The 58400-nt window shown below is 41.7% G+C and overlaps 1 protein-coding gene across 1 annotated transcript; it reads right to left on the reverse strand.

Annotated features, from left to right (window-relative positions):
• Positions 1-5364: 5364 nt before the first annotated feature.
• Positions 5365-28802, reverse strand: UTP25 (UTP25 small subunit processome component). The gene is made up of 12 exons (XM_074949328.1): positions 28620-28802; positions 25926-25965; positions 23572-23815; positions 22413-22619; positions 20035-20123; positions 16692-17102; positions 14767-14986; positions 12849-13051; positions 11361-11543; positions 9831-9943; positions 9098-9343; positions 5365-6519 (listed from the first exon to the last, which is right to left on the reverse strand). The coding sequence occupies exons 1-12, from the start codon at positions 28721-28723 to the stop codon at positions 6273-6275; spliced, it is 2307 nt and encodes a 768-aa protein (XP_074805429.1). The 5' UTR covers positions 28724-28802; the 3' UTR covers positions 5365-6272.
• Positions 28803-58400: the final 29598 nt, after the last annotated feature.

Below are 58400 nucleotides of genomic sequence, written 5' to 3' on the forward strand. Positions count from 1 at the left end.
AATAGGATCCAGTACTATACTGCTCATTGATTGGAAGAACAATATTCCTATATAAAGATATATATTTAAACATAATTTCTACAGGTTATCACAATTTTTAGGACTTACAGGGTGACAGGAGATCCTGAAAAGGAATTAACATCTTATCAGTGTTTATTTCTACCCTTGAGTTAGAATTCCGCAAAGCTAGTCAACTAATGCAAACCATCAGCACTACCGCATTAACAGCTGGCGTCAGGGAATCCCACTGCCTGGTGCCAGACAATTAACTCTCTCGTGTTGTGTCAGGAGTCTTTCATTAACAATAAAAAAAAAAAAAAAACCGTGAAGAATTCATTTTCACTACTCAGAGCAGCTCCCGGAGCCAAGAGGATTTTAAAAAAACAGTACCACAGCCATGATTCTGAGTGACTGTCTCTGGAACCAATGAACACAGATCTTTGTCTCCTCAAGACAAGAGAGGTCAAAACAGCTGCGTGTTTGTCAGATGGCTTGACTGGAGAATGCTTTTCCATGCTAAGATGATGTGTACTCAAATCTTTAAACCATTCTGAAAACTAAAATATCACGCTCAGTGTCATACGTTCATATTCTATTTGATGTCAGCACTCTAGTGTATTTCAATTCATTAACCAATGTGTATATACACAAAAGACAAAACCTAGATGCGCACATACAGCCAGATTCTGAACCGAGTCACAGCAGAGTTACAGTAAGTAGATGAGATCAGAAATTGGCCCATGGATTCTTATTTCCTTTGGGTTTCAGAAGTCACCTCTCCCCGTCTTGTGGAGCAGGTTGCATGACATTATAGATTTTTAAATTGCTTATTGTAGTCTGAACAATTCCCATATTGAGTGTTGGCATTAGAATCATAGAATATCAGGGTTGGAAGGAACCTCAGGAGGTCATCTAGTCCAACCCCCTGCTCAAAGAAGGACCAATCCCCAACTAAATCATCCCAGCCAGGGCTTTGTCAAGCCTGACCTTAAAAACCTCAAAGGAAGGAGATTCCACCACCTCCCTAGGTAACGCACTCCAGTGTTTCATCACCCTCCTAGTGAAAAAGTTTCTCTTAATATCCAACCTAAACCTCCCCCACTGCGACTTGAGACCATTACTCCTCGTTCTGTCACCTGCTACCACTGAGAACAGTCTAGATCCATCCTCTTTGGAACCCCCTTTCAAGCAGGTGAAAGCTGCTATCAAATCCCCCCTCATTCTTCTCTTCCGCAGACTAAACAATCCCAGTTCCCTCAGCCTCTCCTCATAAGTCATGTGTTCCAGTCCCCTAATCATTTTTGTTGCCCTCCGCTGGACTCTCTCCAATTTTTCGACATCCTTCTTGTAGTGCGGGGCCCAAAACTGGACACAGTACTCCAGATGAGGCCTCACCAATGTCGAATAGAGGGGAACAATCACGTCCCTCGATCTGCTGGCAATGCCCCTACATATATATCCCAAAATGCCATTGGCCTTCTTGTTAAGAAGGGCACACTGTTGACTCATATCCAGCTTCTCGTCCACTGTAATCCCTAGGTCCTTTTCTGCAGAACTGCTGCCTAGCCATTCGGTCCCTAGTCTGTAGCGGTGCATGGGATTCTTCCGTCGTAAGTGCAGGACTCTGCACTTGTCCTTGTTGAACCTCATCAGATTTCTTTTGGCCCAATCCTCTGATTTGTCTACGTCCCTCTGTATCCTATCCCTACCCTCCAGCGTATCTACCTCTCCTCCCAGTTTAGTGTCATCTGCAAACTTGCTGAGGGTGCAATCCATGCCATCCTCCAGATCACTAATGAAGATATTGAACAAAAACGGCCCGAGGATTGACCCTTGGGGCACTCCACTTGATACTGGCTGCCGACTATACATGGAGCCATTGATCACTACCCGTGGAGCCCGACAATCTAGCCAACTTTCTATCCACCTTATAGTCCATTCATCCAGCCCATACTTTAACTTGCTGGCAAGAATACCGTGGGAGACTGTGTCAAAAGCTTTGCTAAAGTCAAGGAACAACACGTCCACTGCTTTCCCCTCATCCACAGAGCCAGTTATCTCGTCATAGAAGGCAATTAGATTAGTCAGGCATGACTTGCCCTTGGTGAATCCATGCTGACTGTTCCTGATCACTTTCCTCTCCTCTAAGTGCTTCAAAATTGATTCCTTGAGGACCTGCTCCATGATTTTTCCAGGGACTGAGGTGAGGCTGACTGGCCTGTAGTTCCCCGGATCCTCCTCCTTCCCTTTTTTAAAGATGGGCACTACATTAATGTATTTGCATCCATGTTGGGCCACATTATCTTCTCAGCTTCACTCATACAACGGTAACTCACTGCATTTGGGGCTACTACTGAACACTCACGTAACTGTAAACCCACTGAAAATCACTGACATCTCTGTTCACAAGCCACCAATGCGATGTTGAAAATCAGTGAGATTTCACAGGAGTAGCTGAGTACAGAATGTGCCCCTCCATTCAAATACCATACATTGGTACTGAAACAAACAGACATGATGCAGATTGCACTGGGTGGGGTGCCATCCATTCTAGCAGATGTAAGCCTTTAAGTACCAATGCTGCTCTATTCTGCATTAGCGTTAGACTAAGGGTGGAATTTACAGATGTGCTCACTAGCATTGGGCTATTTCTGCTCCTACTGAAGTTAATAGGAGTTTTACTATCAACTTCAGACGGAGCAGAGTTAGGTCAATGCTGAGTGCTTTAGAAAAATCCCACCCATGTGCTTTGCAAGGCTAGTCCCAAATCAAGCTTTGAACAGCTGTCAGGTGTAAGTCAACCCATTTATCCATTAAATTTTAAAAAATAAGAATAGATTAGAATTTATAGTCAGCAAAACGATCTCTGAATATGCAGCATTTACATGCGTCTATGTTCTGATTGCAACAATTGGCAGCCCTGAGTAGCCTTTCTAAAGAGTGTTTTCCTTTGAATAAAGAAAAAATGTGGCATTCATATAAAAGACTTTGGGATAAACAAAAATTAGGGCCCCCACTCTGCTCCTACTGAGGTCAATAGGACCTTTGCCATTGACTTTAATGGGAGTAAGAGCAGGCCCTTTCGTAGTTAAGATTCTAGCCAAATAACCTCTCTCTTTTAAACTGCAGCTAGCAGAGCTAGCTTTATCTCCCCAAGTAGTTATCCTACTTTAGCTTTCTCAGAGGTCAGCTATTCTCTGTGATAAGCATATCCGGTGGAAAGGAAAAACACTTAATCTTCATTTATCTGTCTGCTTTTATGACCCTGACCAGAATACACCTCCATCAAGTCCAGAAAACATAGGAAAAAAGGAGCAATGCCACAGGGCAAAGATTTGTCACGTGTCAGCTGTTCAAAAGGAAAAAGAACTTAGCCTTTAGTGGCATTCGACTCCTGAGCTAAAGGACAAAGATGTATAAACAATAACCAGTTAGAGTCTGAGCCCCAAAGGTGTTCAGGTGCCTGAGTCCCATTTTAGGAATCACGGTGATCCACAAAACTCCTGCTTGGCTGCCACCTAACCCTGTAGGCACCTACAGTCACTTGACACTGAAGTTTTTGCTTCTGGGCATGCACACCACTACCTCACTCCAGGTGCCTGGGTCCTGCCTTAGGCCCAGAGCGATTCACAAACCAGGGAAGATAGGTGTTTGGTCACCTACAGTCGCATGCAGGGCCTAACTCAGTCGGTATGCTGAGAGGCTGCCGACTGGATCGGGCCCTGCAAGCGAGTTCAAAACAAAACAGTCAGGGTGGGAGAGGGAAGAGGAGGAGCCCCCTTATAACCTTTAGCCTAGTGGAGGATGAGGAAAACCCCTCAGTTTGTCCCCCCCGAGGGAGGGGGGATTGAAACAGGGATCTATCAATGATCAGGTGAGGCTCTAATCACTAGGCTACAGAGTCACTCATGCTTTCACTGGCCCAATTATTCAATTACTGAATTAAAGTGGAACTTCGAACAGGAGAGATTAGGATATTCTGCTGTGGTGTTCCCTCATAGTCCAGTGGTTGGGGCACTCACCTGTGCAGTTCCATTTAAATCCCTTCTCCTTGTCATGAGGAGGGGGGACTTGAACCAGGATTCCCAGATCCTGGGTGAGTGTACCCTAACCACTAGGCTAAAGGTTCTAAGGGATTACCTTTGCCCCCGAATGTTTTGTGTGAACTTGCCTGAGAGGCCCAATGCAGCCTCTGAGCACACCTATCAATTGGGCCCAACATGTGACTTAGGCATCTGAAAGCCTTTCTTCCCCCAGCTTCATCAATCTCAAGCAGAGCTAGGTGCCTATCTCTGTGTGAGGGGCAGGGCTTATCACACACCCCTCTGGTCTGCATCTCCCATTGGCTAGCTTAAGCAGTGCGCTGCCTTGGCATATCAATTTAAGGCACCTCTCTCCTCCCTTCATTGTAAATGGAGCCTAGGCACCCAGCTCAGGCTTTGTGGATTGCAGCATCTTCTAGGTGCCTAAAAGTCAGGCTCCACACTGCTCAGCATTGCATCTGGGCCTTAGTGCCTCACTGCCTCACTAAAATAGAAAGCAAACAGCTGTATAGACTTACGCTTCTAAAGGGCTGAACTGACAGCTCATACTGACAATAGCAACAGATGATCACCTCAGATAAACACCTGACAATATTATAATAATATGATATGGGATTATGATATGGGAACAGGCTGAAATTATGCAGTGTTACCACAATATGTACTTGTTTACCAGAGTTAAATTTTCCCTGTTTATATACACACTAACCACTATTTCGAGAGCAGATAGCAAAACATTATATATTAGCCTGTAGGAACTCAGTTTAATCAAGGATCAGGGAAAGGAGAGCAATTCCTTAAACTTTATTACAGCATGGACCACACCTTAGATAGCCTGAAGGCATTTCCCTTCCCACCTTGGATCACACAGACCACCAGTCCCTCCATCCACAATCAGATAATGTCCCTATGGCAACTACAATTGCTTATATGGAAAAGTAAACATTAGGAAAGTATTTGATATATTTTTGGCTTCTTTTCATGACACAATTCCTGTAAACAAGGAGAGGCAGCACAGCTCTCCATAGATGAGGGCTTTGGACCACAAACCATGGAATGAGATCGCTGACTTTGAGGTATTCAGAAACTCATGAAGGGCACGTCTACACAGCAAAGAAAAACCTGCAGCTGGCCCATGCCAGCTGCCAAGGGCACATGGGCTTGGGCTGCAGGGCTGTTTCATTGCTGGGTAGACTTCCAGGCTCAGGCTGGAAGGGTCCCAGACTCAGGGTCCAGCCTGAGACTGAAGTCCACCCAGCAATGAAACAGCCCCACAGCCTGAGTCAGCTGGCATGGGCCAGCTGCGGGTTTTTCTTTGCTGTGTAGACATACTCCAAGTAATTTTGCAAACTGTCTATGAAGAGTTTGGATTGGTTTTCAGCAGTCTATGCCTGTGCTTTGGTGATCTTGTAACTAGGTGTGCACACTGGGGATCTGCACACATAAGGGAAGTGTGCAGAAAAGCACAATGGTGTGCATTTAGCTTTGAAAGTATAGCGTTAATAAAACTTAAACACTGGGACTGAAATTAGCATTGTAAGGATGGAATGTGGTGAAATTTTGACCATTTAATCAGTCCGAGTGAAGATCCATTAACTCCTACCCCAAATTGTTCTCAAAGGGCCAACTCAAGGTGTTTTCAGGTACTCACTCAATGACTTGCTTGGGTTACAGAGGCCCCCCCCCCTTTCTAATGGCTCTGCCTATGCCCTGCCCTCAACTGAGGGGCAATGTGGGGTGTAAAGAGTGCAGAATGCCTTGCATGAACACACTCAACATCTGGAAGAATTTCCCCCGAACGAGACAGCGGAAAGTTGCGTTTGATGAGGGAACATAGGGAGCTTCTGATGACGGAGAATGGGGGAAAGGGAGTGCCATCGTCTAATGACAAGGCATTTTTCACCCCACAACTATTTACTAAACATTTTCCAGGATGCAGACAGAGCACAGGGCGTAAGTTAGCCAGGAAAGTAGAGTTTTCTTTAAGCTTGTGCACTTACACAAAAGCAGCAGCACACGTGCTTTGCTTAAATGGTACCTTTCACTTCCCTCTTTGGCTTAAGTGGGAGTATTTAAATATATAAACTAACCCTGTACAACAAGATCCAACAAAATATTTTTGATACATCTTCTCCTCCCCCAAACACTTATTTAAAAAACAGCATCACTGTGCATGTTAGACAAAAAGATCCAAGTCCATACAACAAGAGTCCCGGTCCATGACTTTGTTCATTCATTTTCTCCAGTAACAAAAAGGTGCACGTTTTTCTTAGACTGCAGCATCTGAGCAGCACGATCTACACCTACCACAGCAGCCAACTTCTGAGCATCATACTTTGAATAGAGAACAGTACAAGTCCAAGTAGCTTCCTCTCCACTGGCTGTGGCCGTCAGCATATTACAAACCTCGCTGTAGAAATGGGGGTAGGTCGGTAACTCATAGAAAATGAGGTTTCTGATGCCCCTTATTAGGTATCTAAATTAGAGAAAAATACCATTGTCACAATCTTATATTCTGCAATCTGATTTCAGAAACTCTTTATTTACACTGTCCATTTACGAAAGTTACATAGTAAATTAAGGACTCAATCCTGTGAGGCTCTGAGCTCTCCCAGTTCCCTGACTTCAATTGGAGTTAAGCGCACTCAGCCTCTTCCATGACTGAGCTCTGCGAGTCCAGTGCTACATCCACTGATGGCTGGGAGTCTTGCCATTGACTTAAACAGAAACAGAATTTAGAGCTTTATCCTGCTAGGTATTGGGCACCTCCTGAAAAGTGCTGAGCACCATCAACTCCCACTGAACTCAAACTTTTTGGATTTAATCCTAATACAGTAAAACTTGGTCAAATTAAGGCCCTGGTCCTGCAAAGGGATTCACATGGGTAGCGTGCCCCAGCGGTGTCCAAATTAAACCAGTGCAATTCAATGGGATTGTACAAATCCACTCACACAGATCCCTTTTCTGGCTATGAGCTTAAATTTAGATAATAGGGTTTTTTTTGGCTCTATCCCCTCCCCCCCTCCACCCGACATACATCACTGAAATAAAATCCAAATCCCCTTTAGCAATACATTAGGAATTACCAGAGGAGTAGAATGTAGACTAGTTTAAGCGTCTGATCGCTTAAAATGCTTTTACGACATCCAAGGATGTAACAACAGCCAAAAGACTGTTGGAATCTTGGAACAATCTTACGTATGTGCTAGTCAGAACAAAAACTGGTTCAGAATCGGGATTTCTGTTCCACAGAAAATTCCAACATTTCAAAAAAAGATTTGTTCTCAGTCAGAACGAATAACTGAAATATCATGCAAAAAGAAAATTAAAACTGATTCCGAATCATCAAAATGTTTTATTTTGACCAATGTTATGCATTTTTGCTTTTTTCCATTGAAAATTTCATCAAAATTTATATCAAATGTTGCACAGGAAAGTTTAGACTAAACAGCATTTTCAAACAGAAAACTATTCCATCAAAAAAACCTGATCAGCTGTAGTCAGGAAAAAGCACATTTTCTGAATGGCCTTGATTTGTCACTTACACATCTGGACTTTTTCCCCCCTTCTTTAAAATCCAGCATTAACTTAGTTTTAATGCTTTTTCCTAGACTATTGTGGAGAGGAAGGGAGAAGAAATCAACTACAGAAATACCCAAATGTATATATTAAAACCTGAAGAGAGAGACCCTGGGAAGCTGTCACACTACCAGCCTAAGCACTCTACGTGCTGTAAGAGTCACTATATGGTTTACTGCACCAAAGAGAGGACTTGAGAACTGGAAACTCCCAAGTTCTAAACCTGGCTTTGCTATAATTTCCTTCGGGAGGGCCTTGGGCAAGTCCTTTAAACTCCCTGCCTCAGTTTCCCAAATGTGCAAAATGTTAATATTGTTATCTCTCTGCCACATAGGGAACTTATGGAGAATGAGTGAATAGTTGTAAAGCACTTGAAAGATGCAGGGCCAAATTCGACCTTGATGTAAGTCTATGTCAACTCCGACCCTGTTCACTTTGGCCCCTAAAATGCTAAGTATCACCATTTCAAGAACGTTACTTAGAATATGGGTTTAAACCAGAAAAGCTATATTCTAAAGGGGCAAAAAGGCTAGAGTTGGGGGGAGGGGAGAGAAAGAGAATGCTCAAACCAACAACAAAAAACCCAGCACACTCTGCTGGATGATCTGTATTACTGAAAATAGCAAGACCCTTATACTCAGATGATGAATGTTGAAGAGATGGCTCTGCGATACTGTAAAATTCAAAGGATACAGGATGTGAGTGTTTCAGGTCAATTTATGGGCACAAAGCTTATGTTTTCACTGCCTTTTTTTAAGATGAGATTTTCAAGCTAGTCTACATCCTGCTGTACAGAGATTGGGAGATTCATGTGGGGACATTCTTCTTGAGGCAATGCTGGGAGCACTGAGCAGCTGTAGGTGCTCTTCTGAATGTAATTTAGCAGAGACCCTGACCCTGACTTGTGCTCAATAAGGATCCTATAACTTTTACGCAAGGTCAGTTTCATCAGCCTCTGGGCTCCTAGCAGAATCCTACTTTTGTAATTTCGGGTTGCCTTACTAAATTCCACAGTTTCAACTAGAAAACTTACTATTGGCCCCCTAAAAACTCTTTTAGTAGTGCTGCTGTCACGGAACAAACTCCATGTTCCTTTCCAGAGGTGAAAGGAATTATCCCAACACAGATGCAGACTGTGATGACTATGAGGACAATTCTGGATGGTGCTGTGTTCCTGCAGATGTCAGTGGGGAGTTGGGTGCATTTACCAACTCCCAACATTGAACCCTATACAGTATGTAATGTATTATTAAATATTTAAGGGAATACTTGCCACTTTTTGTTTGTGTTAATATTTCATGAGTCTCCTACTTCAATCTAAGAAGGATTCTCCAAACAGGTTACACTGGTTCATGAACCAGACCACCACCACCCATCCATTACTGCTAGTTTGAGGCTAGCATATCCCAAGGGCAAGACTTTGCCTTCAGATTTCCATATGTGCATCTCAAAGCAGAATCTGGCCCCTGACTTACCTTTTGTAAAAGTGGAAGCGTTCAGTGAAAATTAAGAACTGCTTCTCTCCCTTGAGGAAGAACTGTCTTGCTCTGGAGATACCAGATCTTTTGGTGTATTCACAGATATGTGTAAAATTCAGCTCTTCCTTCTTGAAGTAATTTCGAAGACGCACATAGTCGAAATACGATGGAATGTAAATGAGTGTATGTGACATGATTGCATCACGATACTCAGGCAAAACTTTGTCAATGAAGAACTGAAACCTGGGTTAAGAAAATGCACACGAATATTATCCTGAGTCAATACCCATCTTTCCAATATGTAAATGAGCTTTCTTAAGAATGGGGGGGAGAAACCTTACCAAAAAAACCCAAAAAAGAACACCAACCCCCTCCCCCCCACATAACCCCCAAATGTTATTATTCTGTGTCACAGTCAAAAAACTCTTTAAACTGACCAAGGTTTCCAGACTTGAGAAGGGCTAAATACAAAGGCACATCAGTGTAAGGGTTCTGTGATGTTGTTTAGAATATTTACAAAGAAAAATGCAGGGAGCGAGGACTAGGGGAGAGAAAAGTACCAGTGCATTTATTTGACTGCAGTGTCTAACCCGCATCTCATGAGCAATAAGAGCACACATTACTATTTACTATTTCATTATTTTTAGGTACACCTGCCCTGTGGGCCCTAGAGTGCACTATACTGGACTAGGCACTGGGGCATAGCAGAATGGTTTGGGCGACAGATTACCTTGCATCTATTACAGAAATAGAACTTTCAGCTTCCAGCCTTCGGAAGACATGAGGAAGCTGTACCACAACATGGCTAATGGAGCCAATCGAGGGTACGTTCCTTACGGCTACCTGCAGAGGGTAAGTCAAACAGTTAGAGAAGCAGTGAAACATAAATGGTGTTTAAAAAGCCTTCACATTCTAATCAGTTTTCAGTTGATGACATACTCCTTCAGGCAACAAACGAGGCTGTTTTCAACAAGTCAATAGAGAACTACTGCCAGCCTTACTTCCACACAGAATCTGAGTAACTATACATGACATGGCAACTAGGAGGATATGGGAGTGGGAACTAACTCACTGCTTTCTGTATGCCTTTTGCTCGTCTTGGACAATGGTCATTTTCACTTTCTGGTTCTCATGGATTGGTACAATGCTATAGTGTTTGGCTTGCAAGCAAGTTAGAGGGAATGTAACATGTAAACAAAAATTCCATTGAACCCCCCCTCCCAAAAAAAACAAAAACAAAAAAACCCCCACAACCCCTCTATTAATAGTCAGGTTTATAAGATTTGATACAAAACCAATCCCTAAAATTGGACCTGAAACTTTGTCACATCAGGAGTCTCTGTAACGACTCTGTGTTCGCACAGTGCCTAGCACAATGGGGTCCTTTCTTGGTTGGCTCTTAGGCACTGCCATAATAAACACATTAAATAAAAAAAAAAAAATCTAATAGATCAAATAAAATTGCAATGGAATCTCTGGGTATAAGAATGGTTGCTTAAGGCAATAGTTTGCCATTGAGATCGTTCTTAGTGCAGGCTGCACTGTCCTGTAGATTAAAAACTGATGTGCATTATATGAATTATTGGCACATGCACAAACAATAGGAATTTCTATTGCTGTTTCTTCATGTTGAAGATTAACATGGCATCTTGTCAGAGGGTGGCTGGCCCTTCTAAAGGGAGACAGGTCACAGTCCACTGTGATGGCAGCTTATTTGCCTCCACATGAAGAAACTGAACTGTCACCTGACTGACAGCCGTGTGACTAAACCAGGCCTCCAGGGCCTGGTCTCTCAGGGGACGGTCTGCAGAGTGAAGCTGCAGGATGAGAGAGTCTCCTGCTTTGGTCCATAAGGAAGGGAGTTATGGTTGAGCAGAAACCCCCAGCTGCCGGTTTAGTTTTCCTTTTGCAGAGAAGACAAAAGAAGGCAGGATTGACCTTGTGTCTTCTCCAGAGGCTCAGAGAACCATCAGAGGCAAGACCTCAGGGATGAGGGGCTGGGCCCAGCTTAAGATGGGGTAGAAGAACTTGTGTTTATTTTGAACTTTATGTTATTTAAACCAAACCCAAAGAAGGGCCACCAGACTCATTAAAGGTGCTTTTTGGAGGGGGGGGGGGGTTAGAGTTATTGAGGAATCAAGAGGGGAAACTGAGGTAGGGTGCAGCAAAGTCACCCCTGGCCACAAGAGGACACGTAGGAAGCAGCTGATCCTGATACCTCCAAAATCTAAGATAGTTATTGGCCTGTCCATGAACTCACCTGGCCTCTGTAATTGAAGCAGTTCTTATTGAAGATAGAGTTAATCTGGGGATCCTGAAGAGCACTAAACAGTAGCGTTTGACGATAATACTTTGACCAGTTATTCAGATTCAGCATGCGCACTCGTGAAAAATCTACACCATGGGACTCCAAAGGAAGGAGGTTAAGGTGGTTCATTAGGTGCTTTAAAGGAAGAGAAACAGATGTATGTGACTTTAGACCATGAATGCACACTTGGCAAGTAAGTCAACTGCACTGCGAAAGTGAGTGGAAATGAACAAGTCAGCCGACAGCATAACAGACTAGCAGCCTCCCAAAACACAGCTTTCTGGATCCTGCTCACTCATCAGATGAGCAGAAATTTAATTAGGCCCTGCAAAAAGAAATCTAGTAGGTCATTAGCTCCGCAGACTTTAGAAGCTTAAAGTGAGGTAGATTTCATTTTTGGTATGGTCCCAGCTCCTGATTTCTTCCCCATGTGGGACCAGTTCCAGAAACTCTAGACCTAATCAATAAAGCCCAAGTGGAACCCACATAGCACTTAGTGAGAGTTATGAACACAGATGGTGAACTCATCCCTGTGCAGAGGAGACAGCACCAGGCTTATGTGTCACATCAGTGAATTTCACTCAGAGAAACTTCTGGATTGGCATCAATGAATGCATTTTTGTTAATATTCAGTTTTATGCTTTTTCCCCCCCCGGGACACATTACTTAAAAAAGACACTCTCCAAGCTCACTTCTGAAAGCACAGTGTTAACGGTGCTTCTTAAATCTCAGGAATTTATACCTGGACACCTTAGTAGGGTGTTTCAGTCCAGCAGTCTCATGGAAATCTGCTTTGTTTTAATATACTGAACAATATATTTTTTCCCCGGAAGATACAGAGCTAACATTTTAAGTAATAATTCAAGGAGTGTTTATGAATTACCAAAATTTGGCAACCATCGGGATGCTAACCTGCCTAAGCCAAATTCCAAGGCAGACAGAAAGCAACTTCCTTCCCAAGTTCTACACGTAGTTCAATCAGATACAGTATTCTACTTTATTTTCTGACCTGAAATGTTGTCTAATATTATTGTAAACTGCCATACAGCTGCTATGTTCCCTCCCAGAAGTGAGTGAAGCGATCCCTGTTATCTTCCTCATAGGGCTGTTCCAAGATTTAATCAACACTTAACAGAAATTTGGATAAAATGTGCTACTGAAATGCCAAATATTGAGACCTATAGAGTAAAAGTGCTGAGTATTACTGAAATCCAAGGAGTATCATAGGCCTAGCAGACTTCAGCATGCATCTGTCATTCCAGGACAAAATTACTTTTAGCATATGAAAATGTTAGTGAGATGAAACATTATTAAGTGGGGGAAGAGAGAGAGAAAATGAAAATTTGACACAGAGTTTATTGCTAGGGATGAATTACATCACTAGTTAGACATAGCATAGCATGTCAAACAAATAAAGTAATATTGGGTGAAAAAACCTACCAGAATATGCTCCCAATTCTGCATCAGGTAAACATCTGCTTGATCAATTATAAGAATTTCTATCGATGAGAGGAAATCAAAATCTCTCTTCTTCTCCCCCTCTGCCCCAATAATGGTCCTCAAGCCAAGGGGAGAGGCAATGATGATATCAGAAGAGTAAAATGGTGCATATAATCGCATGCTCTTTTGAAGAACAGCAACCCCTGTCCAATAAAACCAAACACCAGTATTTTCTTAGTATGTTTGACTTTCTGATCACCGTACTTCCTTTCCCCCCACCCCAAAGGGTCATGCAATGAAAAAACCCACAATTCTCTCTCCTTCTCCCCCACCCCCACAGTTTATACCCTTCCCCTTTAAATGTTGTTGTAATCATTATCTTACTCTGTCCAAGGAGGACTGGATGGAGCACCTTTAAAAATATATCAATACCATTCACAGATCCATAGGTTACTAAAACACAACACTCCCCTCCTTCATAAAGGCAGGATGACCCATTCTGCTCTCAATTTCATCAATGCCGGTTTGGAGTAACTTTATGGGCACTGGTTCTACACTAGCATGATATATCAGGCATGCTGGGCTGACCTAGGTACTGTTGCTTTTGTACAAAAATAAAGTGATGAGTTAGTTATCCAGGTCACGACTACACCATTGACGGTATTTGGGCCCACAGCTTTCTGTGCCTGAGTTAGACACTTTGGGTAGAATTCCTGACTTGATGGCAAAACTCCCACTGACTTCAACAGGGCCAGGGTTTTACCTTTTGTATTTTAAGAGCTCCTCACTGGAAATCAAGCCAAAGAAATAAACTACCAGAGGGCATAAACACACAAGACAGAGTTGCAATTCAATGTAACAAAAACATGGACAAATATTTTGTAAAAATATTAAAAATAATAATGAACTAGTAGAGTTTAAAATGCATTCCCTAATCCATACTAAAAAGGATTTTAGTGCCTAGATAACATGGTGATGAACGCCATCACTATGTTGCTACAAGATGACAGATGACGATTTCCTCTCTATTCAGATATGCATTTCTTCACAGCAGAAATGAATCAGACAGGTTTTTGCATGGGATGGGATATTGGAGAGTGATTTGGCTGCAGAAAGCAGCGTAACACTCAGTAAATCACAGCTATTCACTGGTGATGGGGCAAATGCTTGCATTTCCCATGACATTATCAAACATCTTAAGGCCAATTTATCTCTCAAGGGACAATAATTTTAAGAGCCTCTTCTTATCTGTCTAGGTAAGTTTGAACAACCATCTACTCCTCATGGCATCAAGCCACAAGCTAATTATCTGCATACCACGCTACCAAGCCAGCATGAAGTTTCACTTTATTAAACAGTCTGGACATTTTCTGCTCAGCTAGTATTCATACTCACTGCCCATCCTTTGCATGCATGAAAACTCTGCTGGAAATCATATGCAATACAGTAGAAAATTGCTTTGCTCATTACAGAATTTCTAATTTTCCTCAGGCCATTACTGATTAATAACTTCAGTGCAAACAAACTGCTTTAAAAAAATCAGGAGAAACTATAGTCATTACAGGTGGAAGAGGTCGATTATACCAAGTCCATCCTTTCTCAATTGCAATGTGGATTCCCCCAGCTCCAATAAAAGATACACTGGGTTTTAAAATTATATTAAACTTGATCTTAACCACGAAGAAGAAAAAGATTTCATAATGTTACTTTACCAAAAAAAAAACAAAAAAAACCCCCAAACCCCTGACCTGGGATGAAATTTTCAAGAGTACCTAAACTGCATTTTCAAGAGTGATTTAGGCACTTAGGAACCTAAGTTTAATTCGAAGGCAACAGAAATTAGGCTCCCAAGTCATTTAGGAAAACTGTATCCCTGCTCTTTAATTTTAGAGCTAAAATACTCAAATGATTTTATTACCTATCCTGAAATGATCATCGATGTTGCCTGCAAACACAGCTTCATAATCTTCAGGTCTTTTCAGGTTGGGAGGTTTCTCATCTGGATCAGAACCAAACTCCCCTTTGAAGCGCTTTTTGTTACTTACATCTATTTGTTTTTTACTCTCTGACTCAAGGAGGCTGATGAAAATCTGCACCACCCGTAAGGCAGATTCACGGAAGGGCACTACTATCAGCACCTGTATGGACCAACACAATTACAAAAGGATAACTTCCCTTGGAAACGAGGTCTTCTCTAGAGAAGAAGGGAATGCACATCACCCTATGAAGCACAAAAAATACAAAGATGCCTGAATTTTATTTATTATTACACATAGTACCCATTATTGTGCCATCTGGATTAAAGGAAATATAGGTCCCTTGCAAACAAATTCTAAGGTAGAGGGTTATGCCTGAGTGATGAAAGCCTGACCAGATATGATTGGGTCCGGAAGCTGGCTCAGTGAAGTGCTTCAAAATGCACTTCCACTAAAACAGGCCTTAGCTGTTGGCTTCCAAACACCTTATTGCGAGTCAGCTATAAGTGACTCAGCTGGAACAGGAAATGCAATGAGTAAACTTAAGCCCCCTTTTCTGTGAGCAAAGAAGAACCATTGGAAGAGGAACCTGTGAAGTTCTGGTGTACAATGGATGGGGCTAGATGCCCAGGTGCTTACTCCCAACCGTGGTCTGGAGCTCAGCTCTGCAAAGGACACTCTGGTCATTAGCATGCAGGGTATGGACAAGACACGGCCCACTGGCACCAGAGGATTTTCCACTCTGCAGATCCTTCTATTCTCCCCACACAAGCTAGCAAAGCCCCGCACACAGATTATCCAGCCAAATGGCGGGAGTCGCCTCTACACAGCTACTTGGACCTGGTGCTGTATTTGGATCTAAGTTTGGTTCTAGTAAAAAAAACCACTCAAAATACCTAAATACTAATATCTAAATAAACTAATAGAAGAAAAAAAAACAAACCAGATGGTTTTAAAAAGGTAATCAGTCCACAACGTACTGCGACAATCCAACACTGGAACTTTTAAACCAGGCCACTTACACTTCTAGTGACAAATCAGTGCAAACTGAATCCAGCTGTCCATCAATCAGTTTATGGCGGCTTAGTGACATGTTCCCTATCGAGAACATAATTTGATTGCAGGACAGCTCTAATCTGGGCCTCATCACCAATGAAAGGGGAAAGTGGCCTTATTAGAATCTGATGGGACTGGATCCCCTAGGGCCAATACAGATAGATCCCTGCTGATTTTTAGTTGACATAGCAATAGAGTTATGTAATAACAGCAGAGGAATTTTGGACCCAAGTTATGCTGCACCAGATACAAAGAACGTCTGAAGCAAAGCGGGACCCGCAATGACAGTAGCCCTTGAGAAACAGGGGGAAGGAAGTGGGAACGCATAAGGCTTTGGCTGAAGAGTAGTGACTATACAGAACCATTTCCACTGGTCCTAAGGGCAGCAAGTGATTTTCTGGGGCAGTCTGTACAGATGTTGACCTCCAACTGCAGCAACAGTATAAGTTGTAAAGGGAGATATGGAGGCTCTTTATTCGCTAGTGTAGCAGGAATGGAATAAGAACAAGGAAGGAGACACACGTTGATCTGTAATGGCACTAGAAAAACCTCTTCCAACAAAAACAAGTCTCCTGGAATTAGTCTGCCTGCAAAATGTGCAAACTGAAGTTAGCCCTTTTCCCAGATTATTTGCCCTTGCCACTTACAGACAGCTTCAAGACAACACGATCAGCCAGTGTGGAAAGACAAAAATTGGGAACATGTCAAAAGATATAAAGAGCTAGTGGATGATGCCAGGATAAACTATTATGAAATTTGCATGGCAGGGCCAATTACCCAGCAAAAGATTATGCTAATGGAGTCCTCCCACCTTAGGTCTGGTGAGTCCTTGGTCCCTGAAATCATCATCATCAATGGCTGGCTTCTGATCCCTTCGTTTGGCATTATTGCTGAGGACCTGGGCATTTGCCTTCAGGATGTGATTCACTGCATGCAGACAGTAAGCATGACGAACTTCTTCCCCATTCCCTAAAGCAGTTCTTTCTGGGTAGAACAAGTCCTTGTACTGATTCATAATACAAAAGAGTTCCTTTTGTAACAGGGTAAACGGGTGATTGTTCTGTTTAGTCAGTGTGGATAAGAACTGGCTGTTCACTTTTGGCCAGGTGGATTCTAAAGTCTTATGAAGATGAAGCCGTTTCAAATCAGCTTCTTTATCTGGCTTAAAAGTTCTTGGCTGCTGTAACGAAGAAGAAAAAACTAACTGGCCCAGCGTTGGCCACTGGAAAAAAAAAAGAAAAGAAAATCAAATGTGTTACTTTATTACTTAGCACCATACAGCTAAAAATATACATTCCTATGGCAGTTATTTTAATAACATATATGAAATACTAGTCTATCAAACTTGATACAAATTAAAAACCTTTTTTCCTTCAACATGCACAATCTCTCAGGCTTGGTCTACATTACAAGTTTTTATTGGCATAGCTACTTCGGTTTGGGGGTGGAAAAAACACCACACCTCTGACCAATGTAGCTATGCCAACAAAACCCATTGCAGATGTAGCTTATGTTGATGGAGGTGGATTTCCAGCAACATAGCTAACTTTGCTCAGGGAGGTGGTGTTCTGATATTTGTAAGAAAACTCCTTCTGTCAGCGTAGTCTGCATGTACATTATGGGGCTATGCCAGCATAGCAATGCTGATATAGTCTCCATGGTATAAACGCACCATTTACTTTCTTTACCATATGAAAAATAAGATAATCCATGTAAGCACTTTTTTAAGATCAAAGACCAAATTCAGAGGCGATGTAAATTACATGTTAGTTGCTATGCCTTAGAGAGTTTAACCAGGAAGCATAAGGTAGTGTGATTTACATTCTGAAAGGCCAGAAGCGATGGGTGCAGAGGAAGCAATTAGCAGGGGCAAGTTAAATAAGGCTCTAGCTTCTTCTCGCCTCTCACAAAGTAAGTTACACCCTAGCCTCATTTGTTCTCACTTGCACTCAATTTACCAATGTACATCATGCATCAGTTTACAGATCACCTCTGCATTTGTTCTGTGTCTTTACCTATGGCCACCCTTGAACAAATAACATCATGGCCTACTGTAAGATTCCAATTAAACATCAGACTCCAGCCTGAAAGAGGGTAAGCCAACGTATCAGGTGGATAAAAATAAATGATTTAAAGAAACAAAGAAGGAAATTGCATTTTTAATGCAAATTAAGTGATTTTTCTGCATAAGAAACCTATTTGAAATGTTGACAATTTATATTACTACCTAAATTTATTATTATAATTTAAATTAAAGAAAAAATAATATTCAAGCAGTACATTTTTGTTGCCAAAGTTTAGAAAGACACTGATCTGGTGATCCTGTCTAAGCACCTAAACAACAGTTTGACAAAATGCTCAGTCCAACTTTTGACTGCAGTAGTCTCTTCTGCAAGTGCAGAGAGAAATTTTCTCTTTATTTCAGTTTATTAAACTAGAAAAAGCAGAATATGAATAAAAAATGAGGTGTGAATGAAGTTGTAATTCTAAAGTTGTAAAGGATATGGTGAAATAATCAGTTCAATTCATTAACTACTGATATACTTCTTTTGTTTACTAAATCAGGTAGTTTAAAATGCAAAACATGTTTTGATAAACTTAGTTTTTTTAATTTATGCATCTAGAACTTAAGGTAGTTTTAATTACTTAACTAATAAAAATTTAAAATACTGTTTTGTAGATTTTTAAACTAAATTCCAATTTCCATTCAAATGCAGCTCGACACAAATCACGAATAAAAAAATTAATTTACTGAATAAGAAAATCATTCACCACTTTCTAACATAATAAAAATGTAAAGATTAAGAAGCTATTCAGATATGTTAAGCTATGTAATTGCTTCAATAAATGTGTTTAGATAGAGTATATTCTTTTACCAACAAAAAAGTATCAAATTATACCAATTAATGAGAATCAATGCAAAACAAGATTAAAATTGATTATTCAAACCAAGATTTCTTGCTTGTTGATTAAAATCAGTGATCTGTAATCAATCTACCCTTGTGTTGAATAACTGTGCTCTGTGTGTGCGTGTGTGAAAAACTGTTTTCATGGTGACGTAATCTATATGCAACTAGAAGTAGCATGTCATGGAGATGAATAACAGGATACAGTAGTCCTAGGATATGAATATCAAGATGTATTTTATGTGGTTCATTTTAGGACTAGTAGTTGGTCACTACTAGGAGTGCAAAACTAATGATAATTGTTGAGCAAGATGACAAATGAGAAGGACCATCAATTTAAAAAGCTAAAACAGATTGCATACCTTTCTAGGCAAGGACTGTATCGATGTTTGAAAAGTGTCTAGCACATTTTGAATGCTATGGCAATCCAAGTAATAAAAAATTATATTCATTTTCTAAAAGTATTTTCTATCTATACAGCTTTGACTCCTATTCATTACCAGTTTTTCTAAAACTACCAGGAGGACAGAGTTGACAGCTGCAGGTTACTTCTTGGATAATTTATCCAAGATGTTACATGTGCTGGGCATCTTTAACTTTCTACCCCGAGAACAGAACCCTTAGTGACAGATAATTGTATTTGAACAAGTAGATGAAAGAGGACATCTATTAAGTGTGGCTCGTTGGTGTAGGGTAGGAGTCTTGTTTTAGGTGTAAGAGATCCCAGATTCAAATCCTGAACAAGTCTAAGTTTTCAGGAGGCCAGACTAGATGGTTCCTTCTGGTCTTAAATCTATGAAATAACATCAAGGTGTCTGACTGGATGAATGATCCCTGTAGTAACAAGTGTTCAGGTGCCCAGGTGCTTGCCTCCTCTCAGAATCAGACCTTGAGGGACTAATCCTAATCCTACCAAAAGTCAACAACAAAATGTCTACTAATTTCAGTAGTGCAGATTAGACCATAAGCGCCAGATCCTCAGTGGCTCCCATTTACTCCAGTTGGGGATCTGAACTTAAAATTTTTTGACTCCAGCTTTGAGCTAGACAAAAACAAAAATCTAAGCAACAATGCAGTCTGACTGAATGCTGACAAGAGTTCCAACAGTAATAAGTATTCAGAATCTATTTCAGTGCAGATACTGGAATTTTGGAATAATAAAGCACACAAAAGGACTAATGTAAGCTAAACATCAATTTCATTTAATGCAGGCACTTTTATAAGTTCATGATGGGGAAACATCATTACCTTCAGCTGAATTGTACTTTTAGAACGTGCTGAATTGTTTCCTATTTCTTTTTCTTCCAGTTCTTTGTTCATATGTTGCTTAAATGGATCTATTTAAAAAACAAAAGCTATTGTTACTAAAACTGGAATCAAATTCCTGAACTGATTTGCAAGTTGAGTCATACATGATTTTTGAACCAAGTAACTCAGTTGCTAAAGAAAATGATTTTACAGCACTTGGAGGGAAGAGACATTTCACTTCTACAGAATATCAAATACTCTGTATATGAACAAAACAAAAAAATAGCACCATGCTGGAAACAGTGGAGCTTCAACTGCAAGACATGTGTGAAGGGGACAGTACTGTTGAACATCACTTAGTATCTCACATCTTGCAAGAAAAATAATTAGCCCATTTTCTTTTTCACAGAAAGCTCTCCTTGGGATAGGGTGCTTTTGATCAATTATCTCAATACTGTTCTAATTATGGGAGAAAAACTTTTTGAAAAAGCATTTTTTTATTTGCTTAATTTCCCTAAAAGGTGGTGAAGACTCTGATTAGTCTAATCTCTCCCACGCTCCCAAACTGCTTCTGAGCTCTTGAAAGGCCTGATTTTCAATTAATTTAGGGAAGTAATTGCATAAGCAGATCAGGTGGCTGTCCATACACTACAACATGTACAGTCATAGGCATAGCTTTTTGAAAATCAGGCCCTGATAGTAATTGCATCACATGGGACTGCTCATTTCATAAGAAAAAATGCCTATTAGAGAGAGAATCCTAGTGCCAATGTCTTGAGGTTATCCAGCGCTCAGAACTCATGGGGTTTTCTAAATTGTGGCAGTGCTGTGCATTTCTTCCCAGCAATGCAACTGAAGAGGACACTACTTTAAAGACAGACAGCTGCTCTGATTTGTTACTGTTTATATTGGTTCCAGCATTGGTTGGCCACGGGTAAGTGAATAATTACCACTGTTTTCAGGAAGTCACTGCTGGACAAGGACAGAAGTTTGCTCCCTGACTGATGTACCCATATCTGTTGTTCTAGAGGACCCAGTTTCGCCTCTTTTACCACAGGCTGAAAAGCAGCTTCCAGTCCACAATGTCGCAAAGAAAAGAAACATTATTTATAGGCTGAACAATGTCACTGTGCCAAGTATGCATTTGAAAAGCTGCTAGTTCCTATTAAAATGCAATTCCCACAACATAAGCAATATTCCCCAGGGTAACAAGAATGAACAGTTTTTCCCCATCACATGGCCCTGTGATGCATCCACCCTAATGTAGCAATAACCAAATTGCATCCCAGATTTAATATCAGCTGCTGTTGTAAGCAGACAAGCCAGTGCCACCAGGGATGATGCAAATATAATTTCTCTCTTTTAAATTATGCCCTCTATCAAAACCACATAGCAGGAAATGTGAACAGAAATTCTGCAAATGCCAATGTGCGGTATGTTACTTTATCACGAAAAGGCCATACACATCACCGCACACCGTTATTTGTATTATTCACGGCGGTGTGATTCAAACACTGGAGTTGGGTTGCACATCCCAGTTTGATTTAATGTTTAGAGAGAGATTCTCAGCTGCATCACTAACAAGCACAGCACAGAACTCACAGATGTGAAGGCTTTGGTATCTTTAAGCCACCTTTGTGCCTTACCATTCCTGGGCTGCAGAGCCCCTGTCATAACTCAGATGTGCTGTTTGGACTGGCTACATTACAGCAGCCTCCCTGGGCTGGCCTATGGGCTGCAGCACTGCCCAGAATCTCCGGAGTACACTCCTAGCACATCTGTTACCCTAGAGATTGTGAGGGCTTGCTCAGAAGTCAGCCTTATGGCTGTCTTCTGCCGTGCTTGTGCCAAGTGAATCCTCCTCCAGCTAGATACAGGGCTTCTAGGGCACTTTACACTACTCTGCCCCCCCCCCTTTTTTTTGGGTGTAGAAGGGCCACAGCAGGAATAAGAATCTCAGCCTCTGTTTCTTGAAATAGAAGTGGAGTACAGACGGCATCTATATTCTTAAACTTCAGTCTAGTTCTGTTTGGGTTAGCTTGGGAGATGGGCTTTTAATTCATAGTATGTGTGTGGGTAAATTCAGTCCTCTGTTCTCTCCTACCAGGAGTCACAATCACATCATTGTTAATGGGAGAATAAACAGATTCCCGAATCTGAAGACAATTTGTCTATCCACATTACCAGGTGAGCTTACATAGACACAACTGGCTTACAAGCCCTCATAACAGAAATGTAACATAAGAATTCAAAGGCTAGACAGCATGACTTTAAGGAGTTTGCAGTCTTGCTGCGTGTGGCTATTGTAAACAAGTGTAAACTATCAAACTACGGGAGCTGCACCAGAGAGGGCTCACTACACAAATATTGCATTTTACCTTCTGAAACCATGACAGAAGAGCTACTCTCCCTCTCATCTGCATTGTAATCACCACTCTCCTCGACCATGAAATTGGTTTCCAGGCTAAATTCAGATTCATGTTTCACATCGGTGAACTCTTCAATTGCTCCATGTTTTGGGTCACTGGAGGTATCTGCTCCATCGGCTTGCTCCTGGCCAAGCATCTGCTTTGCTGTGTCTTTAGCTGTGAATTATTGAATAGAGAAATGAATTATGTTCTCCAAAAAGAGTCACTCTACATGGACACCTGATTCTTGCTGGTTAGGTTCCAGGTATTATTTTAGCTACTGGTTATTTTTCCCAATCTTCTTTCCAAAAACAGAACCAGTTTGTGTTTTACAGTAACAAAGGCTCATATGCATAATGGTCACTGATGCCCAAGGGATTATTTTAAACAATATATCTTTGCAGAGGGGTGTCTTAGCGGCCAAACAACAACCCTATTTTAAATAGCTACAATTTTGTAAAGCTGCCACCTCTTTACTAGAATTCTTCGCTAACCAACCTTGCAAACGAGGCTCTCTCATTGTAAAGAAGGTTTCCTTCCATTTCAAATATTTATTCCTCTAGAGGCAAATCCTGCCTTCTCTTCTGTGGTAGCAGCAGAACTAGGTGCTGAGTATCATAGAACCATAGAATATCAGGGTTGGGAGGGACCTCAGGAGGTCATCTAGTCCAACCCCCTGCTCAAAGGAGGACCAATCCCCAATTTTTGCCCCCGATCCCTAAATGGCCCCCTCAAGGATTGAACTCACAACCGTGGGTTCTCAGGCCAATGCTCAAACCACTGAGCTATCTCCCTCCCACCCCCCAATGTAGGGGAATGGCCTGTGCCGGTGGGGAGCATCCTCTGTGCGTCTTGGCAGAGTCCTGCTCCATGAGGGTTCTAGGGGCTGGTGTATCCACTGCTTCATTGATCTATTAGCCATTACCCCTTCAGCATAGAGTTGCAGGAGCCATGGAAGGTACTACTGCCTCAGGGCCAGAGCAGGAAAAAAAAACAAACCCCACCTCCCACAACAGACAACCCAGCATGCAGTGCAGCCACTCTGGGATACAGAGGCTTTAATGAGTGTCGTGGTTTGTTTATACCTGCCGATTCAGCCATTGTTACCCATACATTAGAGAAAAACTACCTTCTTTCTGGTCCTGCACATCATTCTCATCTTCTTCACCAGCTGTATGATCTCCATCTTCACCCTCCTGAGACTCTTCATCACTTTCTTCCTCATTACTTTCTTCAGACTCATTTTCGTCATCTTCTTCATTGTTAGCATCTGGAACAGCCTTGAACGTGGCTAGGAGCTTGTGATACACGGAGACCTGTTCTGGTTCACTCTCTCCATCACTTTCTGCACTTGAGTGATCGGAATTCTCAGACTGAATGTGAAAACAGTGTTCCAGAACATACATATTATTCCTTCAGCCTGTTAATTGTTAGCATGCATCCTAACAGCATAGCAATTATTAGTGTGTATACATACACAAAGCAGCAATATTTTCATTTAATGCATGTGGCCAGCCCAAGATCTCCCATTTTCAGTTTTGCATTCCATGATTCTACTCTTCAACAGACCTATATAGTTTCATTGCATCTCCATAAGGGCAGGCAATTAAATTAGGCCTCCGAGTTGAGATTCTGAAAGCGGATTTAGCCACACAACTCCCTTTAATTTCAATAGAAGTTGTGTGGCTAAATCTGCTGGGTAGTTTTGAAAGTCTCCTTCTCCAAGAACAGCTTCTTGTGATCAGTTGGGATTGAAAGAACTTCAAAGTGAAGTTAAAAGTTTTGGCATCAGAAACTTCAAGACAAAAATTGCTGTGAGTAAGAGACATCTACAACAGAGCTTATCAGTGCAATATTGTTTTCAGCTTTATAGGGATCGGCTTCATATTAATGAAACTTCGTTAGGAAGTTTATGTTTATAAGTAGTAACGCACTGAGCATCTCTATAAGGAAAGTCTGTTGACACAGTACAAGATGACAGTTCTGACCACGTCAGAGGACCAAGCTTCTTTGGGAACAGACGAGTCTGGCCACTTGGACACAGAACTTTGACCTCTGGACTTTTAAATATGAAATCTAGTTGATCTAATTCTGTACTGACTTAACTCAATGGGCTTGTCCAGAGTGTAGAGTAACACAGATTTTGACCCTGTCAGTCTAAGCCATGGTCAGAGGGAGATCAGAATGTCTGTAGTCTCCATAAGCAATAAGTTCCATTAAACTGGTGCAGGACTCAAGAGAGCAACCCATATAGGAAGAGACTTAGTGGAGATCTGCATCAGTTTAGCTCACTTGGTAATCAGTAAAAAGTCACTGCTCAGATCCTTCTCCTATTGAAGAAACATCTGACTTTCAACGAGGCAAAACTTGGTCTCCAAAAGATTAAGTCAGCAAGAAGTCCCTTATAACGAGTACGGAACCTGGTGGACAGGCCAACCCTGACTCTCTAAGCAACAGCCAGAATCCTAGCTGCTGTCTGCTATACCAGCCCAGCAAAGTGCCTTCCGCAAGTTGGATGAATTGTATGGTACCTGGCGCAAACCTGCTACCCTAAAGAGTGACTATAACTGACCTTTGCATAAGATGACCAATACAGACCTTGGAAGAATCTTAAAAAGCCAGGAGATCCAGAAGGCCCTGCGTGCACCAAATAAAAATGATCCTGCGTAACAATGTTTAGCTATGACTGCAAGTAAATTTCACACTGCAGCCAGTACTACAAACACAATTTTACTAGGCAGAAACATTGGCAAGCTTCATGCTGAGATTAAATTTTCCTTTTCAGCTCCTGGCACCTTGAAGTGAGAGGCAGCAGAGATACTGTAAACAACAATATGAACTATGGCTGAAGAAACAAACTAGCAAAAGAACCCAGCCTCCTCATCCATCTGAAAGGGGATGATGGAGGGGATTCCCTTTTCCAGACCAACACAAAATTAAAGCACTACAGATCTCTAGACGTGGAACAAGCTGTAATGAAATTCCTTCACTCCGTGAAAAGCTTCAGTTTAATTGGAGAATGAAAATCAAATTGCCTACCCCATAATGGGCATTAATAAAATAAAGAGTTACAAGGGACACTCTCAGATTTAATATTATACTTATTATTAACTCTCCATTTTAAAAGTCTAATTTACTTTTCACTATTATCATTAGGTGAAATGCAAAAATTCTCCACTTAGCTTGGATGACAAAAAGAGACTCAACAGTTTCTATTCAATTTCACTTCCCAGCTCTCCTGTTCTAGGCAGTGCTGATATTTTTGGATTGCAAATCCTTCAGAGAAATGTTTAAAACCAAAATAAACTATTTTCAATGAATGTTTTTAACTTCACTGAAAGTATCCTGGAAGCAGGTTTTTACTTAAATTAAAATCTTGATTTGGCATCTAAATTAGCTCTATACTGTTTAATGCTTCACATTAGTTTCATGACTATCAATAGCAATGCAAAGAGGACTATAAAAATAGCAATAATATATTACCAGCTCACAAATTTCAGTTGTTTCTTCTCTTCCAGAAACCCTGAAAAGACATTGTTGACATTTATTTTTCTTAATTATCTGACAGTTTCTCCACATACAACATAACAAAATGGTACGATGTGGAAAGGGAACAATAAACATGAACCAAAAATAAGTCTTAGTGTAATTAAAAGCCACCTTAAAGGAAAAGCTAAATGTTACTGCATGGGCTGGGCCTTTAAGGGGAGCTGGGTTCAGCCTCACCTGTGCCTAGTACTCCATATCCCAGGTGATGAGTTTGGGTCAGGTGACAAACATCACATAATGGTAGCTCCAGGGGTAGGGCTTCCTATAAGAGTGAGCCTGCTGCCCTCAGAAGGAGGGCAACCAGGAGCTGGAGAAGACCTAAGAGTAGTCCTGAGTGCGTGTCTCAGAGCTCTGGGGAGCTGAGGACTGGTGCCCTGATACAAGGGTAAAAGAAAGAGAAAGACACACACTTATGCTTTAAGGGAGCAGAGATGCTCCTACAGGGTACCCTGCTTTCCATACCAGCCAAACAGAAAGGTCTGGCTAGAGCTACCAACAAGGGGGAGAAGTAAAGTCTTTGAGGGAGTTAGGAGCCCACAACAGTTGTAGTAGACTGCAGAGCCTGGAAAACGCATGTGGGTAATTTTGGCTTTGAGTTAAATTATTATCTGATGTTAACGAACCAGACCCCAGAAGGGGAAAGTAATTCAAAGCACCTGTTGTGGTGGTTTGACTGGGGAAGGAGAGGAACTGAGGCAGTTGCAGAGTCTGACAGTAGATGAGGTAAGACCCTGTTATATTAAGTCTCTCATAAAAGCCATAATAACCAAGCATTCTGCTCTGTTGCTTCTGACAAACAAATTCCCTAACATACATTAACAATATGCCACCAATTTACTACAAGATTATTCAGCTAAACAAGTTTATACAACAAAGTTGACTGAGGCAAACTAGCATTTACAGCATTAAGATAGGATCAGTGAACTAATAGGGAACCACTTTCACTCTAGAAAAAACTAATGTACAGCACAGAGCCAAATGTTGTACAACATACTGGCTACCAATTCAATCCCATACCAGTGGGGGATATCTTTATATTTAATCACCAGATGAATCAGTACAATTACATGTGAGCCAAACACTACATAAACTGGACTAAACATTCAAACTATACCTGTCCCTGCATGGGACAGTAACAGCATGTAGAGAGTCACAGGAACATATCTTTTATGGGCTACCAGTCAGACCTGCATGGTCTCACTCCTTTGAAGGGCCAGTCTCTAACTTCGATAAGGGTGGTTCTAGGGGGCAACAGTCCTCAACACATCCCCCAGGTGCACAGCTGGACACACAACCTGCTGTCCCGACAGGTTTCTAAGACCCCTGATCTCCATGTGAAAGCAAGATGCTGCCAGGGTGAACATCCCCCCCCTCCCCGCCCCCAGGGAGAAAATTAAATGAAACCCACCAAGCCTCTTACTGTGCACAGGACACTCAAAAAATAGGTTTGGTCCTATGGGGGGGGGGGGGGGGAGCTTTAATAATAGTGTATCTGGATAGACAGGCACTTGTCAGATGAAGATCTAATCGGGGTTCTCAATCTTTTTCTCTCTGAGCTTCCCCCCCATGCTGTAAAAACCCCACAGCCCAGCTATGCCACTACAACAGTTTTTCTGCACATAAAAACCAGAGGCGGGGTTAGGGGGGTAGCGAGAGGACAATTGCCCGGGACCCCTCACACCACAGGGGGCACTGTGATGTTGCTCAGGCCCTGGGTGGTGGGGCTCAGGGCTGCAATCCCACGTGGTGGGACTTCAATTTTCCGCCCTGGCCCATGGCAAGTCTAATGCCAGCCATGCTTGGCGGCCCCCCAGGGGGGCCCACGCCCCTGGTTGAGAACCACTGACCTACACCAACTTGGGAAAGGGGGGCGAGCAGTGGGGAAGCTGAGGTTCAGACCAGTTAAGCGTCTTGTCCAAAGTCACAAAGAGCCAGAAACCCAGCAGGAGTCACCTGCTTTTTCCAATCGCCCCCGCCGCCTTCCTAGGGCGAGGTCAGGCTCGCTCCTCGGCTGGAGGGTTTCGCTGGGTCTCTGTCAAAGAGAGACTCACGATCTTTTTAAGCCGGCCCCGTTCAGCCTGTCCCAGCCGGGGGCAGCGCGGCAAGCTGCAGCCCCAGCCCCCCAGCATCGCCCCGTCCAGCCCCCGCCGCCCCGAGAGGCAACACGCCCGGCAGCCTCCGGCACCGTCGTGACCCCGGGGAGCCCAAGGCCCGGCTGCCAACTCTCCGCCCGCCTCCCAGGGGCCGGGCCGGGCCGCCCGGGCCGGGAGCAGCCAGGGCAGCCTAAGCTCGGGGCGACCGGGGCTGCCGCGGACACCTTGTTACGTCCTCCTTCGCAAGGCCGGGGCCCGACCCCTCTCGGCGGAAGGCGCCGCTCGCCTCCTCCAGCCTCCGCCCATTTCGGCCTCGGCTCTTTCCGGGCAATGCATACGCTGACAGCGAGGGGCTGCCCCAGCGCCGGGGCGGGAGAATGAGGCTAAAGGCCCCTGGGACGCTTCCCGGAGCGGGTGCGAGGCCGGCGGGGGAAGAGGCAGTTTCCCAGCGGCACAGGCGGCTCCGGGGAGTCAGTCTCCACGGCCCGGGGCAGCAGGGACACGCGATCACCCCACCCGCGCCGCGCCCGCTCACTTGTCGTAGAACGGATGCGCCTCCCCAAACTCCTTGAGATGCTTTTTCTGCTTCTTGCTCAAGCTGCCGACCAGCGGGTGCCTGGGGGGCTTCCTTTTCCCCATGGCGCTGCGGTTCCTCCCGCACCCACGTGGGTCCGCTCCCCGGCGCTTTACGGTCAGCCGTAATCCCTCCCTGTCTCGCAAATCGCTCCCCTCGGCGGGACCAGAGTGGGTGGGGATTAGCTCAGGCCTCTCCCTTTGCATGACTGCGTAGCTGTCTGTGGTATTTACATCCCGGCCCCTTCGCCCTGGTGTCTAAGGATAAGCCATGGTGCATGCAGCAGGATGTTCAATCAGTTCTACGCTCTCTTCATCGGACTCAGTAATTCTCCTGCAGCTGGCACATAGTGCAGGTGCTTTATAAATGAATAGAAGCTGCTCTGCTGTCTTCCTCCAGTTTGGGTTCAGCTGTGTAAATAAGTTGTTGTAGGCCTGTACGTTTATTGTGCATCAAACTGAGGCCTTGATCATGCAACGAGTTCCACAGAGGCGGACCCCTGAATCTGCTGGGAGCCTTACTGATTTCAGAGTAAAAAGAAAAGGAGTACTTGTGGCACCTTAGAGACTAACAAATTTATTTATTTATTTGAGCATAAGCTTTTGTGAGCTACAGCTCACTTCATCGGATGCTTTCGTGAGCTTATGCTCAAATAAATTGGTTAGTCTCTAAGGTGCCACAAGTACTCTTTTTCTTTTTACTGACTTCAGTAAATGCCCCAGCAGGAGCTCATTGCAGGTAGCCGCAAGATCCAGGTTCAGTTCTTGCTAGCTGACGTTGGACAAGTCACTTCTCCCATCTGTGACTGTTACCCTAGCTATAAAATGGGGACAATAAAACCACTATTATAAAACATTTTGAGAGAGGGAAAAGGAAATTATTGAAGTGCCAGACATTGTTGCTGTATATTTTATACAACTTTAAAATGAAAAATACAACAGTGGGCATATTTTTAAAAACACTAGTGGGTGTAGTGTTTGTGGTTATGTTTGGCTGCATGTGTGTGTTCTCCCTAGGTGCTGCCCCAGCTCTGCGCAGACATCTGACACAGCAGACCTCGAGCGAACTGCCCAATGACCACAAGATTCGCTAAGGTGTGAAGGCACCAGGCCAGGTTTATTGTCAACAATGCACAGTAATAGCACCTGGCAGACTCTATGAGGATACTAAGACATGGGTTCCCGTGACAATGGATGCAGCTCAGTGAATGGCGGGACTTTCCATTCTCCCCTTGGCTGGACAAAGATACTCCCTCTGAGATACATCTTTATATCTTGATACAAACAAGTTGGTCTGCCTCTGATATCTTGTTAGTTACTGCCCCCTGACGTGGCTGGTAATTACCCATCACCTTCTACACGTTGGTTCGATCAAAACATCTCTATTACGTACTGTCATCCTGACCTTATCTTTTAGGAGGGTCAGTGTGTTCCTGTTATCCTTGGGGAATGTTTTTGTATCATCCTTGATATTGGGATTGTGACATTGTGCCCCATAATGCTTTATGGAAATATTATGAATGTATATATGACATAACTGGAATATGTTTTATGCTACATATACCATGTAACATATCTCTGTAAAGGTTATGATCTACTGAATATATTCATGCTATTTGTATGCCTTTATCATTTTTGTATTCAAAGTTATGAATATTGGCTGTGTACTTGTTTGATTTTAAGTAGCCTTAGTAAGGCATTTGGTCAGCTTCTTAAGAAAGGAATTTGCAAGTTAAGTGCCCAGTCAAGAAACACTTAACGGACAATGGAACCTTGGAAGACTCCAATCCACATAAGAAGTCTACCTGGGGACATTCAAGGTAGCATGTGAACAGTGGCTGCTACCTGTAAAGTTCTGAGTCATGCATGGACATGTGACTTGCCCATGTGATTCCAAAACTCCAGCTTGTAGCTAGATGCTGCATAGGAGAGAGGAGGGGGTCTCCACCCACAACGTAAAGTCTATTTAAGCCCCTGGGAGACTCCTCCATTTTGTCTTCAGCTGGCCCAAGAGAGAGCCTCTCCAGCCCCAATGGATACCTGAAAGAAACTGGAACAAAGGATAGGGGTAATCACAGGGGTGTGTGTGATTGCTGGATCCAGACTAGAAGGAGGCTAGTCTGTATACAAAGCCCACTGGAACATCTCTGAGGGTGAGATTTCATCTGTATTCAGTTTCTTACTGTATTAGGTTTAGACTTATGTGTTTTATTTTGCATGGTAATTCACTTTGTTCTGTCTCTTATTACTTGCAACCACTTAAATCCTACTTTTTTGTATGTAATAAAATCACTTTTTACTTATTAATTAACCCAGAGTATGTATTAATATGGGGGTGGGGGGGCAAAGAGCTGTGCATATCTCTCCCTCAATGTTATAGAGGGTGAATAATTTATGAGTTTATCCTGTATAAGCTTTATACAGGGTAAAACGGATTTTTGGGGGTTTGGACCCCATTGGGAAGTGGGCATCTGGGTGTTGGAGACAGGAACGCTTCTTAAGCTGTTTTCAGTTAAGCCTGCAGCTTTTGAGGGACGTGGTTCAGACCTCGGGCTGTGGTTGTAGCAGGCAAGTGTGTCTGGCACAACCAGGCAGGATTCTGAAGTCCCAAGCTGCCAGGGAAAACGGGCTCAGGGGTAGTCTCAGCACATCAGTTGGTAGTCCCAAGGGGGTTTCTGTGATCCTACTTGTCACAGGGATGTTCTGGTACCACTCAATATCGGGCACACCCTCCCACCCAGGGCTCAGGGGGCTCAGGCTTCGGCCCCCCCTTCTTGGGGTCTTGTAGTAATTTTTGTTGTCAGAAGGAGGTCACGGTGCAATGAAGTTTGAGAAACCCTGATCAGTGATGTGTGCGTGTTCAGTCGGCAGGAAACAATAGCTGTATAAGATGTGAAGAATACCTATTTATCTCAGTGGATGTTAACTCTGAAACCTAGCGTTAACTATCTAAATATCAACATATTATTTCACTGCTGATCAAAGCATGCAAGCAAGAACAGTTCAATTATATTACAAAGATCTGTGCAGTATGGGTGGCATCCAGTATTGGGATTTTTATGCTGTTATGAATGGAGCTTGGGATAGTTATCACCTCCCACCTCATATATTTCAATATAAAACTTCTAATTTGTACTATTTGACACAGCTGATGAGAACACTGGAGTCTGATTTACTATCATTGCTTTACAATAAGTACTTATGGTACCATAAGAGCAGAGCACTTCCATTTCTGTTACAGATGTCTTCTATGTGATACCTCAGATCTTTCTCAAACAAGTAGTTCTTACTCATGCAAGTCATCCCATTAAGCTAAATGGATGACTTGCACAAGTGAGGACTACATGTGTGAGCAAGGGTTTCAAGACTGGACCCCTTATATTCAGTTCATTCAGGTAAGAACTTGTCAGCTTTACCTGACAGTCCTATATCCAAATCAGAACTCTGCCTGCAACACTTTACATAATATATACAATAATAACATTGTAAAGAGTGTACAAGACCCAAAGAGACTGACACAGCAGACTCTGTCCCCAAATCACCTATTAAGATGAGAGGTGAGTCTGAACCAAAATCCCAGAATTGAACATTCCTGGACTTTGGATGCAGAACCAAACATTCTAGATTGGATCCATGGATCATTTAAACTCTGATGATTTTAAAATGGCTGAAAGGATTTTCTTTCCATTGTTTGTTTGTTTTTTTTTAATTGTTCTGAAGTTGAGACCTTTTCTGCCAATTTGGTCATAACTTATTTTTTAAAAGAAGATCAATGGATCAGAACTCTGAAAATAATGGGTTGTACTGGATACACTTACAGAACCTTAGTTCTAATGGTCCTGCTCAAACATCATCCAATAAGGGCTGATCCTGCTCTCACTGAAGAAAATAGTAAAACTGTCTTTGACAGGAGGAGGCCCTTAATTAGTAAATACTAATACTAGAGCTAGGGGTTTCTCTGGTCCTATGTGAAAAATGCCAAGGCAAGCTGGAACTGTGGTATCCTTTGAGGTTAATACAGTGTTAATTTTCATCCTCATTTAGACCTAAAAGAAGAAATAATCGAAACCTACTCTAAAGTAAGCGGACTAAAACCTAATCCTGCAAACACTCTCGTAAGCACTGCAAGTGGACTGCTAACATAAGGGCTTCTCATGTAAAGACTTTTCAGATTAGAGGCTTGCAGGATTGGGCCCTAGATTTCCAGTCTTTTGTGCTGAAGGCTACATATGTCATGGGAAAATCCATATACTAAAGAAGATGGGGTGCAGCAGTGGGGACAAAGGAGAATCCCCTGCACAGAAGTTCAGATCACCTTAAATCAAGAAGCAACACAAAAACAAAATCCTGTTTGAATCATATTAAATATATTACCTCCTCCAGGATTTCACCGCTGGAACTCAGACAGTAATTACAAGTTGAATTCAGAAATTTATGCTAAAAATTATGATAGCTCCCAAGTGGTGCAGTAATTGAGTTACAATGGACCATGGAAACCCAATTTCTTTCTTCTACAGGCCCGTGCATTTAATGCACACTGAAAATTCTTATTTCCTTCAATGGGATGCGGAGTCAAGACCTAACCAAAACTACTTTTACTTTTAGTACAACATGGTTGTAAAATTGTGATTAACTATCCTGTGATCCGTTGATATCTTTCCCTCCTGTGGAAAGTTTGCCAGCAGACCAGCCTCTTACTCACCGCAAAGAGAAGAAATCATCAACTGACTGTAGGAAGGTTAACCTCAATTTACTCCCTCTTGCTACTGAAAGTACAAGTAGCCTTATTTAAGATTAAAGGATTGAGTCAGAGCCTATCACCTCTCAGTCACTGGTTCCTGTTCATTCCAAGACTATAAAGGCCAAAAGTCATTACTGCCTGATATCTGTTAGGGCATATATGGACAGGGTATAGTCTCAGTACTCATCTATGTGCATTCAGTCCAGTGCCTAGTGAATAAGTATTAATATCTCAAAGTGGTTTTAGGATAATGTGCTTTATTAATATCTACAGTATAAACAGAATATAGAAAAAACAACCTCACAACTGCTATTTGAAAGTTTAATCCTTGCCTTTAATGGCATTCTCAGCAAAGGTATCAAGCAGCGTCACTAGAGGTGGTCCTTCAAACAGGATGGAGGCACATCAGTGATTAGTATGGAGAAACATGTATTATGTCATGGGGTGTTGGTAGCTGCCAGCAAACTTCTCTTGATTTATGGGCAATAATAGACTTCATTGAACCTGATGGACGTGCGAGCCATCCCTTCATTCTAGCTAAATGGAAGAAGCAATTAAGCTTCTTTATGGAGTAAGATAGCTGAAACAATAGAAACCATCCCTGAAAGCACTGGCCAACTACAAGCCCTGGGTAAGGGCTGAGCCATGCAGGCTAACGGGCATCCTTGGGGACTGATTGCAAATGCCAGGACTGGGTCATTCATCAGTTGGAGTTGTGTGTGTCTGTTTTTCAGAAGCAGAAAACAGTGAGAAAAGCCAGGAGAAAACTAGAGAACCACCAATAGCGTGGTGTGACCCATAAACCCCTCAATGCCAAATGGCAAGGGTGTCACAAGAATATCCTGATTCTGGTATGTACATTCTGGTTCATCAAAAAATGTCATGTGAGGTCTTGAATAAAAGCCAGGGTAACACACTGTTAAATGTCTGCACAGATACTATGTAAAGAGTTATGCATGGATACTGAAAATATGTTCTTAGATTCTATATCACAGCAGAGGTGGAGAAACAGGTATCCTGTTAGACAAAAGATGGTTATTCACCTGTCTCTCTGTCAGATGTAAATTAAGCAAACACAATGGATGCCACTTTGCATACAGAATTATTGAAGGGATGTGAATGTTAACAGGGAGAAGCATACAGGAAAACAAACCATGAGGGAGTTATACTGTCTCTGAATACAGACAATGAACTTTGGGGATATAAGTAGAAGACACTACAGGGGAATGTTTCAAAGGGTCTCAGGAAATGGGGTACACCTACTGTTAACCTGCAAGACAAAGTAAGGGCTGGCAGAGCTCAGAGGAGAGAGATGGGGGGGGGGTCAGGCCAGTGGCTTGGGGCTTCAGAATGTGAGGACTCAGGCAGAAGGGGTGGGCCTGGGGCTAGCCTCCTTGAAGTGCGGGGTTCACCGGCCACCCATGATGCAGCCCTCAGCAAAACAGCCATGAAGTTAGAGTTGGCCAGAATGGAGGCAATGAAGGCAGAAAAGGAACGAGAATTCCAGACATGGGCAGCCAAAGAGAAATGGGCAGTGTAAGAAGAAGCTGACCAAAGAGCCCTGGAGGCAGAAAAGCAAAAGCGTGAGACAGAGAAACAATATGCCAAAAAGACCTATAAGCAGTTGCCCATCAGCGAACTATGGATCTAGAGGAATCCTAGAATATCAGGGTTGGAAGAGATCTCAGAAGATCTCATCTAGTCCAAACCCCTGCTCAAAGCAGGACCAATCCCCAATTTTTGCCCCCGATCCCTAAATGGCCCCTTCAAGGATTGAACTCACAATCCTGGGTTTAGCAGGCCAATGCTCAAACCACTGAGCTATCCCACTTGCAGGAAGCCTGAGGGAGAGAGAGAGAGCACAAATGCAGGATGATGGAGGCACATATACAAAACTCAGGCAGCAAGCAATCCTCTCCAGAAATTGCACAGCTGGGACAAACTGTGCCCTCATTACTAGGAAACTGATTGCACTGAGGAATATTTGACCACCTTTGAAAGAATTTGTAGGGTACAGAACATCCTGGAGGGCCAGAAAATGACTTTTCTGTCCTCTAAGCTGACAGGGAAAGCATTGCAGATGTTTAATGATACAGATGCAAGTGAAGTGATGAATTGTGAGATTTTTAAATGATCCCTGTTAAAAAAGTTTCAAATTACACCAGAAGTTTAGCACCTCAGATTCAGGAAACTTAAAAAGGTTGAAAAGTTGTGCATAAGGGGAATTTGTGCATAAAATGGTGGAATATCTTTAAAAAGTGGATTCAGAATAAAGGGCTGGCATAGCCCAGAGGGGAGTGTTTGGGTAACTAACAGGCTGGTGTTGTCAGGGAGCTGACACCCAGTTAAGCACAAGCTTAAGGGACTGCAGAACTTGGCCCATAGTTGCTGCGAGCATGGTTTATGCTGAGCAATACCCTTTTTTCAAGCCAGCCAGTCAGCAGCTATGGGCCAAGTTCTGCAGTCCTTGCTGAAGCACAACTTTCATTCCAGACAATAGCAGTTGTACTCAGAGGAGAGCAGAATATTGCCCAATACTAGAAACATAAGACCATCCTTGGACTCTCATACTTACTGACATGTAACTTACATAACACCAATTAATTTAGTTCAAAATGTCCACCCTAAAGCTACATTTTACTCCAAAAATTCCAGATGTGAAGTGACTGACGAATATAAACCATGCGTTGCAAAGCAGCCAGATGTTTGTGTGAGCAAGGATTGCAGGATGGAATCAAATACATTTCTCCATGAAACATAAGCCCCATACAAAATGTTAGCCATCACACATAATTCCCCTTTTTAGGTTTCAAATAAGAGAAAGGAACAAGAGTACTTTTCAGCCTGTTCCCTAAATCTCCAGAAAAAATTAAACTCCTCATTACATCTTGCAGTCTCCATTTACAGTTACTGATCTGTCCATTTGCTCCTTATATGAACAAAAGTGTTTTGCAATTCTCATCAGCTTATTTCAGATGTTGTTAGTCCCATATGCAACACTTGAAAGACATATCTCTTACTCTAGAAAGATGTCATGTAATTAATATCTGTTCAGTATCTGATACATCCTCTATTTAGTGTCTACCTGTTGTCATTGTGGGGAAACGAACCAAAATGACCTATATAGGTTTTCCCACTGGTAATATGATTCAAGATTAGTACAATTTTTTTAAGTCAGTCTTTACCAATGAAACTCTTAACTTACTCAGATGTATATAGTCTTAAGCTAAGTGAAATATTGAGGATTGAATTCTGTATTTGAAGGGATGAGGGATAACCAGAAAACAAATTTAGTTTTTCCATCAGTTTGCAGCTCCCTCTATGGAAAACTAAATGTAGATTTAGCATCTTGAATGAAATTGAGTCTTAAATTTCCAGTTATTTCAAATCATCTAGAAGTACTAGTGTACTGTTCCATTTTGTCTCCAACCAAGTCACCCCCTGTAGTGAACTGTGACAGTCCCAGGCTTGACTATAGAAACAATAACATCTTTTATATTATAGGGCATCTCACTGAATACTTGAATTATATTGTTTTTTCCACCCAGAGTAGCTTATTTTAAGAGATTTTTGGTGAGGTTTTTTCACCTTACAGCAATCATAAGATATTTCCTTGCTAAGCATGTCAAATTTACTGATAATGGGCATAACCACTCACATATAAAAAGACTGGCAGATGTCTTTATAAAAAATTAGCAGAGGTTGACAGAGTAAAACCATGACAAATTGGAAAGATACCAAAATGATCACCTACTAAGTGATTTAATAAAATCAGTTTTATATAAGAGTATAAAAAAATAGCAGCAGAAAAAAATATAGCCATATAATCCCTTTTACTCAAACCTAGAAACTCTATTAGACTTTGTAGACCTATTCAAAGAAATATTGTACATTTTATTATTTTCCTCCTATGTTGTTCATCCTTGTCAAAGATGGCTCGTTCCCATCTTATGCCTTCTATGTGTCTCGTAAAGTATGTTTATTTTATTGTAATTAAGAAAAATAAAATTATGACAAAAAGAAAAAATGATTTAGCAATTCTATTGGGCGCATTGAAGTTATTTCAATATCTTAAATACTGACCTGTACCCTTGTGAAAGAATTCTTTATTCAATGTAACCTAAAGTATACTGCAACAACTTTAGTCACCAACTCAGATTTATCAAATTCAGTAGTTAGCTCCATATGAGACAATCCAAAGTCTGAGTTCACTGATAAGTCAAATATAAAAACAAGTTGATATACAAATATATAAGGACCCAGTTCTACAAAGGGAGTCAGAATTTCACCCAGACCATCTACATAAAACTAACAATAGTAGATGCTCAACATGCCACCAGCCATTAGCTAAATAAGCCCCAAATATTCCCTTATCACAAGTTATGGAGCAACATTTGCAAAGACCTTTCCACAGTGGATACAATGATCTGCCCCATCCAAAAATCTGCATACTGAAACTGGTATATGAATTAAATTTCCATTGAACAAGAATGTATACTGATTTGCATATTGGTAGCATAACATGTAATGCTCAGAAATGGAAATCTAATAGATCGCCACTGTAATCAAGATGGTTGAAAGAACCGTCAATCACAACTCTGATGGTGAAAATAATTACCAGTGACAAAATGGATGAAAATACACAAAATGTGGTGTCATGTTTGCATTAATGCATTTGTGATATAAACATGGCTGATACACTACATTATTACCAAAACCAAGTTTACCTTTCTTAGTAAAATATATAGATCTTACGGTCATGAATTGAACCATTTTTGTGTCAAAATTTTAAAAAGAAACAAAAAAAGATGCTAAAAGCATAAAGGAATAAATTTCACAGAACCTAGCTCTATATATAGTAAAGAGTTGGGTTTAAGTCTACGAGAGGAATGGAAGATTTTTCCCCCGAACCAAGTACAATCAGTCCGTTTGTTTGTAACACATTGTCATCTGTTGACAGCGCTGGCTGTCTCTTCAAAATTGCTCACACCAAGGCCCAGGTGGCTCCAGGCCCAGGTGGCTTTCAAAGGAATAAATATAAACAAAATTTTCACATTACTACTTGATGGCAAATACACGCACCTTTCTGTAGCAATTAGAACACCCTATCCATACTACAGTCCATGGGGAAAACTGCATAGGCATCTCAAGGTAAAGAAAAGGATTTAGACCTCATTTGGGGATCCTTTCTTCATATTTGTTTCGGTCTGTACATAGCTTTTGGCTCAGTGAGTCAAATACTACCTTGACTTACATTTGTGCAATTCCTTTGACATCAACCGGGGTTATGTGGTGTGTGACTTACAGAATTTGGTCTTGTATTTCTAACTTGAAAGTGGATATCACAATTAAACAAAATAAAATGACAAAACTCAATCTTGACTGTTTACAAATTTATTTCATTTCCTGTGCAGTACTTCATGCATATTCAACATGTGGATGGCCCTACGGCACAAGCAGTGACACACCACAATATGAAATTACTACATATTAAGTTAATGCACGTAATTCACTCTCTTAATGTAGTCCCTCTGCTTTATTATCCACCACTAATATGAATTTATTTTGAGAAAATAAAATCTTTTGAACAAATGAATCTATTGTTACCTTAAAGTTGGCACAGTACTATACAAAGCAGTTTCCAAACTATAGGTTGCAATCATGAGGGATTTTCAGTGTGCTGTGTCTGGTAAACCTATTATCAAGGATACCCCCAAGTCTAATATTACCCATCACACTGCTTTTAATGCAGACATCTGCAATATAAAAGAACAAATGACACTTGGGTAGTAGGATAAGCCTGGAATATTGATAAAGGAATAATATAGGCTAGACTGAAGTCTAAACAAATAGGGAGTAAGAAATAACTTGCTTAAAAACAGTAATTTTTCACTAGAATGGGACCCAGGTCAAGTGTTTAGAACAGGGGATGGGAAGTCCAGATTTCTGCGTTGTTTCCAGTTCCACCGCTGAGATCTCATCCGACATTCCTTAAATTACTTAATTTCTCTGTGCCTCACCTGAGGTGGACTTAATCTGTCAGTAACAGTGATACCTACTGCATAGTAAAGTTGTGATTATGATAATTAATGTCTGCAAATTACTTTGGATCCTTGGACCAGAAGTGGCACCGGGTGTGTGAAGTGCAGGGTCTCTGTATCCTTGTGCTGTATGCATGCTTACCTTCCAGATATATTGCAAAGGAGTCAAGGCATGGCCAGCTATGCCATATATACCAACAACTAGCAAGTCTGTTGTCCTGGCAGCTTGGAGGAGATGCAGAATTGGCCTTAGACACACCTAAGTAGCACTCTTGGATGCTCACTTGTCATCCAGAGTGATGGGGCGAGGAGTGGGTTTTTAATAGGCAGGGATAAGAAGGGGGGACCCTCCCAGAGATAAGGGTTTGGGGCATGGGATTCTCACGGGAACGGCGCAGTTGCATACCGGTAGGAAACGGAGAAGCGAGGGACTGAACATATCGGATGCCCACCCAGATGGGTCTCACATTTCCTGCAGCAACGGGACACGAGCATCGAGGGTCCCATGACCTCTCCTGGCAGCCCTGCCATTGACCACGCTGGGGCTGGCCCTGCCGCCTCTAGGCGAGCCCCCAGACCAGGAGTGTTGCGAGAGGGGCAGTGACCCACGCTGGGTGCCACAGCAGGGCGCAGTGCAAGCGGCTCCGGGGTCCCCACTCAGCGGCCCTTGCCCTTCACGGAGGGGTCCGGTCCTCTGTGAGGAGGAAGCCCAACGGCTGTGGTGGCAGGGGCGGCCCGCCCTCACGGGCCCCAGTGAGCACCACCTCTGGCTGCCCATCGGCTCCCTCCCTCCTCGGGGCGGATGGGGAAACTCCCCGCACTTTCCGTGGGGCCCCCACGCCGGGGCTCTCCCGACCCCGCTCGGCAGTGGCAGGCGGTGCCCCCGCCCCCACGGGGCCCCAGTCGCTCCCAGAGCCCGAGGGCAGCGCCCGTTGCGCTCATAAACGGGCGGAGGGAGGGGGACGTTCTACGCAGTGACGTTCCCCCCACTGCGGGCCGGGCTGGGGGAAGCTCCGCCCCTGGCACGGGGTGGGCGGAGCCTCCCACCTCAGCCTCACCGGCCGACTCGGGCGCCATTTTGGGAAGCTCTTTGTGTGGCGAGGCTGCGAGAGACACTCGGTGCTTGCCCGGGCAGCGCAGGGCGCAGAGCCTCGGCCGCTGTGACTGGCCCTTCCCTGGGAGCGCGCGGTGCAACCGGGCCTGAGCGGTGAGTGGGGCTGCCCCCCTCCCGCCCCCGGGGGGATCGCCTCCTCCGGCTCTCCTGGGGGTTGCAAGCCCCGAAGCCAGGCGCCCCCTGTGACAGCGGCAGCCGGGAGAGACCCCTGCTTGGATCCGAAGTCGCTCCGGCATGACCGTCTGTATCCCCGCCCCTCAGGCGGGCTGGATGCTCCCCGCCTGCAGCGTGATTCCCGCGTCTCCCGCTGGGGCGCTCTCCGCGGCTGTCGCGCTACTGAAACTGGTGGGGGGGAACGGGGGTCCTGCAAGTAAGCCAAAAAAACACCCCCGGGAAGCCTTGGCCTGGCTGTCCTATGGGTGGTATAAAACCCAATGGCTTCTTTAAATGGGAGCCACAGATTATATAGGATGCCGCCTCTTCGGTCCCGTTCCCCCATCTATTTACACTGAGCAGTCGCTGGTCGAGGTGGGATGTGATGTGTCTCGTCGTTTATTGGCGGGGGAGGGGGTGACGGTTTAAATAGTAACCCGTTTTCCTAGGTTTTACTCTTTACCCTACAGACCTCAAACAGCGCCCGTGGATACGCCTCTGTCGCTTGTTCCCTGTATTAACGCTGCTTTTTTAGTGAACTAGAATGATTTATTAGAAAATGGTACAAAGATGCTTACTGTTCTTCTCCTTCTGCTGAGTGGGATTACTATGCTATCCCCGCCGTGCTCCTAGTTTGGTTTATTCAGAGAATGACGTTAGCCCTACACTGATGCCTTGTGCACTAGACTGCATTCACTGCCTCCTTTCTCCTGGTTCTTTCCCCCTGAGAAGCATCACATCTGTTCTGCTCTTTCCTCAAGATGCTTGCTCAGAAATGTGAGAGTAGTTGAATGAACTGGTGTGACCCCACTCATTCTGTACTGTTACAGCTGGGAAGTATGATGTAGTAGAGCAGCATAGACACTTGGCTTGCCTCGAACAGTATGCAAGAAAGTTAAGGTGAATCAACTAAAAGTGTGAATAGAATGCATATAAATTAAAATGCTTTCACTCAGGAGCAAATGTTGGCAGTATTTTCATCTAAGGAGGATTAAGTTACAATAAACGCATGCTGCCGGCTGGATATGCGTAGCTCTGCTAATCAATTGCGTGGCACTTGAATCTTTCCTGGGTGGCTGCCCAACCGCACAGCTTACATGAAACACAGAGTAGCATCTTCAAGTGCAACAGAGATCAAGGTGCTATTGTGCTAGGCACTGTATAAGTACATAGTAAGAGATAGTCCCTGCCCTGAAGAACTTTTAGTCAAAAATACACAAGACAGTAGACGGATGGGGGAAAAAGTATTAACCTCATTTTACAAATGGGGAGCTGAAGCATAGAAAGAAAAAATGATTTGCCCAAGGTCACATATGAAGTCTCTGGCAGAGCTGAGTTGAATCCAGGTCTTTTGGATCTTTTCCCATAGCCTTATCCACAAGCTATCCTCTGTCTATTTCTCAGTTATATATTATTTGTAGTTATTCCACTAAAATACAATAAATATATTTTAAACTCACTAACCAAAGTGAATTTATATTGTATTTATAATCTTAAATTGTAATTTTAAAATGTATTTTGAGTACAGTCTAAATTGACACGCTTTAGGGGCCTAACTATACCTCAATAAAATGGTAAATCGTTAGTTATTCCTGTTGCCGTTTTGGGATGACTCCAGTTTCTGTTCTTTTAGATTTGATGCTTTAGTCGTTTCTGGTGTATACTGTTGCCTACGTATGTATTTCATAGTGGTCTTTGATTCAGTAGAATGTATTGACGTGTCTGAGCCTGAATGTCAATCTCAGGACAAAAAGAAAAGGAGTACTTGTGGCACCTTAGAGACTAACAAATTTATGCATCCGATGAAGTGAGCTGTAGCTCACAAAAGCTTATGCTCAAATAATTTGTTAGTCTCTAAGGTGCCACAAGTACTCCTTTTCTTTTTGCGAATACAGACTAACACGGCTGCTACTCTGAAATCTCAGGACAGAAAATCTAGAAAAGGATTTGAAATATTTAAAAATCTTCTCTGTAACCTGGTTACATGCCCAACTGTAAGCAGCCATGTGACTAAGTTCATTCGGCAACAGCGGTCTGCTATCATTGTCTGCACAGCTTCCCCAGTGTCCCACTAGGTGTGGGACATCTTCCAGAGACATACTGTAAAGACATGAAACTGTGTGTATAAATAAAACTCCACTAACTTAAATGTTATCAGTTCCTTCTTGCTGTCTATTTTGTCTTTCATCTCCTGTTTTTTTTTTTCTTTCTTCCCCACTTCATTTTACAAGCCAATGTAGCATCCACTTGTGTGTTCTCTTCTTTCTGGTTCTCGCCTATGCCCTCACCCTTTTTAGGCAGTCATTGGCATTCTGCTTCATCTGAGTGCAAACTTTTCATATCTGGGGGAAAATGTTATTTCTTTCCAAATAGGTGTGCCACTAGACAGGTAGGCTTTATATTTTTAAAAATCTTCCCTAAGGCACCCAGCCATTTACAAGACAGTGCAAGGTTCAAACTTTTGACTTCTTCAGATTAAATACCTACTGAAGATTATTTATTGAACACAATTGGTGTATTTTGTGTACAATAAAGGAGGGATGCTACACAATTAGATTCCTGTCCAAAGCAGCTTTTTTTTAATAGCACATATGTTTTACATTTTAGTAGGGCCTCATGGACCACATTGTCTCTCACTTCCAATCACATGGACCACTTCCCCTCCCATTAGCAAATGCATAACATTCCTGTGACAAGTTTCAGAGTAGCAGCCGTGTTGGTCTGTATCCGCAAAAAGAAAAGGAATACTTGTGGCACTTTTGAGACTAACAAATTTATTTGAGCTTAAGCTTTCGTGAGCTACAGCTCACTTCATTGGATGCATGCATTCCTGTGACAAATTGCTTTTAAGGAAAAGTAATATTAGGAAATAACTTATGTATCTTTAGTTGTCTTCTAAGAGAGGTCTTTTCCTTTTGGAAAAAAGTTAATCACGCTCTTGCATTTTGTTCTTCATTTCCTCTCCCTCAGCCATCTGTTCTATTCCTTTTCTTCCCCCCTGCTCGTGTTTCCCTGCTCCACATGATATACTGCCTGTCTATCTTGTTCCCCTCTCCCTTGGTCGTTTCTTTCCTACTGTTGGCTGGAAATTTCATTTCCATAGGTAGCTCTCAACTGTGAGGGCTCCCATTTCCCTTTATGCAGAAGTGGTTCCTAAGAGAGGCAGCTAGGGTAGTACCCTGTTACTTCCATTTGCTTCTTTGTAATGAAGAAGGAAGAGCCTAGACAACTGCAAAAGCACTTGGAAACCAGGAAGAGGAGCGAGGACAATATAAATTGCCTGCTGGCTGTGCATCACCAGTGGTCAACAGAATACAACTGGAAATTACTGGTTTAAAGGCACAGTGATTGCAGAATAGTAAGGCTGTCAAGTGATTAAAAAAATTAATTGTTCAATTAATCGCACTGTTAAACAATAATAGAATACCATTTATTTAAATATTTTTGATGTTTTCTACATTTTCAAATATATTGATTTCAATTACAGTACAGAATACAAAGTGTACAGTGCTCACTTTATATTTATTTTTTATTACAAGTATTTGCACTGAAAAAAAAATCCAAAAGAAATACTATTTTTCAATTCACCTAATACAAGTACTTTAGTGCAATCTCATCATGAAAGTTGAATTTACAAATGTAGAATTATGTACAAAAAAAGGCATTCAAACATAAAACAATGTAAAATTTTAGAGCCCGCAAGTCCACTCAGTCCTACTTCTTCTTCAGCCAATCGCTCAGACAGACAAGTTTGTTTACATTTGCAGGAGATAATGCTGCCAGCTTCTTGTTTACAATGTCACCTGAAAGTGAAAACAGGCGTTCTCATGGCACTGTTGTAGCTGGCTCGCAAGATATTTAAATGCCAGATGTGCTAAAGATTCATATGTCCCTTCGTGCTTCAACCACCATTTCAGGAGACATGCATCCATGCTGATGATGGGTTCTGCTCAATAACAATCCAAAGCAGTGCGGACCAGCGCATGTTCATTTTCATCATCTGAGTCAGATACCACCAGCAGAAGAAGGTTGATTTTCTATATTGATGGTTTGTGTTCTGCAGTTTCCACATTGGAGTGTTGCTCTTTTAAGACTTCTGAAAGCATGCTCCACATCTCATCCCTCTCAGATTTTGGAAGGCACTTCAGATTCTTAAACCTTGGGTTGAGTGCTGTAGCTATCTTTAGAAATCTCACATTGGTATCTTCTTTGCATTTTGTCAAATTTCATTGGAAGTGTTTTTAAACAAACAACATGTGCTGGGTCATCATCTGAGACTGCTATGAAATATATGGCAGAATGCGGGTAAAACACAGTTCTTCCCCAAGGAGTTCAGTCACAAATTTAATTAAAGCATTATTTTTTTAACGAGTGTCATTAGCATGGAAGCATGTCTTCTGGAATGGTGGCCGAAGCATAAAGGGGCATACAAATGTTTAGCATATCTGGCACGTAAATACCTTGCAATGTCGGCTACAAAAGTGCCATGCAAATGCCTGTTCTCACTTTCTGGTGACACTGTAAATAAGAAGAGGGCAGCATTATCTCCCGTAAATGTATACAAACTTGTTTGTTTTAGCAATTGGCTAAACAAGAAGTAGGACTGAGTGGACTTGTAGACTCTGAAGTTTTACATTGTTTTGTTTTTGATTGCAGTAACAGTTTTTATGTAATGGGAAAAAAATCTACATTTGTAAGTTGCACTTTCAGGACCAAAGATTGCAATACAGTACCATATGAGGTGAATTGAAAAATTTTTACAGTGCAAATATTTGTAATAAAAATAATATACACTTTGATTTCAGTTACAATACAGAATACAATATATATGAAAATGTAGAAAAACATCGAAAATATTTAATAAATTTAAATTGGTATTCTATTGTTTGTGTGATTAAAACTGTGATTAATCGCGATTCAGTTTTTTGAGTTAATCTTGTGAGTTAACTGCGATTAATCAACAGCCCTACAGAATAGGACAATACAATGTGGAAAATCAGAACTGGGAGCAATCATTGTCGCCAGACCAATCTATAGAATTAGAAATTTCTTGAAGGGGAGTAATCCATCACTAACTGTGCAGTTGCCTTTTCAGCATGTTTTGCTAGGCTGAGGCTTTTTGAAATACCAGCCACTTTATTAATAGGACCTCCAGGATGATGAATGCCTTCTTTATTTTTAAGGTGGAGGAGGATACAGAGATGCCAGTGGATCAGGCTGACTCTGTTATTGAAAGTGGTGACATGACAGAAACCAAAAGCAAGTGAGTGTCTACAATTAAAATAATAATTTAAAGTACCTAAAGAAATGCACCTTTTCCAGTAATAGTTCTTCTATTTTGGGGGCCCTTTTTGTGTGAAATATCACCTTTTACAGGCATGATGGGTTGATTTCCATATTAAGCTTGCTTTTTAAATTCATCTAATAAAGTAACTAGCATAGACATTAGTGTCTTTATAAGGGTTTGCATATAAGTCTAAAAGATCCATGTGTAGGGTTTGCTGAGATGTATATTCAGGTATATTGCTGTATTTTCACTTTAACTAGATTGACAGTTTACTAAAAAACCAATCAGGATGCATATTCTGTTTCAAATGAAAACACCAAAAACTCAAAATGTAATTCTTCTGTAGACTAGACTACTTTTTTAGAATAGTCTGAGAAACCATTTTTATCTAAAAGTACTTGGTTTAGTGAATTTATATTAATCTAAAATTCTTATATTAAGAATTCTGGTCAGATACTTAAATTAAGAACTTCTGTGCACCATAACACTAGCTGCTTACTTTACTTTTTGCTTTCCTGGGATATGTTTGAATATGCCATATGTTTTCAAATTCTATCTTATTTTCCCTTTTCATCTGTGGCTGCCTTCCTGGTAGCTGCCCACTTCCTATCTGGCCCTAAAATTTCTTTCTAGTATCTTGAAAGTTATATTAACTTCTAGTAGACTCTAAATTAGTCCATTTGGTGTTCTCCAGTTTTTCCTAAATTTGAGAACTAATACATGGAGTAGAAAATGCTGGTATCCTTTTTCTTGTGGTATGACATTTATTCAGAAATGATGTTTTGTCAGTCCCTTAAATTTGTTTGCAACTCCCTGATTTTTGTAGCATATTGCTAATATTTATTCTCATGATTGTTATATATAAAGTGGTGGTGTCTCAATTACAAAATTGAAAAAGGTCATGGTATGAATGTGAAGCAAAATTTGCCCCAGAGCAGAGCTTTATGTGACCCCCCCCCTCCACTAGAGTGAATTTCACTGACAGAAAATGAAAATTTCAGTCTGTAGGTAACTCATGCTCCCCAGAATATTCATGTGCAGTAGCTCTCATCATGACGGTTCTAATTTGAAGCAAATGTAGAAGTGTAATAAATGCTGTTCAACATATACTCAATTAGGGCCTAATCCAAAGCGTGTTTTTCCATTGACATTAGTCAGCTTTGGATCATGCCCATGCAGCAACAGGATTACAATCAAAGAAGAATGCATAGTTTAAAAAAAAGTAGAATGCAAGTTTAAAAAATGTAAACTAATAGGCATTGTGCAGTGTGTCAGCGGGCAGTTTATATGGAACAGTTTGTTAATGGAGATGTAATTTAGTTATCAGAGCAAAGGTAATTGCCTTCTTTTGTTTCCTGCCTTTACATTCAGGGGACCAAGAGGTCGGGGCAGAGGAAGAGGTGGCAGAGATTTTGGAAACAAGGGACAGCTTTCATATGTCAGAGGGAAAATCTGAGGCAAAACAATTAATGGCATTGGGCCCATGAGGTAATACCTGGCAAACTAATAATTTTTTATTGCATTGTTGACTTTCTCAAGAAGGGGCATTTTATGGTAGGTGGACCAATCTGTAACATAAGGTAAACACTGAATTTTACAAATAAAATGGAATACTTTCAAAGACAATGGTGAATGGTTAGGATAGCCTTGACATATATTGTTGAAGTTAAGGGTGACTTCATGTAAGTTAATCTGTATTTTCATAAATGAAGCTTTCAGTTGTGAACTTCTCAAAGACATATTTACTTTTGAAATTAATGTCTTTTGGGTGGGAGTGTTACTGAAGAGGGAAAAGAGTTTTGGTAGTCAGATTCTATCAGGAAAATAGGACAGCTTTTTATTATTAAACAATGCCTTTGTCCTGCTCTACTCTAGGAATTATTTTTGATCTTCTGTGATGGATAACATATCCATAACAGAACAGCACTTAAATATTTGTGGCACTTTGAATGTGGATGTATTGGCTGTCTTACCTACAGATGTGTTAACAGTTATCGCAGGCTGGTAGCACAAGGTGTGTATATAAGTCATATATACTTACTTAACATGCCTATCTCATTACTGTATTTAGAGATACGAATTTAATTAAAGGACATGGAAACTGATTATTCTTTCTCTTTCATTGCAGTCACAGCTTGAAAAGTAAAATAGTCCATTTGGCCCTCTTATGTGTCCATGTGCAAATTTCCTAAAAGCAGTTCTTCATTAAGGAGACCCAAACTGTGTAAACTTGTGTGTGTGTGGTAGAAGGTGAAAATAAAAGCACAAATGCATCTCAGATGCTGCAACTCTGTCTGATGTGGGAGTGAGTTGGAGCGGGGACCTGCTGATCTCTGTGGTGGAGAGATTGTTGTAAAAGACACTATTCTCTCTGGAGGAATTTCCCCTATAGACAGTTTTGCAGAATAGTGTCTCACAAAACCAAAACCATGGGGTCTTGCAGCTAGACAGATAGGGGCACCTGCTCTCGCTCTCACCAAAAAAAAAAAAAGAAAAAAAAGACAGTATTATTGTCAAAATATTATTACATTCATTTCCCAGATTTGAAAATTCAGGCACAGGTTAAATGACTTGCCCAAAGGCACAGAGGTGATCTGTGGAAGAAGAGTTGAGATTAAAACTCAAGGATCTTGTTCTCCAGCCCTCTTGCACTAACCACTCACTACAACATACTTCTTCCAAACAGCACTTGTAAAGTGGGGATGCCAGGAAGAGCGCCCTCAATTACCAGTGGTGAAATTGAGAGGGAAGGAAAAAAGAGAATATCCCTAACATCTACAAAAGGAAAAACTCACCCAGGCATAAAGCGATTGTAGTTTTGGAAAAAAACAACAGAGCCAAGAGTCTTACCATAAAGAGGGATTGTGGAACAACAATAGCATCTTGCTGCAGTGTTTTGCCCTGGAGGGCAGAGCAGGAAGGGGCCATCATTTTCTCTTCATGACCCTCTTATTAACTGTCCAGGGCCCGAGCAGCCAACTCAGGAGTCTGTTGCAGGGACCATGATTACCCAATCAAAGCGCTCTTTCAGGAACTGTCATCCCTTTGGTTGAGTGATGCAACAAGGCAGCACAGCAGGTGGGATCTGACCTTCAGGCCTCACCCCACAATCCCACCCTTGATGGGAAGGCCAGCATGCCTTACAGAATATGGAGGCTCCTTATTTTTTTGTCTTTCCTTGGGACCCTACTGTGACGGGTTCTCCCTTCCCCCCTGGGGTGCCACCTGGAACTGTTGTGCACTGACTCACCAGCCTGGGCTCCCTTTACACTGTGCTGTTACACAGGCCCTCAAACAGGCCCCTCCAGCACACGTACAAGTAGGGACACACCCAGCTGCAGCTACACACAGATGCTGAGATTAGTTCTGCATGGGAAGGCTCAGCTAAGGCACGCCCCCTTCTGGAGTGTAAACCCAAAATTATACCGTCTTGCGCTGCACATGGAACTATACAGCATAAGCTCATGAAATTTGCCCCCTCTTTCAATGTGGAGGAAGATATACAACAGCTTTCTGCCCCCCGTTATGATTTCCACACACTGGTTTTAGACAAAACAGAAACAAGATTATTAACTACAAAAGAGAGATTTTAAGTGATTATAAGGGATAGCAAACAGATCAAAGCAGATTACCTAGCAAGTAAACAAAACGCAATCTAAGCTTAATATACTAAAGATATTGGATATGAGTAGCAAATTCTCACCCTAATTGTTGTTTTTGGCAGTTTGCAAAGATTCTTGAGGGCAAGCTGCACTTTCAGCTTAAAACTCCAGGTATTCCTTTTACAGGCTAGAAATCCCTCTAGCCTGGGTTCAGCCCTTCTCCCCTAGTCCAATCTTTGTGTCTCAGGTGTTTCCGGCAGTCTTCTTGGGCAGGGAGTCAGTGAAGAACCATGATGATGTCACTCCCCTGCATTAAATAGTTTTTGCATATGGCGGGAACCATTTGTCTCCCCTCTTGGTTCCCACGCCCGGTCAGGGGAAAAACACTGGTATTCCAAGATGGAGTCCAGTACCAGCTGACTTGGTTACATGCCCCTGTATGGGGACAGCAGCCATGACTCAGAGGCTGTTTGTAGTGTCCTCAGGAAGGCTCCCCAGTGGGAGATTAGCATCTTCTAAGACCTATTGTTTTCCCTAATGGCCCTTTCCAGCCAGCCATCTAGACTGATTGCATTCTGTCTAGTGGGCGTTCCCCAGGTGTAAACACATTTGCAATAGATGCATAGACAATATTCCTAATTTCAGATACCAAAATGATACATGCATACAAATAGGATAATCATATTCAGTGAATCATAACCTTTTCAATGGTATCTTACATGACCTATCGCATAAAATACATCATAGTTAGGCCATAATCATATCCTAATAATATCACTGTGCAGAATATGGGGCATAAGCCATTAATTCTCATTTACCTCCACAGACAAATTTACTCTAAACAATTCTTCCTTATGGAACCAAGCTATGTACATTTCTCTACATGGTTGTAAAGTGATGCTTAACACAAAATCTTTTGGAAGTAGGAAAGGGGAGCTATAATGAATTTATCTTACAGTTGTCTATAGTACATAGTACGTAAGCACTAGTGAACTAGACTTGCATGAAATATGTATTATCCTTTTATGAAAAAAGAACACTTTAAATTGCTGGCCACTATAAACCTATAGAAACATGAAGCAAAAAGGGTTAGGAAATGTCAACCCAAAATGAGAAGCAGGAATTGGAACCAGTAACCTATTCAACTATATGTTGCTTTAACAAAATTAAAAACAAAGTTAAAAAACTATTAACACTTAACTTCAGTAGCCCAGTAAAGAATCACTCTATAGAAAACAGGTAACATTACATGTAACTTCCCTTGAACAAGATGGTAAGAAGCTGGGGAGAGACTCCTTGCAAATAGGTGATTGTTTAAAGATTTCTATAAAAAAAGTTTTCTTTATTTTCGTTATATTCATTTGGCATTCCATTCTTCTCTAATTTCAGTAAACGCTGTATAGTATTAGTAAGTAGTCATGTTTTTTCTTGAAGCTTGGCAGTAGACATACATCTTTTGAACAATGTTAGACAATTTATTCATCCCTTCTTACAAAGACAGTTCCAGGAGCAGTTTTTACAGTCTTCACTTTATATTATTGCATCATTATAACTGTACAATTAAATAAATACAACTTAACTTTCAGATCTGCACTGAAAACAAGTGTCTTTCCAGACGTGGGATAGGAAGAATGCGTCCATATCCTGACCCCCGAGGCCAAAGAGGAGGCAGAGGGGGGCCACCTTTTCTACCACCCTTACCCATGAGAGGAATGATGAGAGATCCTTTCTCACTTCCACCACCAAGGTTAATTTTGAGAACATTGATAGAAAGGTGTTTGTTTAAAAATGCTGGATGTATACTGCTGTAGTCCAGTTTCTCTAAGTGAGAAATTGGTTCACATAGGAAGAGTCCCAGAGTGTTTGTTTTTTGATGCAATATGAGATTGTTTGATTGGACTTGTCTGTGCAGACATGGACTTCCTCCTCCACCATCACTACCAGGACCAATGGGCTTCAGAGGCAGGCCACCTCACCCCAGAGCCAGAGGGATGCTGCGGATGCCAAGAGGTCGTTTCCCTCCACCAAGAGGGTAAGAATGTTTCTTTGTCTTGTCTTTTTAAAATTAATTTTATTTGAAACCTAGAATTGCAGTAATTTTAAAGCTGTCTCTTGCAAGTATTAAAATCAAGGGCCATATCCTATGTAAACATTTCAGATTCCATTGTTGTAGTAATTTTAACTGCTGTGGAAGCCTTTTAAGTATGCATGAGATTGCTAAGAACAAAATAAGTTTAAATCCAAATTGTAATGTAGTGTTGTGTCTCTTTTGTTATTTTAAAGCAGTTATCTTGAGGGGAAAAACAATTGATTTTATCCTTTTACACAGCTTTCCCAATGGACCTGGTGTACCATCCCCTCCGCCACCTGGATGGGGCCAGAGATGGCTTGGACCGCCAGGTGGCAGACACTATTAAAGAGGCTTATTCTTTACATTGTATAGCAGGGCGCTTTCTTGTTACCTTAAAACCATTTGAAATGGCTGGACTAAGAACTGCCTATAAAACATTAAAGATGGCAAAGAATATTAATTGAACTTAGACAACTAATATTTTGCAGCAGCCCTCATGCACCAGTTGGCAAAAGCCATATATTAAAAAAAATCTGTGACTCCTTGGACTTTTTTCAAGCATATCCTTTTTTCAAGCATATCCATAGCCTAGGCTTTATGGACACTGACTCCTGCACACTAAATGTAAAAGGAAAAACACATCTGTTACAATAGTTCGAGCCTTCATTTAATATACAGAACTCTGATTGCTTTTGACAATTGTGTGCAGCTTTTTTTAGTGTAGAACATGAATTTGTTTTAATGCTATGATTTTGTGTGTATAAACATGAACTTTTTTTAAGGGTTTGAAATCACTTACAAATTTTATAACAGTAAATGCAGCCAACTGCTTAATGTTTGGGAAGAGTATACTGTACTACATTTTGAAGTGTTACCTGTAGAGCCCTGCAAATCCGTGGGAATCTGCTTTCTATCCATTGATATACGCAGACCAGGGGTCTGCAGCACACACTCACTGGAATGGAGAGGCTGTCACCCAGCCTGCAGGCTCCAGCTCTGCTCTCGAAATCACGCAGCAGCGGGCTGGGCATTCTGGGAGTTGTAGTCTCCAGCTTGCTCGGATGGAGGAGGTAAAGACAACTCCTAGAAGGGAAAGGAGTACTTGTGGCACCTTAGAGACTAACCAATTTATTTGAGCATGAGCTTTCGTGAGCCACAGCTCACTTCATAAATTGGTTAGTCTCTAAGGTGCCACAAGTACTCCTTTTCTTTTTGCGAATACAGACTAACACGGCTGTTACTCTGAATCCTAGAAGGGAGTAAGCCAAGCACCATTTTGAAGGTGTGGTTGTTCTTTAAATGAGCAGGCGGCAATAGCTATGTGCATTAGAGCCTCTGCAACTGTGTAGAGCTGTCTGAGCCCCCCACGGGGAGGGCGGTGCTGCATAGAAGGGCCCAGAATTGTAGCCTCCCTGCCAGGAGCAGGGAAAGAGATACGGCAGGGGCAGAGCAGGTGGCAGGGCAGGAAGTCTCTGGGGAGAAGTAGGGGGTGGTGGGGTGGTTGAGGGTTGGGGCTTGACACAGCCCTGTGTCACTGCTGTGCACTTACCTGTAGAGCTGTTTAGAGCCCTGCAAATCCGCAGATATCCACAGACTATTTTTGCGGCTGGGATGCGGATATACCTTTTTGTATCCATGCAGGGCGCTAGTTATCTGATACACTAAATGTAATGGTTAAACAGAAATCTGTGAATGTTAATTTTGAAAAGCGTCAGTAGTTCATGAATGAACTTAAAAAACAACTGTGGACTGTGTTTAATTTTATGATAATTGTTCTTTGTACACAGCTTGACCTCATTGTTTAAATGTCCAGTTGTGTAAGTAATTGTAATTTCTAAACAAAGTGTGTAACTGAACACTTGACCAATTATGTAGTACAACTGGTGTATGCATGTGCATTACCTACAGCATAAAATCAAGTTAAAATGTCAGTTACTTCAAACTATGCTAACACACAGTATTGTTAAAAATCATAATTGTACCGTGGCTAGTGGGAGCTGCGATTGGCCGAACCTGCAGACGCGGCAGGTAAACAGCCCGGCCCGCCAGTGGCTTACCCTGATGGCCACGTGCCAAAGGTTGCCAATCCCTGGGATACATTAACAGAAAATATCAGACAAACCAAATTGGTTTCACAGATTTGAATGAGAAGCAAGTAAAAAGACAACATTGTTTATAAAAGCCGCTATGTAAATTCATAAAGTCTGTTTAGTGTACTAGGATTACCATAATCTTCTGAGATTTGTGCACTGAGTACTTTGGCAGAAGATATTGAGCAAAAGTAAATTTTATCTTTCATTTCCTCTCTTCTTCTCCCACCTTTTTATTTTACAGAATTCAGTTTTCTTTGAAAAGTTTGTCATGGCAGATTTTTTGGCAGCAAAACTAACCTTTCTGCTTCTTATCTCTAATTTCTCAGCAGATGGACCATCACCGTTTGAAGGAGCATCTAGTCAAAATTATAAGTATCCTAAACAACTCTCTGCACTGGTTGCGATAAACTCATTCAGTAATGAGGTCACCCTTTTGTAGGGCAGGGATTATGAACTACTTCTGTATAGAAAGGTGAGACGCTAGATTTTTTTTTAAATTTTTTTTTTGTAGCGGCTTGGGAAAAAACACCTTATTTTTAATAGCACTTATTAAAATGCTGTTCACAGTTTTCATTATTTCAAATTAGCAAGAGCTTGCTTTTCTGATATCTAAAAGTTTGAGAGTAATTAGTGCATAATTAATAAAAAGTTTCAAAGAAGAAACTAACACAAAATCTGATGTGGTAGGGACAGCTGTCACACAGATATCAAATGTTGATTGTATACTGTCAAGTAATATTATATGATATTAGTTGGATAGTTTTTCTTCTGATTTTTAGAAGTTGCATTTTTTTATTCTATCAAAGAATATTACTTTTAAATACACCTAGCAAGGTGAGCATGGAGTCAGTAAGTGTAAGTAAGAGTTAAAAATAAGAGTCTTTTTAAGGAAGCTAAAATAAAATTCTCTTAATGCTGCCTTGTCTTCCCCCCCCCCCTTCCTGCACCGAAATATTGTACTCTGAAAAACAATGTAAGTGGGGAAAATTTGCATTAGGGAATCTGCTTTCAACCCTCTTACTGAATTTTTTTTTTTACTTGATTTAATAAACTAAGTTATTTATAAGAACCAGAACTCTTGTATGATGATCCCTGAGGCTTTTACTGTGCATGTGATATCTGTAGCATAGTCTTTCTTAGTTCTGGAGAAAGCAGATAAATATTAGTGGAAAGAGCATATAATAGGTTTGTTTACATGCCTATTTATGTCCTCTGTTGGCTTTAGGAGTATAGAGCAGGGGTAGGTAACCTATGGCATGCGGGCCAAAGGTGGCATGGAAGCTGATTTTCAGTGGCACTCACACTGCTCGGGTCCTGGCCACTGGTCCAGGGGGCCCTGCATTTTAATTTAATTTTAAATGAAGCTTCTTAAATATTTTAAAAACCTAATTACTTTACATACAACAGTAGTTTAGTTATATATTATAGACTTATAAAAAGAGACCTTCTAAAAACGTTAAAATGTATTACTGGCACGTGAAACCTTAAATTAGAGTGAATAAATGAAGACTCGGCACACCACTTCTGAAAGGTTGCCGACCCCTGATATAGAGGATTTGTAATCTGTACTAATATATCAAGGCTGATATATGCCTGGATGTTCAACAGAAAGATGAATGATCAGCCACCTCATAATATATCTTACAAATGGAACTAGGCAGAACATATTGGTTTGGAAAAGAGGGGGTAAACGTGCAGTTCTTACTTGTATATCACTTAATACTCTGATACACTAGTATTAATTATTTTCATTTAACTGCTCATCTGACGGACCAACAATCAAATACATATCCTTTCTAAAAGCCATTTCATGTGAATCCATGTTACAGGGCAGCCTACTTCTGACAACCCTTTACTAGGTTTTGGTGAAGATAATGGAATTGAGCTGCATGAAGATGATGAAAGTTTCAAAAAGTTATGAAATAATGGTGACTCACTGGTTAAGGTATTTAAAATTCTGGCCCTGTGAGTCCTGTCTCCAGTTGGTGCACTAGAAACAGCAAAGTGTTTTAAAACTAAATTAGCCTTTTGCTGTGTCTCTCCAAAAATTGGTGTGACTTTATTTGCTACTTCCAAATTAGATTGGTGAAATCTGAGTTTTAAGTCTCCAGATACAGTTCTCAATTTTTAAACACTTGTATTGATAGGAATTTTAAATCACTTGGTTGCTAAAGAACTGCTCTCCTCCCCATCCCCCAACAAATAACTTAAGCCTGTTTGTCATGGTGGGGGTACATTTGTTAGGAGGGAGGGAAACGTCTGTTCCCTGACTCGTACTTATTTGGTCTGTCTCCTGACACTGGTAGCCTGAGTTCCCTGACCCTGTAGAATTGAGGGAGAGACTCAGAGGGGTAGGTGGTCAGTGTCAGCTGCTCTGCACAAATAGAGACTCTTTAGTTCCCTGGCAGAGCAGCTGGGAAACAAGGTGCCACAAGTACTCCTTTTCTTTTTGCGAATACAGACTAACACGGCTGTTACTCTGAAAGGAGATCTTTGAGGATCCTACAGGGTATCTAGAGGGGACTAAAGAAGTCCTCCATAGCAGCCAGAGGAAAAGGCCTGGCTGGAGCTACCTGCAGCAAGAGGCAGGTGAGGGTTGAGATACAGGTACACTGGTGATGAAGTACAGGAAATTTTTCCTTTAATTGACCGTACTGTGGATAGAGAGCTTCAGGCACCAGAGCTGTCAAGTCTGTGGCTTTCATTAGTACTCATTGATCCTTACATCTGTTTGTGAAATACTGGCTCTATTGTCCGTGGTATTTCTTCCATTGATTTCCATGCAGCCAGGATTTCAACCTTGGTATCTGTGAGACGGGTGACTATAACATTGACTCTCACATTACAAAATAATGCATAGGTATTAGACTTCGTAATGTATGGAAACTTTGCAATAACAATCCTTACTGAAAATGCACATGGAGAAACTAGTGGCTATTTTTTGCTTAATGTATTATGTTCATGTTGCATAATATTCTGCTAAATTATGCTCTCAGCTATGCCTGTGGAACTCCACGACAGTCAGTGGAATTTCATAGGTGTAACAGAGCAGAATTTGGCCTCAAATTTCTATGTATATTGTGGAATAACATGGGTGCTATTTTGTCATGCTGTTTGTGATGAAAGGAGTGATATAAATGATATAAAATATGTATTTTTTCCTTCAAACCTGCAGTTACCAACACCTGGGTACTATAGTTTACAGTGTGATTTGAAGACTTTCCATCAGTCCAAAAGGTGTTCAGAAATGCTGGTACAAATATTTGCCAAGTTACCATTGTCACATTGCAAGGCATCTGTGTGGGAGATAAATAGCAAACATCTAATCTGAGTTTTGGCATGTTTTACATTAGGGAATAGCGTAGTGAGCATTTTTTGGGGAAACAGCTGACTGAAATGCACAGTCTTTTGCCTAATCATTCCATCTGCCGCATATGGTATTTCTTACATAAATACCAAGTTAGATGAAAAGTTGCCTATCAATTGGAAAAAAAATACCAAAGTGGGAAGAAGTATCATCCAATTTCCTACTAATGAGTTTACTTTCATAAATGAGCTGACTGAAACAGCTGTTAGGTTTTACTTTTTTTGTTAACTCTAGTCCCATTTCCTGTTTTAAGATTGTTAAAAATCACGGAAAGGATGTTTAGTTCTAAAATTGTAATGAATTAGTGATAATAATATTAATATTTAGGTTGTAATGTTAATATTAATATTTAGGTTGTAATGTCTTATTTGTCTGAGATCATCCACTAATTCTGATGAATGCCATCTGGAAAGTTAAAGCTTTACTGAAGATTTTTGTAAATTATAGGATGGCAAGATTGGACCTTCCATCTGGTTAAATGAAATGGATAGGTCAGCACCCTGTGACATAGATTTTTACATTAATGTGCCAAGTTTATCTCTAACTCCAGTGAAGTCAATTCAGGATTAAATTAGACTAATGAATTAAACCTAAGCTGTATGGAAATTAAATTTAAAAGATACTTGTCTTCTCTTTAGGAGTAACTAATGTTCTTCAAATAGTGTCCCTGTGGGTGTTCCACTTCAGGTGCACATGTGCATCTCCAGCCCTTGATCAGAGATTTTCCATTACCAGTGTCCACTTGGCTCGCACATACATCCTATGGACCCTTGTGTCACGCAATGAGGGCACCTAGGGCTGCATCTGTGACTGACTCAGTTCCTTCTCAGCTACCTCAGCCTGAGATGGAGCTGTAATGTTTCTGGCTGATTTTGTCTCAGCTATTCTCTTGTACAGCTTAGCATTCGTAGAGCTGAGTTATGAGAGGATTTGTTTTGTTTCTGTCCCTCTTTTTTCTGGGAGACTTATTTTCCTAGTGGGGCATGCCCAGCTCTTCCAGGCTTCAGATGTTGCCTCTCTTGTTGGGAGGCTATCCCAGTAAGCGACAGCCACTCCCAGAGTGTCTGCTGCCTGGGAGAGTCACGTATTTCCTAGAAGTGCAACTTCTGCCTGGCCCTCAAATCCAGAGCAAGGAGGAACCAGGAAATGAAATTGAGGCTGCTACTGATGGAGCATTCCTTTCAGCTTGCTTCAGAATCAGGCAGGAGACTGGCCATGTACATCTGTTTCTGGGGAGATCCAGCACCCCTTCAGCCTTGGCATAGGTATCCTCT

The sequence above is a fragment of the Natator depressus genome, chromosome 3, assembly GCF_965152275.1.
Source record: "Natator depressus isolate rNatDep1 chromosome 3, rNatDep2.hap1, whole genome shotgun sequence".
NCBI lineage: Eukaryota > Metazoa > Chordata > Testudines > Cheloniidae > Natator > Natator depressus.

What these genes read in the sequence shown, in the direction of transcription:
- UTP25 (XM_074949328.1), bottom strand. Translation starts at nt 28,723, where the DNA reads ATGGGGAAAAGGAAGCCCCCCAGGCACCCGCTGGTCGGCAGCTTGAGC. An exon ending in GCTTCAATTACAGAGGCCAG is followed by an intron (nt 9,944 to 11,360) that starts GTGAGTTCATGG and finishes TACCCTCTGCAG; the next exon opens with GTAGCCGTAAGGAACGTACC. An exon ending in CGCTTCCACTTTTACAAAAG is followed by an intron (nt 6,520 to 9,097) that starts GTAAGTCAGGGG and finishes TCTCTAATTTAG; the next exon opens with ATACCTAATAAGGGGCATCA.